Here is a 71,214-nt window from a genome sequence, read left to right on the forward strand (position 1 = left end):
TCCCAATCCATTGTTTTCGGATAATTCGTATTCGGCTCCATACGCAAGCAATTTTGCACCATCGATGCCGAATTATGATGAGGTTATGGGCGGTGGTGGAGTTTATGCTTATGATGGTGGTAATATTACCGGGTCCGAGGACTCCGGTAGGTTAGCAAATTAGCATTAGGGACTGAGCTTTCATTCATTCTTGGAATCAACAAGATTGCCACGTTCTTCTTCTGTAAGGCTAATCTTCTCAAGAGTTTATGCTTCATTTTCTCCTCCCTTTTGTTGGTCTCCTCCTTTCTGACTTTCTTGGCTCCTTTTCTCCTTGTGCCTTTTTATATGTCTATGCTTCTTATTATCAATTTGTCCATTTTTCCAGGCCTTCTCCTTTTCTTTCTTCTCCCATTGTTTCTCTTTCTTTTCTTCTTTCTTGGCCTTCTCTCTTTCTCTTTGGAGGTTCAACCGCCAGAATAAAGAGAAGACAAAAAAGGCAATCAGGAGGCAAGAGCAAAGGCACATATAAAGAGAAGACAACATGCAATTATGTAATTAATTATATGTTCTGTTTTTCTAAGATATGTGAGTCTTCAAGAGATGATTTCAGCCATGACAAACTTTATTCTAGAGTAGATCAAAATACTACTTTTTCTTGTTTCTTTCTCAAAATCACAAAAACATTTGTGATTCAAAACCAAAATAATACTTAATAAACATCCCAGCATGCGATAACATCACTGATAGTAAAATACAATTTCAATTCAAAGGACCAGTGGCGGAGCCACATACAAAGGTGGGGGGGGCCAAGGCCCCCCCAAAATTTAAAAAAATTATTTTATAGTATGTATGTTATTTACATTTTTAAAAATGTAGCATGTAAAAATTGAAGTTGGCCCCCTCAAATTTTGAGTTATTTCAATGGTGCTCTTAAAAGAAAAATGAATTGTATTAAAATCATATAATTTAAGAGGTTTAACAAATTAAACTATGTAGAAAATGATAAATTTTTCTACATGTCTAATAGAAGAAATACATGACTTTTATATACTCATTAAAATTTAGAAAATGATAAATTCTCTTAGTAAATTAATTTATATACATGTGTATGTAGAAGTTTGTCTTAACTAACATATTAGCATTACAACTTGGCCCCCCCAAACCAAAATTTCTGGCTCCGCCCCTGCAAAGGACCTTTCTTAATTAGTTTCGCAGTTAAGCAATATTTCCATTGATAATAATCAAACATGAGACTTTCATAAAGTTTGATAGTCCCAGCCTCCATGGCAATATATATACACATCCATATCCATAATCCAAAAAAAAAAAAAAAAAATTACAAGCACCACCTTTGATAAATAGTTATATGTACACAGGCAAGGCAACAAAGGAGGAGTTTAGTAGGGATGTTTATACAATCATTTTCAGTGTTTAAGCATCACAATACTTTTTTTTCACAATATTTTTAACTAATCCATATTTCTATAAATACTTAAACAATGATTTTAATCCCTAATCAAACGTCACATGACTACACACGCATCGGGGTTTTCATCGCTAAACGCCGTCGTGTACTTGACCTCCATAGAACTGGCACGTGCGAGAGAGGAAGACACTGGATCATCCAGCACGTTCCGCACGTACCCAGGTGGGGCCTTCCTATCATACGCGCCTGGCGCGTAGGGGTGAGGGACAACACCGTAAGGCACGTAGGGCCACAACTCAGCTGCCTTCTTCCCCGTCGTTCGATGTCTGACACGTTCCAACACCTTCTTGGGGTCTACGTACCCAATCACCGTTAGCTTGTTCATCTTCGGGTCCACTTTCAGCTGTGTCACTCCTTTCATGCCTTCCACCGATTTTTTCACCCTCCTTTCGCAACCTTCGCAGTCCATTTTCACCTTTATCTCCACCGTCTAATATCATCAACAAAAGGTTTTGCATCGCTATCATCACAATCATGTTATACAACAGATTTCACTTCACACTTGCTGAAATCTGCTGAAATTAATAGTCGACTGTGAGTGTTGAAGAAAAAATAGTAATTATAAGTTTATGATTGTATTAATATCATTACTATCATGCTAATAATATAATTTTTTCACAATAACTAGTGTTTGAGTTATATAAAAAATAAATGATAGGTTTATTAATGTCCACTGTTAATGGGGGATTACCTTAGCCACTGTGAAAGAAACTGTGTTAGTTACTTTGTGCTATCCTTAACACTCATACAGGTAGTTTTTTTTTTTACAGAATAAGATTAGTAATAATATCCAAATTAACAAGCTAAAAGTACTGAAAAACAAGAAATATATATATGGTGAAGATGAAGCAAATATTGGAATGGTGTTTAGAGTTGTATGTATATACCTGAAGTTGCCTGCGTTTTTTGAGCTTATTGCGACTGTGACCGTGCCAGTCACAGTCACAGAGTTCGGAGACCATATCCAGAATACCCATCACTGAGACAGCTTAAAACGCCAAAAGGGTTCAAAGTGATTCAAAGATGATTCCAACAGAGAGGACGTTAGATGAGTTTTTAGGAAACTGAGTGAGGTTTGTACATTCTATAAATAAGCCACATGAGACAGCGCGGTAATTCTATTTGTGTGTATAAATCTTTATGGACATACACGTGTGTTTATCATTCGTGCACGTGGGCGACTCTGGAACTCACACGTCATCATCTCCCCGGAAGTTTTGGTTTTATTATCACTCTTGCTTTCTCCCATTAAAAAAAAAAAACTTCATTTTATTATCAGCTGGAATTTTCTAGTGGCAGGTGCCAGGAGCCGTAACAGATTGTTACCACGTGTTTTGAATCCTTTCAAGTGAAAGGATTCAAAACACGTGGTAAAAAAAAAAAAAAAACTTCATTTTATTATCAGCTGGAATTTTCTAGTGGCAGGTGCCAGGAGCCATAACGGATTGTTACCACGTGTTATGAATCCTTTCAAGTGAAAGATTTTCCACTATACAGTGAAGCATGTATTTAGGGAGGCAAATAGAAGTGCTAATGTACTTGCTAGAATGAGCTATAATTTGCAAGATGATTTTGTATTTTTTGATTATCCCCGTTTGATGTAATTGCTGCCTTAGTGAGTACAGACAAAAACGGAGGAACATTTTGTAGGTATGTCGCCGACTTAGCCATTTTGGCTGTTTAGTTTTTTGTATATATTTCCTTTTAGCACAAAAAAAAAAAAAAAAAAAAAAAATCTTTTCATTAGATAATGATTATAATTGCGTGGTCAGGATTACCATAGAAAACAACGAGAAAGTTCGCATGCACGTTCTCTGATTTTGACGACCATTTCAGATTAGCCATTTCTAGTACTTGCAATTAATAACAAACAGGGTTGGCTTTTGTTGATCTTTAAGCCAACAAGTTTGTGCTTTGCATAGAATCGGCAAAGAAAATTTCCAAGTTTAATTCCATGAAACCTTCCTAGCTCAAAAATTCATCACCATAAATGTTTTGTGTTTCAATTGCAATTAATAAACGAACAGGATATATAAAAAAAGAAAAGAAAAAGAAGAAGAAAAGAAATAGGTCTGAATTGCAAGCTGAGCAATGACTATATATAAAAAGAAGAAGAATAAAGTAATGGTGAAGAGTTGCGGCGCAAAAGAGAAGTGAAATTTATAATTTTTCATAATCTTTTTTTCCTTCTTTTTTTATTTTTTATTTATTTATAAGAAACATTCAAGGTCGGATGATCACAGCAATCTAATGGGATTTATTAGTGTTAAATTGCTGATGAAAGGGATTTTGTACCGATATAATATTTATTTTTTATACAAGAAACAAGACAATTAATACAACTGCATTTGTTTTATTAAAACAATAACATTTTCTAGAAAATTAATAAAACTATTGTTGAGGTACAAATTTTCGGGTCTTAATTTTATTAGCTCACTCACAAAAATACCCACATAAACCCACACATTATTTTAAACCCACATAAATATTCCCCATATATATTACCCAAATATTCTCCATGTTATTGGGCTTTCACAAATATTCCATACACAAGCTCATAAATTGCCTTGGGCCCTCTCACAAATATTACCCATTATATCCCACATATTATCCAACTTGGATTTTCACACAAAATACTCACCATACCATTGCCATATTGGGCCACAAAATTATGCCACCTCTATAAAAAGCCCAACATCATTTAGCTTGTGGGCAAAACCCAAAGAAAGCCCAAACTCTCCAAAGCCCACTACGACTTCAAAGCCCACTACGACGTGGCAAATTCAAAACCCACTACGATGTGGCAACTTCAAAGCCCACTACAACGTGGCAAATTCAAAATCCACTACGATGCGGCACCTTACAAAGCCCGCTACGATGCGACACTTTACTAAGCCAGCTACGATGCGGCATCTCTAAGCCTGCTACGATGTAGCACTCTTACTAAACCCGTTACGATGCGGCACCTTACTAAGCCCGCTACGATACGGCATCTCTAAGCCCGCTACAATGTGGCACTCTTACTAAGCCCGCTACAATGTGGCAAATTCAAAGCCCACTATGACATGGCAAATTCAAAGCCCACTACGACGTGGCAACTTCAAAGCCCACTACGACGTGGCAAATTCAAAGCCCACTATGATGTGGCACCCTACAAAGCCCGCTATGATGCGGCACTTTATTAAGCACGCTATGATGCGGCACTTTACTAAGCCTGCTACGATGCGGCGCCTTACTAAGCCGTTACGATGCGGCATCTCTAAGCCCGCTATGATGCGGTACTCTTACTAAGCCTGCTACGATGTGGCACCTTTACTAAACCCGTTACGATACCGCACTTCTACTAAGTTCATTGCTATATGGCGATATTTTTTACAAAGTCTCAAAATCATTTTATAAAACCCAAATACTAATTTGGCACCTATTTTTACAAAGCTCAAATGTTATTTTGGCAACTATTTCACAAAACCCAAATGCTATTTTAGCACGTATTTAGAAAATCAAATATTATTTCGACACCTATTTTACATATACTAAAGTCCCTCACTCATGGGAAATGTAATTACTCATCTCTTTAAAATATTTCTTTTACAAAATTCATGGGAACTATGCTTATTTTCCCATAATCAACTAACTACAAAAGCCCATGTATGTTACCCATGGAAAAACCATTCATTTTTGTAGGAATGACCAAGCTCAAAGGAGCTCAACTACAAAGCCCAACTGGGTCAGGACAGCTCACACACAAATTCTAGCAACTGAAGCTCACATGAGTTGACCAGCCAAATTTCAGCACAACTTAAACAGCTGGAGCCCATTCCCATCAAGTCCCAACTTGTCCAATTAGATCAGAAGAGGACACGTGTCCATCAGGAGTTAAACCCTTCCTCCACAAGCTGAAATCTCATCATCTCTTATGTGACATAAAGCTGAAACTGATGTAACATAAAGCTGGGAAGTTTCAACCAGCTGTCCTTTCTCTCTTCTCCAGCCCATCCAGTCAAGAGCAGCCATGACAAAGCCCTTAAAGCTCCTGAAGCAACATGAAATTAGTTCATTTTCATACTAAAAATGTGTATTCTCTGGTTCATGGACCAAGCACATGAACCCCAAATGGAGAAACTTAGGAAAATGTGGTTTGGAGGGCACCAAGGGGATCCCAGTAGAGTTCCCAACAAGGGCTCCAAGGTTGACACTTAGCTTGGAGTGGTCCAATCTGCCCTAGGGAACTCTGATTCTAGCAATAGCATAACCAATATCATTAGCCTAAAAGTATGCTCTAATTCCATCAGCCAAGGCTAATCAGCATTCAATGCTAAGCCAGAATCCCAGCTGTTATTGCCCAAAACAACAAGAACCTTCTGAAAGTTGAGCTTGCTACTCTTAGCTAAAATCCTAAGAACGATTCTCTAAGGATTTTCTGAAAATTGAGAAAGATTTAGCAAAGATTATTCGCTAATCACCCCTTTGATATAAATTGAACTCTCCATTAATGCTTTAACAACACACTAAGGACTCTAGATACACTAAGACATACACCAGAAAAGAGTTCTTCCTTAACCTCTCTGTTTAAGCTTTCTCCAACCTCTGAAAAAGACTGAGTTCTTAGTTTTCAAGTTGAGAAACTAAGCTTCCCAGCTCCTAGCTCACAACTACCTTTCATAACTCTACTCATAAACACTTATTTACTTCCAGTAGAAAGTTCCAGCTGTTTTACCATACACTCTCACTCATTACTCATACTACTATACACTCTCACTCATTACGCATACTACTCACAAATGACTCTCTCTACTCATTACATATACTATATTCATGAGCATGCTTTGGCACCATAATGATCTTACTGCGCTAGCTGGGATCTCTCTCTCTCCTTCATCTTACACTAAGTTTTCTTTATTATTTGTTTATTATGGAACCTATGACATTTACTTATTCATTTACTATTGATGGTTATGATATAACTGTTACTATAGATTTTTTTTCCTCATATTATTGTACTAGAAGACTCTTCTCTAGAGTTAACGGATGATGAGTTGGAAAATGTAGATATTTCCCTTAATCTGTGAAATAGCTAATAGCTGGAGGTTTATTCTATTTTATCTTACTTTACCACTGGGACATTTTACTATTGGGCTATCTTCTGTAGAAACACTTTACCGCTGAGCTATTTTTTGTAGAAATATTTTACTGCTGGGTTGTTTCTTACAGTATGCTTTTTAATCATGCTGATGTGTCTGCTATAGGAATTGTTTATGGGCTACTCTTTTCAGTTCCAATCTAGGCCCAAGGCATAAAATATAGTGGATTCCTTGGATCTTCACCGATAGCCTTTGGGCCGTGCATCAACCCATCGTCGAGTTTCGGTTTAGACTCCCCAACCCAATATAAATCTTATTTGTTGGAAGGAAAACTTTTTCACCCCCGACAACTGTTTGTTTCAGCAATAAAGTTTTCTAGAAAATTAGTCATTAATTTTTTTTTTTCTATAAAACGATCTCATTTTCCTATATTTGATAGCAACTTTAAATGAGTTAAAAAAAATCTCTTAATTTCCCTTATTTAGCTTGCTGTGAGATAAAATTATTTTTCAAAAAAAAAAAAATTAGTGGAAAACAATATCTAAAAATAAGCCATACTTTTTCTATTGACCAAAGATAATTTTCTTTTAACTCATTTTTTCTGATATTACCAAACACCAGAAAACATGAAAAACTATTTTTATGCAAAGTTTTTTATCAAAACAAACAGAATGTAAATAGATTTTCAAAAGAAAGAAAGAAACTAAACAAATCATGGGAAAGGAAAAGAAAATCACCTAAACCAAAGAGCTCCACATCAATTACACATACGATCTAAATAGTATGGACACGACAAAAAGGCCTATGGGTCCTCAACATCATTGCATGACAATACAATTTTGTTTATTTAAGAGAACTCATGACAACCTCTGACTTTAAAATCAAGGGAAATAATTGTAATATCTAGTATGGAGTAAATCTCAGGTGCTTTTCGGAGTTTAAAAATAAGCCGATTGGGTTACATCTTAATAGATAATTAAGTTATAGACTTATAGCTAGTGTATTAAAAATTACTTTTCCTATTCTATTTGTTTTTTGTTAAGACAAAATAGATGCTAAATAAAAACTTTTGAGGTTCATGGTTTAATTTAAAACAACACTAAACTATAGGGTTTAAAATATGTTTGTTCTAATTTTTTTTTTTTAAAATGTTTAACTGTTAATTTCAACAAATACAAATGAATCTTAAAAGAGACTAGATAATATAATTAAGTTACAAAACTCGTATTACATATTATCATATTATATATATATATATATATATTAAAAATGGGTTGAATTCAAGTTATACTTAGTAATGTTACACCACTTAATAACTTGTTATAAAATTCATATGTTGAGAATCTCACAGTTGAATTGCGTGTTTTATATGTTTTTAATATGCATATCAATTTTCATGCCAATCGGATGTAATTTACCATTTGATCCATAACCTCATTTTTTATGCATTATTTTAAATTACAAAAACTCAAATTTAAATAATTGATTGATGATATTGCCATTGATTTTTGATCATCTTTAAATTTTACAAGTATAGAGAATATACAAAAATAATGTAATTTAACAGTAAATTTATCAAAATTTATATCCAATTAAAAAATATTAAGTGATATAACATTAGTTCAAATTACACCACTTTAATCAAACCCATTAAAAATGATTATATGCATACATATGTATAGACGAGTATTTTTTAATTCTTGGCATTGACGAATTGAAATGCTTACGGCAATACGGCGTGAGCGAGATGAGGAATAATCCACAACGTTTAAGTTCAGTGAGCTCAAGAAAGTATCCATTTCAAGGAAACAGAGTATTGTTCTAAAAACCAATAGACTATCGCCACGTCTTCAATCTCTAATAGCTAAGCCTAGACCCAGACTTAGCAGTCAACGGCGCGAGTCGGTTATAACTTATAACTTACTAAACGGTCAAATCCGTGTCTCTCTCTCTCCATTAAAAAAAAAAAAAAAAAACACACACACACAATTCCGTGTCTCTCTCTCTCTCTCTCTCTCTTCTCTTCCCCTGAAGCTTCAACCTCACTCTCTATTAATCAAATTTCAGAGACTCAAAAACTTTCAAACTTTCAAATCCCTCTCCTTTTTTTTTTTTTTTTTTCTCTCCAATATTACCAAAAACGCAAAAACTCATTGTACTTGCGAAATTCATATACTTTTTATTTGATTTCAATTGATTAGAATTTCAAAGATGCAACAGAGCGATATCAACGCTTCAAATTACCAATATTATCAACCTCCTCACTCCCATTTCCAAAACCCTAACCCTAACCCTAGCTTTGATCACGATCTCAATCCAATGCCTAATACGTATGCCTCTGCTCCTCCGATTCCATATTCCGATGCCGATTTTTCCTCTGCATACCCTCCATATCCCCTGAATCCACAAAGCTATGATCCTTCGAGCTATATCCACAATTTTGATCCCAATCCATCGTTTTCGGATAATTCGTATTCGTCTCCATACGCAAGCAATTTTGCACCATCGACGCCGAATTATGATGAGGTTTTGGGTGGTGGTGGAGTTTATGCTTATGATGGTGGTAATATTGCCGGGTCCGAGGACTCCGGTAGGTTAGCTTTCGACGATTATGGAAGGCCGATAAATATGTCGGGTCCGGAAGACCGGGTTGGTCAGGGACATTCGGGTAAGGTTATCAAAGCAATCCCAAAGACGGAGATGGAGGAGGAGGAGGAGGATGTGAAGAGCGGTGTTCGGAAGTTTCGCGTGCAGGTGTTGGCTGAAAATGGTGGGCAGAGCGATATGGATGTGCTTTGCCAGGTTTGTGACGATCAAAATGGAATTCCAGCTTTATTTGAATTTAATTTTAATCTCTCTAAGTGTTTGTTTATAAGCTGTGTGGAAAATTTGAGTTATGCATTTATATGTGGAAAACGTTTGAGCAAAAAGTTTATGACTTGAGAAATTTATCGAATTGATTAATTGTAGTGTTGGATTTTGGAATTTGATTGGTATGTGTTGGTATTTATCAAGTCATATGCCCTTTTTAACTATTTACATTGCGCCACCCTTAGCACGATGATCACTTCATAAGTATAAGTATAAGTACTTGTAGAGTTTTGGGGTAATGACTGAGATTCAAGTTTTTAGGAGGGAGATTCACACACGTATATACAGTTAGATTAGTAGAATTTTCTATATTGTGTATAAAAAAAAAAAAAAATTGGATTATCTCGTTACACTTCTGAATTGTTGATGACTCCATTATAGATTGGATTGGATGGAATCCGAATGATTGATCCTGCCACCAGTCGGACATTGAGAATATACCCACTTGAGACAGTGACGACATGGGAAGTAAGTTGGTTTCTTTAGAGATTTTTGTGCGAATGGGCATTAACTAACTTCAAAATATTTTCTTGAAGAATTTCTTTGGGACTTAATTGCATTCTCATATAGGTTCTTGATGCATCAGTCTTTGCATTTTGGGCCAAAAGTTCTATTGACATGGAACCAAGATGTATTAGGCTGTATTCAAACAGCTACACTACAAATGCCATTCTGGACATGGTGACGGCAGCAGTGGCTCAGGTTAGGGGATCTGACAGTATTTTTTTTTTACCATTTAACATTGTGTTTGACATGGGCATAAATACAAGGTGATTGTTTGTATACGACCAAAGAAAGAGAGAGAGATGCAATGATTTACTCATGTAAGCTTAAATTCACTCTCTTTACTGTAAAGCAGCTCAATGAGATGGGTGGAAACAATAAACCTTCAGACTCTTTTAAGGCGTCTGACCACTTGTTGGAGAAGAAGAAAGGCTTTGGTGATTGGATGAACTTAGTAAAACCAGGGAATGAGGAGAAAGATCATTGGGTAAAAATTTACTCCTGCTTTCAACATTTTATGAATTTGCTCAGGATACGCATGGTCTTACAACCTGCTTGCATGTTAAGGCCAGCCTATTACATTCTCATACCAATATTATTTGCATATTTGTTTAGAATCTTTCGCATGCTTTAAGTTATTTATACATTTAAGCTCCATTTTTTATTTATTACAAAATAAATCTATCTTATCAATCAACATGCATTTACAGGAAGTGGCTTGAGTATGATGTATTATTCTTTTGTTTGTTAGCATTGGCAAAATCTTGTTGTGTTTTGTTGTTGTTAAGCCTGTATGTTATTTTTTTTCCCTATTACACGTAAATTTGAGGACATTTTATCCTGTTAACTAGGGTTGTACCCATTTTTGTGCTTTTTAATGAATTTCTTTACATATGATTTTTTTTTTTCTATTAATGTGCATGTCTGAATATAGTTTTTTTTTTTTTTTTTTGCATTAATAATCAACCTCTGTTGATATTTTAATTCATTATCTCTGTTTTTCCTTCTTTTCTCAACAGGTTCCGGATGATGCAGTCAACAAGTGCTCAGCATGCAGCTTAAGTTTTGGAGCTTTTGTGCGAAAGGTTTTAGTCATTACCAATTTTGTTTACTGCCAGTGGCAGGATTTGCTTGGATTAATACTCATGCTTTTTATACACGATACTTATAGAACCTTTTCCCATCTTTAGCATCACTGCAGGAATTGTGGGGATATTTTTTGTGATACGTGTACCCAAGGTAGAATTGCTCTCACTGCAGATGACCAAGCTCCACCTGTTCGAGTGTGTGACCAATGCATGGTATGAATTTGTGATATTATTGGTTCTCCCTTTCATAGTGTTTTATCTAATTTTCCTAATCATTTTATTGAGAAACAGTTGGTTTAATAAATCAAATGATGTTTAAAAAAAAAATTCTAAGAATTTGCTGATAGTATATTATGTTATGCTCTATATATTATTTATATATGGCAGTATTAAAAAATTATAAACATAGCTCAAGATGCAAATGAAATGTTTTAGAAATTAATGGATGTATAACAACAACTGTGTATCAAAACTTTATAAATATGTAGTAAGATTAAAAAATATATGTTAATCTTGTTTGACCCTTTTGTTCTATTTTCTGCCCTTCAAATCTCACAGATTTTTGGGTTAGGTTATGATTTTCTGAACTTGTGTATATTATTGCTGCAATTGTGAACCTAACACCCTTGTAAAACCATTTTAAGTTATATCATGCCATAGTGGTGCAACCATTGCTGTTTGCTTCTCATGGACTAAACCCCATCCTGAATCTAGTCAGCTTCATCACAAATGCACCCTTCATGCTGCAATTCATTTCATGAATTCCATCTCAATTGGCATGTTCAACTCATTTCAAATTATTGTATTTTTTGGTGTTCTTTTACAGGCTGAAGTTACTCAAAGGCTGAGTTATGGGAGGGAAACATCTGAAGGAAATGCTAAAATGCATAGTCACGAAGATCTTGCAAAGAAGCTTCAGGTGATATGAGATTGCATTATTGCTGCTATATCTTTGCTTCCTTTTTTATTTTGCATTTTTTTAACGTTAACATGAAGCCTAGGAGCAGTTGGGTTTTCTTCTTATTTTAAGGTTCTTTATAAGTTGCCTTGTGCAACCCTCTACAGATGTTTTTCTTACAACTGCATGGTTGATTTCCGAAGTTTCCTCTAGAGCAAGGTAGAGGTGACTTTTGGGTTTCAAAGCAATGGTTGCTTTTAAGAAAGAAATAATAATTGTGTAGTAGTCATGTCTTACAGTTGGGTTATAAGTTCTTGCTGGTAGGAACTATACTTTTGTCTTCTTGCCATAAATGTAGTAGTGTTTTATAATTAAATTGGCTGTTTCTGTTTATAATCCTTAAATTATGAGGATGATAGGAAGTGCATCAGTATAATAGATCACTAAGCAATGCCAGCTAAATCAGTGGGAAATTTCAGTTTATGAGGTTGATGTAATATGATACAGATATTATCAAGGAGTAAAGCTTTCATGAAACCATGATTTGGGCTGAATAGATACTTGATGTACCTTTGTCTTCACAGTAGCGCCTCTTGTATTCAACTGACATCAATTGTGCTTTAAAAATATGGAATCAACTTTGATAACTCATATTTGTTATGTAGCATAGAGAAAGTGATGTCAGCAAAGAAGTGACATTACCAAATTTTGAATGTGTGAGACGTTACTTTTAAAATATTCATGTTTACTAATGCGTACTTGTTTTTCATGTGGTTTGTGATCTGTAACAGGAGGAGATGGGAAGAAATCGCAAGACATCAGGTAGTCATCATTGTTGAAAATTTTGTCATAAGAAGTAGCAATGTGGATAGCAATCTTCTCTTTGTTCTACTTAAATGAAAACGGGGGTTTGCGGGGGTGGGGGGTGGGGGGGAATGAAGGTCAAGAGGATGGAAAATGGGAGTTTTCCCTTGTTTGGTGTGGTGGAAATGAGGGAGGACGGAAAAGGGGGTGGATGGAGTTTTCCACCTGGGCCCACCAAGAAACCTTCCTCCTAGATTGGGAGGAAAAATGGGGGAGAAAATGTTTATTACATGGACTTTTATTTATTCAAATATTATTTTCTATCCTTTCACTTTCTGATCCTCTCTACATGAGGAAATATCTGAAACATTTTCTATCCTTACACTTTCTATCATTCCTACATTTTTTATCCGCTCACTTTTCCATTCTCCCAACCACACAAGGGAAAACTGAAACAGTTTATATCCTTTCACTCTTTTATTATTCCTACATTTTCTATTTTCTCACTTTCAATCCTCCCAACCAAACAGACCCATAAGAAAATGCACCTCCACTCCTCTGTTTGTGGCACCAGGCAGGGTTCATGGTCCAAGGCCTATGAGATATATTGATAGTTTTCTAGATTTCTCTACTATCTGATCTATACAAATTTGGCCTAAGATCTACTTGGTGAAATATTGTTATTCCAGATGGTTGTGTGAAGCATAATTTGTTGTGGTCATCAGGCTTAATGCAATCATTAGTTCTGTGTCTTTCAAAGTATCTTTCATCTGCCCACTAAAGTATATGAACTTTTACAGGTTTGGAGTCTGATGGACCTGGTATGCAGATGAGCGAGGTTGCCTGTCCAATTTGCACTGTCCATTTGAAGGTTCGCTATCCTTGCCACTTTCTTATTGCTGATTATTATCATGTGTACCTTTGCCCTTTCTTAGTTTTTGTTTTGTTTTCTTTATCCCCCGTTTTTCCACGATGAAAATCAAACCGCTTTCATCAAATGGTTGTTTGAACTTCTAAAGCTTTTAATAGTTTGTGTGGCAAAGTTTTCACCTCTATTTTGACAATAATCTTGAAGTGGTTCCATTATGTGGATTCTTTCTTCAGGTTCAGGTTCCGAGCACTGGTTCTGAGACTATAGAGTGCAGTGTTTGCCAGCATCCGTTCCTTGTGAGTGCTCATTAGCCTGCCATGCCTCTTTAATTCTTGACATCAATACCAAGACTGATATACCATAAGAGTTCATACTCCATACTTCCCTTGTATGTAGTTGATTGTTTCAGCCTTGTAATATGTATATTTTGTTCGATGAAAGTTATCAATTTCGCCCCATAGCTATTTCTGATGGTGTCCCTGTATTCATTTTGAGATCTTTGTTCTTTACCCATTCATGGGTTGTATGAACGATAACGTATATTGTTAAATTATTTTTAATTTTTGGTGTTCAATGTTGGAGTCTTTTGTGTGTGGATACATGTCTGCCGTTGGATGAATGAATTTGGTAGCTCCAGCTTTTTTTCGAGAGTTAAACTCACAACTCGACACTGGGCCAAAAGTAACTCTCACAATCGACACTGGGCCAAAGAAGAGCAATGGGTATTGGTGCACTTTTAGGCCTACAAAAGAAACCAATCCAAAAATGAAAACAAAATGATATGTTTTCTAGCGGTAAAAACAACCAGTATAGTTCCTTCTAAGAGAAGAGATGAATGAGTGAGACAACTTACTAATAACAAAAAAAATGAATCAAGTGATAGTAAAGTTGTAAACCAAAATGAGTTCTTCCAAGATGATTTCTGATCAAAGGGAACTTTATAAGTGTGATTGGAGGGGGAGAATGTGACCAATCGTACACAAAGGAGGGTAGAGCGAATCCTCTTTGTATATTACTTTTTATTATTGCTTTATAGATTTGGTGACTTATTGATTTTGTGGTGTGAACCTTCCAAATTGTGATCGCATAAGTTGGTTAACTGATAACTGTTAGAGATATATTCGCCCATTAGCATAAACCCAAGCCTAGTTCTACTTTGTGTGCAAGCCAAGCCTCCCACTTGTATTACAAGTTTATTAGTCTAAGGTTTAATCTACTATATATACACATGTTATGGTTCATTGTAACACATGTTTTGTATTACACTTTTATATAATAAAGATGTAGCCCTTAAGGGTTTCTTCCGTTGACACAGGCCGTAAGGCTGAACCATGTAAGCCTTGTGTTCATGTGTTCCTATTTTATGCTTCTCTCTTTTGCATATATTCAAGCATATTCAACATGGAATATATCATATCTAATATTTTACATGGTATTAGAGCCACCCTGTGGCCATGGTTTTTTTGTCCTTACGGTATGTTTGAAAGCAATCTTTGTCTTCCTCTGTGTTTCTTCGCTGTGTTCATCTTCTTTAGCTTCTCACTGTTGCCGTCAAATCTCTCTGATATAGTCATGCCGCTGTTAAAAGTCGCATCAACATTGCAAGACCATTGCCTTCCTCAAACTACCGTCACAGAGCCAAACTTCATTCAAGTGATCTTCTCAACCTTATCAAATCTCAAGGTTTCATCAATCTTCCATCTTAAGCTTGAGAGGGGGTGTTAGAGATGTATTAGCCTATTAACATAAACCCAAGCCTAATTTTACTTTGTGTGCAAGCCAAGTCTATCACTTGTGCTACAAGTCTATTAGTCTAGGGTTTAGTTTACTATATATATATATACATGTTATGGTTCATTGTAATACATGATTTATACTACTCTAATATATTATTGATGTAGCCCTTTAGGGTTTTCTCCTTGGCTGTAGGCCATTAGATTGAATCACGTAACCCTCGTGTATTATTATGTTCTATACTTTATGTTTCCGCTTCCGCATCTATACTATCATATTCAACATGGTGTATTAATGCCAATATTTTATAGTAACAAATTGATAAATTCGCGACATACTAATTTTTGGGGTCTAATAAGATTTTTCAAGTTTCACTGTGATGTTTTCCAACCTATGAAAGCCGGAATTATTGCCCTAAGAAGTTGAATACAAATCTAGTGGGTAAGAGACTGGAGGGGTGAGGTTCGTACGGATCAATCGAAATTGTTTTGATGAAAAAACCATTTGAAAAAAATGAGGGAGGTAACACTTCGTAACAAACATACTTGCCCAATAGACCCATCACTTCCTTTTTTTTTTTTTTACCACTCACTCACAATTAGCCACATTGTATAATTGTGAAAACAGATGTAAAAGTAGCTGCGACAATAGAATTTTGGGTGGAGATTTGTAGCAAGTTGTAATTTGCATGGTTCTTAAATAAATGGTGCCATCTCCAGTAGTTAAAGGAGTGTCATGGTCAGGGACAAAGCCAAGACTTGGAATTAGGGAGGGCAGTTTTATTGTTAGCTATATGCAGTAGCTTCGACTTTTGGCTCTATTGCTTAGCCGACAAATGTTTTCTTTCATTTTTATTTTTTTTTATGTGTGTGTAGAGTGTGTCTTTTATTGGTAAGGACAAAATTATTTGGTTTAAAGTTGGCTAAGTTGTTTGTTTTTGGTAAAATTGGTTGATTAGTCTCATTTTTTTTTTTTAGCTTTGCTACTGCCTATTGGTAATTTTTGTTGTTGGGCTAATATTTTGGGCTTGTATATTTTTTTCTTTTAGATTTTAGATCTATAATTTTTTTTTTTATGGACTTTAAAAGAAGGAAAATAATAGATCTACAAATTTTTGTTGTGATTAGTGGTTATTAGTAAGTAAAAAAATGATGTAAGTGGTGGACCTAGATGAAAACTAGTAAGAATTTGCTACCTCAATAGCTGTAGCATTTCTCTTATAATGATCAATAAGGTGGACAAAATGTAATTTTATTGAATGAAGTTACTAAAATTAGTACCTAAATATATAGTTATATATTTATATTATTTAAAAAAAAATAGGGGGGCCATTGCACCCCCTAGTCCATGAATGGCTCCGTCCATGGTAGTGGCAGAGTTAGGATTTGACTCCAAGGGGGGTAAAATTTATATACACTATGCATGTATATTGAAACACACATATTACATATATGTTGGGTAGTTGTAAAGGATTTTTTTTTTCTTTTTTGCATAAATTAGCCATCTTCTGTGTGTTTTATTTATTTATTTATTTATATAGTAAAAATTCCATTTATAAATGAAAATATTTTTAGTAATTAAGTATAAACACCAAATACAACTAACATTATTTTGTGTTATTATATAATTATCTCAAAATTTTGGTTTATTATACAAAATTTTATGAAGTAGGATAATTATTATATAAAGAATTTTTTTTAGTAAGGATCCACATGGTGAAGTGGATAATTGACACTAAGTCCCAGCCAAAGCTAGTTGGCTATTATATGCATGCCAGGCTAGCCCCAAGCCAAAGCTACGTGGCAATTGTTTGCTCTCTAAGGCTTAAGAGATGCACCTTTTTCTACCAAAAAAAAGAAAAGAAAGAGATGCAACTTTGAGATGAATATATTGTTAAACCAAATACAAACCTTCTTCTTACTAAAATTTAAAAGCCACCTTACTATTTTTTTTTGCCGAGTCGGGGATGGGGCAACTGCCCCCCTCGACCCCCCTAGCTCCGCCCCTGCCCCTATGGCCCTATCCCATCAAGAAAAAAAAATGCATTTGTCAGTCAACATATGACTTAAAGGTACTAATTTATCACATATATTTTTAAAAATTTTATAAAAAAAGATAAAATAAATAATTGATTTTAGAATATATATATATTTTTTTATTTTTCATAAAAGTGATATTATATTATAACTTTTCTAAAATTGTCAATTAAATACCCTAAGGACACCCGTTAACCACTAGACAATTAACTTATATTAATTTCTTAATTTTTTTATAATTTTTTTTCTTCTATGTAGAAATTTCACATATTTATGTATGGCATATATATTAACAAAATTCATCTACTAACTCAACCGTAAGCAAAAGATCATCGACCATGTGACTTACTATCTTTTCTCTCTCTCTCACACACACACACACACGCATATAGTTCTTACTATAAAGTCTTGTATCTTTGATGTCAAAACGGTGCATGTTACTACTAATTTTTTATGAGTCCGGTAAACAATTGTCTTTAGGGTATTTGTTAATGAACTATTTTAGGAAAAATTTGATACCAATTTCATGTAAAATATAAAAAGGTGTTAAAAAGATTAATTGCTCTTTTTTTTTTTTCATGTAAATTTTTTTTTTAAATATTTCATAAATCAATACCTTTAAAGAATCTTTTTTTTCCCCATCTTTTATATATGATCTGAGCATAATAAATAATGATTGAAATAATCTTTTGTTTTGCTACTAACCAAAATTTAAAGAAATCTCCAACTCCCACCTAGTTTTGTTCCATTAAAATCAGGGCCATCTTCACTACTAAATTAAAGGATTTGAGGTTTGAAAAACAGCTACTATTCACATTGCCCATTGAGCCTCCAATTGATCTAAAAATGTTAAGGTGATCAATTACCTGTCCAACCCCTATCATAAAATTTAAATAATTAACTGAAGGTGTCCTTAGAACATTTGTTAATGAACTATTTTGAAAAAAAATTTATGTTCTTATATATGCTATTTTTATGAAGTTTTTGCTATTTTTAAGAGAGAAAATACTAATGGATGTTCTTAGGATAATGGTTAACAATCCATTTAAAGAGAATTTTTATGGAAAAGGAAGAAAGAGTAATTAATGTTTTGACAAGCTTTTTCTATTTCCCATAAAAATGATGTCAAAATTTTCCTAAAATGAATTGTTAACTATTGCCCTAAGGACACCCATTAATATGATCATTTTTAAAAAAATGCCATAGTTACCTATCCTCTTTGAGCACGATTTCTTAGGAATGGGGATGGCCTGGATTTAAGTCCAATATCTGTATGGGTCAGCCAGTTACGGTTAAAGAGTGACTGGTCTCACAAAGTTAATGAAAGCAACATAAATACTAACTTCCTTAGTGTCTCTAACTATACAAACTCAAATGTAAGGTGATTCGAAGGATCGTAGCTTGATGTAACACATTTAATTAAAGTAGTAGCACGAATGCTGTCCAACCGTATTGTTAAAGCTGCCAACTTATTTGATAATGAAAGCAACATAAATATTGACATGCAGTCATTAAACTTTCTTTTAGTTAAGATTTTTTCATTAAATATTGTCCGTCTCTATATAGATTAGATAATGCTTTCGTGAAGGTTCAGGAGAGTTGAAACATAAAATTTCAAGATGTGTGGAAACTGGAAAGGGAATCTGTATGCTTTACAGACAGCCCTGCATTTGGCTACTCTGACCTCTGTTGGCAAGGACATTTAGGATTATAGTTACTGCTGAGCATCCCAACCATATTGATTTTCACTTTTGTTCTAGCCATTTAAACGAAATTTGAAATAGCTTTATTAACTGACATCCCTTCAATGCAGGCTTTTATCACTAATCATGAAAGAGCATTGGAGGAACTTTTTGGTGATGTTGAGAACCATCACAAGTTTGATGCTTGTTTAATGTGATGGCAACTCAAATTTCTACAGTATTGCTTCATTGAAGGTTTGAATCTCATACTAAAAAAATTTCTTCCTGTGATTATTTATATTCAATATAAATTTATGTTTACATGTGGCCTCCATTTATTATATCACCAATAATGGTAAATCAGAAACACGCTTAATTTTTCTGATTGCCTTTTTTAATTTATGATCTAGTTTTTATGTTTTTTTATAGTTTGGGTAAAAAATCTGGGAGTGGGAACAACTTTCTACTCCAGTTTCACGTTTTTAGTTACCATAAATGCACAGATATTGCATGTGACAAATCTTGTGTACCATCCTGTAGCACTAGACTAGTCTTATGTATCCCTTACATAGTTTCACTCAACCATATGTGTTAACGCTTTATTTTTATTATCCTAGATTTGCTCATGCAAACTGAATTATTAATAAAACTCTGCTCCATTTCTCATTATTCAACTTTTTTCTTCTGATTCAATCATGCTCAATGTGGAATTTGTCACTTCTATGCATATTGTTTAACTAATTAGCTCTTAATAAATAATGATAACAGTGAGCTCAGTGTTTTATTGGAATTTACTGCATATGTTTCAAGTCTTCTCTATTTGGTTGAGTTTGCCAGATGAGGACAACTAGAATGACCATGTTTATCTTTTTGGCCATGTGTAAAGTCTTCCATCGTTGTTATACAATTCAATTTGGTTTAACTAGGATTTATAGAACAAAATAAAGCCTTAGCACGACCATTTTTGGGTGGTTGGAGTCATTTACCTCTGGTATTCATGTTAAGGAATTGAGCAATGGCTTGGGTCTGGCTGCATTAGACCATTAAGTTAAAGATACATGGTTTATGCATAGCTTTAGCAATGAGTTTAGGCACTGAAGCTTTTATTTTTATTTTTATTTGGCACTATATGTGGAAGAATTGACTCCTTGATAATCAAATCAGTACTCTCCATTATTTTCTATGGAAATTTCTACATATCTTTGCATTTTCTCAGGGGCTGCCATTTCTGCAATATCATGCTGCCAAGGCACTTGATGACTCTACAAAAGCGACATTAGCCTACTACAAAGCTTGCAGCTGCAATTTGGAACTGTATTTCTAAATACAAATCTACCACTCCCAACTTTCCATAATAGATCAGTTGATCAGGTTAAATGAATATTGAGTGTGTTGAACTTGCATGTATAGATTGCTCCTGTCATACACGAATGGACTTATGATGCAATGCGTCATGTTGGATATGGATGATAATAAATATTTGTATAAGGTAAATCTTCATGTTGTTTTTGTGTTTTCCCCCTCTATGTTTGCTTTTTCATTTTTTTTTCCTCCCTTTTTGTCTTGTGTTTTTATATTAATGGATGGCATATATTTCATATCAAGTTCCCAGCAAAACAGGTGGTCAAACTGAAAGAAAAGAGGTCCTTCTGGAGGACCATGATCCAATCTGGCTTATAGCAGATGTATGTCTAATACATATACAGTTGACCCCCTTATAATCAATATTTAATTTTTTTAAAATTATTATAATAAATATAGGGGAGGAGATTTCATACCACTTATAATTAATAATTCTCATATTTTATAACTAATAGTTTTTCAACTTACCTGAACTCAGCAAGTCCTTCACTGAAGATTTACGCAACGAAGAAGAATTGGTTTTGGACTCTCTGCCTCCCGAAATTCTACCCGAAATTCTCATTCGACTGCCTACAAAAGCCATCATCAAGTGCACCTCCGTCTACAAGACATGGAAATCACTCATCCAAAGCCCCACCTTCATTTCCGACTATCTCCGCCACCAAAAATGACCACCCCCTCCTCCACTTAAGGCTCTGCTCCGAGAACCTCACGAAAGCGGTGGAGAGCCTGAGACGGGACGAAGTCGAAAAAGAAGTGTACGCTCTGCATTGGGATGACAACAAAGATTTCAGTGAACACGCCAGGTTCGACTTCCCCTTCCATGGCCAAAGCATTAATGGAGTGTTCCACGTCGTGGGCACTTGTAATGGCCTGGTCTGCCTCGCCAATGATTTGTTCAGGTAAATGGCTTGCATGCCCATGTCAAGAAGATGCATGATATTCAAGAACTTTTAAGCGTGAAGAAATGCAAGAGCTTGCGTTAAATGTTCTTAATGAATTGTCAAAGAAGATGGCGAGGAACAACACCTGACATGCAAACCAAATTCATGCTTCTTTTCTTTTGGCCGAAATGGATGACACTTTGGTCATAAATGCTTGCCATTTTCTTTGACTTGACAAGTTTCATGAAAGTGCTGAATCTTTGGAGAAATAAGCAACCTTAGCCAACAAACCATTAAATGGCTTCCATTCCCATGTCAGGAAGACGCATGATATTCAAGAACTTTTATGTGTGAAGAAATGCAAGAGCTTGCATTAAATGTTTTTCATGAATTGTCAAAAAAAATGGCCAGGAACAACACTTGACATGCAAACCAAATTCTTGCTTCTTTTCTTTTGGCCAAAATGGATGACTCTTTGGCCATAAATGCTTGCCATTTTCTTTAACTTGACAAGTTTCATGAATGTGCTGAAGTTTTGGAGAAATAGGCAACCTTAGCCAACAAACCATTAAATGGCTTGCATGCCCATGTCAGGAAGATGCATGATATTCAAGAACTTTCATGTGTGAAGAAATGCAAGAGTTTGTATTAAATGTTCTTCATGAATTGTCAAAGAAGATGGCCAGGAACAACACCTGACATGCAAACCAAATTCATGCTTCTTTTCTTTTGGCCGAAATGGATGACACTTTGGCCATAAATGCTTGCCATTGTCTTTGACTTGACAATTTTCATGAAAGTGTTGAAACTTTGGAGAAATAGGCAACCTTAGTTTGGTGGACACAACGATCACAAGAGGAAGAAGCAAACAAAGAAAGCCATTGAGTTAGATATGTGTCAAGGATGAGAATGGCATATAACATATATAGTTGTATATATAGATAGAGTCAACATAGTAGTTGTGCGGAAAACAAGTCAGCATTTCCTAAGTAAAAAGTTTTGTACGAAACAAAAAGTAGAAAAAGGAAAAAGAAAAGAAAAAGAAAAACAAGGTACTCGACTATATGAAGCTCGAGTATTATAAAGAAACTCAATTTCAGTAATATCGAGTACCACATTATTTTTTTTAATTACACAAATTCTAGGTCAGCAGTGTCACATTGACGACTTATTAGGAACTCAAGTTCACTGAACTCGAGTACTATTTAGAACTCGATTTTGTGAAACATGAGTACTAAAAAAGTGGTAGATTACTATATATTTCCGAAACAGTGCTAGTTTGTCACAAATTTTACCAAAACATGGTATTTGTTTATTTTCACCCCTATATCTGTATAGGTCAGCTAGTTACTATTAAAGAGTGATTGGTCTCCCAAAGTTAATAAAAGCAACATAAATACTAACCACCTCAATGTCTCTAACTATACAAACTCAAATGTAAGGTGATTGGAAGGATCGTCACTTGATGTAACACATTTAATTATAGTAGTAGTTCGAATGCTGTCCAACCATATTATTAAAGCTACCAACTTATCCGATAATGAAAGCAACATAAATATTGACAAACATTTCTCGAACGGTACGCCTCAAGAAGGGTGGCTTGGTGGTTGGGATCCGTGAATCAGATTTGTGATCCCTAGTTCGATACCGGGCAAGTACCTAAGGAGGAATTTGGGTATCCCTACTGAGGAGCCCTTGATTACCAGCTCTCTCAAGGTACTAGGGTAAGGTTTGTGGTCACCCTAGACCACAGTAACTATGATTCAATCCAATATTCCCTAGCGGGGGTGCCCCTATGGTCACGCCCAAAGGGGTGAGTTACAATGGTCGCCCCCACCCCCCCCCTCCCCCCTCCTTTTTCTCATCAAAAAAAAAAATCTCAAACGGTACAACCTTATGAGTGCCATTAATGAATGTATATGTAAATATAGATTGTCAAGTGTAGTACGATTCAATAGCAAAATCTAGCATAAAAAATTAGGGATCGAACTCTGGTTCTCCTACTTTGATACGATGTTAAATTAACAATTTTTTCAAAATTATAAGCTATTAAAAAATGATGAATTTAATTGTTTAATCATAGTTATAACGATTCATCCATCAAAGTTATGATGTCACGAGATAATCTAACTGAGGTCTCAAATCCTTTATAATATATTAGGAATTAGACACTATTTAACTTAAAAACTTAAATCTATGGGTTTGGATTCAATTATATTTAGTTTCTAAAAACAAAAATTCAATCATATTTATATTAATTTCTCAATTTAACAAAAAAAAATTCTGCCGTGTAGAAATTTCACTTATTTGTGTATGCCAACAAAATTCATCCACTAACTCCACCATAAGCAAAAGATCAAGGACCATATGACTCAGTATCTATTTACAGTTGTGCATAGTTCTTACCAAGGGCTTGTTTATGTGATGTCAAAATGGTGCATATTACTACTAATTTTCTATATATGATCTAAACATAATAAATAACGATTGACATCTTTAGTTTTGCTATTAACCAAAATTTAAAAGAAATCTTCACATCACACCTACATTGTGTTTGACTTGATATAAAATGTTTTACGAGTATAAAATGTTTTCGAGTGTTTAGTTGCGTTTTATAAAATACATTGGAAAATGATTGCTAGTGTTTGACTTGCACGTAAAATTGTTGTCGAAAAATATTTAGATAATCCAACAACCACTCCATAAAACCCAAAACCTTATGCTAACAACCTATCCATGCTGATCTAAACCCAACCAACCACCTAGCCTAAACCCAGCCATTGTCAACCCCAACTAAAACTTAGCCAAAACCCAAATCGAACCCAACCACCATCAAGCAACCACTAATTGGTGTTGATCAGTTCATGAGAGAGAGAAAGAGAGGTTGCATCGACTAGAAGAGAGGGTGTGGCAGATTTTCACAGAGAGAGAGAGAGAGAGAGAGAGAGAGAGAGAGAGAGAGAGAGGGGGGGCATATTGGTTCGAGGAAAAGAGACAGGGCCGGCCCAAGATTGTTTGAGGCCTAAGGCGAGAATTTTACAGGGGCCTTTTTACATCTAAATATCACTTAAATAATATTTATTTATTTTTATTTAATTTCAAATCTATTATTAATTCTCACTTATTAATATGACTAATTCACCCAAAGTGAGCTAATGATAATTACTATATAGGTTTTGCAAACTGGCATATCATCACCAATAAAAAAAGTTATTCAAACATTCATTTTATTATATTATTTAAGTAACACCGATCACATTCTTGTCACATCAGTTTGTTTATTTTTTTCCTAAAATTTGTAATAGCTTTAGCATCTTTAATACACTTAATGGTGACTATGTTGTATTTCTATTAATTCTTTTTTCTTTTTTTTTTTCTTTTTTTGTGGAGAAAATGCTAAACTTATTACAAATTTTACTACAAAAAGCTTATAAATTGATGTGGCAATGAAGTGGCACTTCAACAAAAGAATAAATGAGTATTGAATTACTTCATTAGTGACATATCAATTTGTAGGACTTATGTAATAAAACTTGTAATATACTAGCATAACTCTAACATTTTAGGTCTTCTTAAGATTGGGAAAAAAATATACACCTAACTCACACTTTTTCTTTAATTAATAATAATAATAAAAAAACCTTACCGTCCCATATTTGGGGGCCTTAAGCCATGGCCTAAATGGCCTAGGCTTAAGGCCGGCCCTGCAAAGAGAAAGAAAGAGGGGGGAATAGGGAGAAAGAGAGAGAAAGGGACCTTACCGGCAGTGAGATGGGCGGCTGGAGTTGTACAGTTTGCTCTCTCCCTCTCTCTATTCGGGTAGTTGAAGGGTGTAAAATGAATATAGGGAAAATATAAATGTAAAATATTTTATGGTCCATCAGACCCTATTTTACGGTCAGCTGAAAATTGATTTCAATTTAACCGAATTTTTCTATCTTGTATAAAAATAAAAATAAAAATTAACTAGGTTTTCCTATCCACCCAAACACGTGTAATTTTCTGATAAAAAAAAATGTAAAATATTTTACATAAAGGTTTTTCACCAGAAACAAACTTACTCCTAGCTTTGTTCCACTTAAATCAAGGTCATCTTTATTATTAAAAGAAGGATTTGTGGTTTGAAAGAGAGCTACTTTTCGCATGGTCTATTCTGCCAACTTATCTGATAATGAAAGTAGATAAATACTGACCTTTCCCTAATTGTACATGTACAACCTAATGTAACCAAGGGGGTTGGCTGAGTTGGTTGGACACTCGGTCTCAAGGTGCTTGTACCGGGTTCGACTGGAGGTGCTCCCTAGTTCGAGTCCGGCTACCTACACTTTGAAAAAAATTCTTTGGGCCAGCGATTTACCTCACTATGGACCCACCCGTTGCGAACAGAGATTAGTCTCTGGTTGAAAACTTTGATGATACACGGTGCGAAAGCAACAAAAAAAAAACATGTACAACCTAATGTGAGCTATGAGTCCAATAAATAGGTTGCACAATGTTGGGAAAAATTCTATATAACTATGAATAAATTTTACAAGTATAGCGGAAGCACAACCACACAAGAACATAAAGATTTACGTGGAAACCCTTTCTCTTTGAAGGAAAAAACCACGGAACAAATTCTGAATAATTTCACTATATCAAATAGAGATTACAACACATAGAGATACAACTTGAGTAAAGAAAAACTCTATTATTCTTTTCACTCACTTCTCTCTTTCTCACTATGTATTTTCTCTATACCTCTCTATTTTTCTCTTCTCTTTTGCTTGCTCTCACTCACGCAGTCCTTCAAGACTGCACCAGTCCTCAGTCTCACTTGCTGGGACTTCTCTTTTCTCGGGGGCTTCACATCTTCACCCCCTCCTTCAAATGGCCGAATGCCTCACCTTTTATTTCATCATCTTTTCCTTCTTTTCTCCCTTTCACACTCTTCATATCAAGTCACAATAAATGCAAACCAACTTATCTTGACTTTGCTTCAACCAATTTCTTTTCTTCAACTCTCCCTTAGCCGAATGACCCTTGCCTTTTGCTTCTTTCTTTTCTTCCTTCCTTCCAACGTGTCACACAAGTTTAACATCACATAATCATTTATGTGGCTTGACTTTTGTACATACCTTCATAAATGTAAATGTTGCTGGACTTTTGTACATAATTATAGAGAAAAATATGAAGCCAATTTCTTCTCTTTCGGACAAGCTACTCCAGCAAACCCATTTCACTTTGCTGACTTCTCAGCACTTGTCCAACAAGCTCATTTAATGAGTTAAAACAAAGTGTGGGCTGGAACATGGTGCAACGCACCCAACACACGAGAGATAGTCATGTAAATGCAAATTATAAGTTCTACACTGTCAAACAAGATTTAGTACTTCTTTTTTTCTTTTCCCCATAAAACTCTTAACCATAACACAATGAAGTTTCCCTCATCAAAACCTCTTTCTTGTTCCTATATAATTATTTTCTCAATCCTCCTCGTGTTCAACATTTTCCATAACACTACTGGCATCACTACAAGGCTGCCTAACAATGAAACAGTTCCTGCAGTTATAATCTTTGGAGATTCAATTGTGGATACGGGCAACAACAACTACATTGAAACTGTGGTTAAGTGTGATTTCCCACCATATGGGAGAGATTTCAATGGTGGAAAACCAACTGGAAGGTTTAGCAATGGAAAGGTCCCAGCAGACTTTTTAGGTAGTGTCTAGCATTTACTTTTCGTTTTACTGCTGTTTCCCACCATATATAGTACTCTTTGGACTAATTGTAGAGTCCTTAGAGCAAGTCATGAATTGGAACAGTCCAGAAATCATTGTAATTTATGACCAACATCCAAATTTTACAGTTTAAATTAACCTCCCCCCTCCACCCCACAAAAAAAAAACCTTTTTGAGGATCCAATACATAGTACAATTACATCATTCACCATTTCACATACAATGATTGAATGCTCTTTAATGTATTTTACTGAAAATTTCTTGACACAAACTTTCAGCTGAAATATTTGGTGTTAAGAAGATTCTACCGGCTTATCTTGATCCAAATCTTCAGCTTCAAGACCTCCTTACTGGTGTAAGTTTTGCCTCTGGCGGTGCAGGATATGATCCTCTCACTGCTAAAATTGTGGTAACCTTCTCTCTCACTCCACCTCTTTTTTTTCTTTTTTTTTAGTCCTATATATTGTAGCAATTACTTATTGTGATTTTGTTAATTTTCCATCATCAGTCTGTCTTATCGTTATCAGATCAATTAGACTTGTTCAGAAATTACATAAAGAAGATAAAGGAAGCAGTAGGAGAAAGCAGAACAGCTACTATACTGTCAAAAAGTATATTCATAGTGTGCACAGGGAGCGATGACATTGCAAATACTTATTTTTCTACACCGTTTAGGAGAGCCCATTATGATATTCCCGGATATACTGATCTAATGGTTAGATCAGCTACAAGTTTCTTGCAGGTATGTTTATAAAGACACAATGCCATTGCAATTTGCAAACATGTACATTAATTCGGTCATGCATGGCCGTACTTGGATCTTGGACAAACATGTCCAGTAAATTTAAGTGTGCATTAGCTAACATTGTCAAGCTTTAATTTGTGCCAAAAAAAAATATAATGGGCAGGAACTTTATGGACTAGGAGCCAGAAGGATTGGAGTAGTAAGCTTACCATCAATAGGGTGCGTGCCATCACAGCGAACAGTGGCTGGAGGCATACTGAGAGGGTGTTCTGAGTCTGCAAACCAAGCAGCAATTCTCTTCAATTCAAAGCTCTCGTCCCAAATGGATTCCATCAATAAAAGACTTCCAGACGCTAGGCTTGTTTATTTAGATCTCTATAACCCGTTGCTTGCCATTATCCAAAACCCATCTCAATATGGTAATCACCACCTATCATTTTTTAATAGTTTTGATTCACTTGGATATTGAGTAACCTTAACTAATTTGTTGAAAATCTATAGCTGGGAAAATATACCCTACATCAGGTATATATTTTCTCTCTCTCACACCAGCTGCAAGAGAGGGAAAACATATACCCGATGTAAGGTATACTCCTATAGCTGACCCCAGAACTTCAGGACTAAAGCTCTGTTATTGTTGTTGTTGTTTCTTACTACATGATTTTGGTTTCTCAAAAGTTGGTATGCCAAACTGTACTAACAGGAAGTGATAATTTGCTAGGTGCACTGTAAACTTAATCCAGTGACTCTAGATATAGGGGGGTTATGTAATGCTTTTTTTCTTTTTCTTTTTTCTTTTTTTAAATCCTTTGCTTATGGATTAGGATTTCAAGAGGCAAACAAAGGATGCTGTGGCACAGGGAAAATAGAGGTCAGCATTTTATGTACCAGTTTTTCACCAGAGACATGTACCAACGCCTCTGAATATGTATTCTGGGACAGTTATCATCCCTCAGAGCTGGCCTCTAAAATCCTTACCCCATTAGTCGTGGATGACTATATCTACAAATTCTTCAGAGGGTAATCTCTCGTCTCTCTTTCTTGGCCAGTCATTATAGGAAGTGTTTGTGCTATTAATTAGCATTTGAAGCGAGTCCAATCTATGTTATTACTATGCTTAAATTGGGACTATGTATCAGTATTTCTGCAATGTTCCAATCTACTAGATTTTTCTTTATTCATGATTATGAAAATGTTCTGTAAACTGAGACTATGTGTCAGCAATTCTGCAATTAATGTTCCAGTATGTCGACGGATTAATCTATACATGAAGTTCTCTCATCTTCAGGAGGAAAGTGGTTTTTAAGCATGTGAATAAGTATTGAAATTATCTACTAGATTTTTCCTAATTCATGCTTATGCCATGCCCCGTCATGTGCTTTGTGTGTAGGTGGTAGTAGTAGCATTTCTCACGCCAGTGTTTGAGTGGGTGACATGATTATGCAAGAAGATTAGTACAATCACATTTAGAGCCAAGAGATTATCTTGCAAAAAGGAATTTACGCAAGATTTTTTTTTTTTTTTGAGGGAAAATTTTACGCAAGAGTTGAAATTTAATAAGTAGCACTTAGAAAAGGTTTTTAAAGTTTTAAATAAGAGGTATAATTAAACCTTTTATTCTACGATACTTTACTAGTTAAGCCAACAGAAAACACCAAGAGACCATTAATTTGTCTAATATTATACCAAATCAAATTTATCCAAAAAGCTTACTAAATTGAAAGGGCTTTAATTGACTCACTCTTTTTGTATACTATTTTTAGATATTATGTACCATCATGTACATACCTTTGGATTGGGGGGGGCCTTGGCCCCTAGCCCCAATTGAGTTTAAATCCTATTAAATTTAAAAATTTTAAGAGTTTGACCTTAAAAAAAATAAAAATAAAAATAAAAGAATTGACACGCTAAAAAAAAGTCTTTTAAGGTTTTTTTTTTTTTTAATTTAAAAAATGTAATGTCTTCTAAAAAAAAAGTAAGATTATATGAATTTTATAAAAGTCCCACTCAAATTCATTATGTTTATGAAAATACTACCTGACAAATTTTTAGTGGTTTTAATATAATTCTATTTAAGGCATGTGGCTAAAGAAAATACCAAAATAAATTACATATTTAGCATGAATAATAAAATAATAGTTAAGGTTTTTTAGGTTTTATCAACCCATTTTTAACAATGTACTCTCAGATCATGTGTTTCATATCCTTAGTTTTCATTATTTTATTGAGTACTCAATTATTTTCATATATTTATTGCTTGTTTTTTTTTTTTTTTTTTTTTTTTAACTTTCTAGAATTTATTTTATTGATCTTTGACTTAGGAAAGAATGCAAAGTCACGTAAGATGTCAATAGAAAAGAGATTCGAGTTTTTTTTTTTTTTTGGTGAAATTGTGTATATTGTATGTATGGAAGTGTGAAACAATAATTTCTCAATTGAAAATATGAAGTATCATTATGTCACTTTCTACGGTAAAAATAAACTAACAATTAAAGTGACAATGCAACTAAGAGAGATGAGAGCACGAAAGTGGATTGGGAAGTGCACTATGTACCTACCTATATCTCCTAATCATCATAAAGAATCAAAGATGGCTGTAAATTGGACATAACAAAAAGGAAAATTATTGTTTCACATTTCTTGATATAGTCTTTATATCCAATATCTACACTTCTATACTAAATGGCACAATTAACACACATGGTATTTAGATATAATATATAAGGAGTGTGACACAATCAAAGCCTAACAAATATCTTCCCTCTCTTCATGAAAGTGAAATCAACGATTGATACAGAATAAATAAGTAATTCTAGTGTCATATAAAATAGTATAATTTGTATTATAATTCGTCCATATAATGAGTTGTAAAAAATAAAAATGTGTCTTTATATGAACCTATTATCACACCTTTGTTACACACAACTCTTCGTGTAAATGACTTTTAATACGAATTATATCATGTGGCACCTTGAAATAAATACCATGAATGTCAGCAGCCTATTGTCTTTCGCTCATTAAATTCACCATATGCGTAGTTAATTTGGGTTAGGTGCACTAGTACTGCATTGTGGGTCAAGCCCACTTCTTTGTCAAAGCTCATTAAATGAGATTGTCTTTTAGTTTTAGGCTTGTGTCGGTGCCTGTTAACGACTTTTTGCACTATTCTTTCTATTTTTTTGCAATTTTTTGTTTTTTAATTTTTTAACCATTTTTTGACAATCCTTTTAATAATTTTGTCCCTTTTATTAAGTTAAAATAGTTGGCTAAGAGAAAAGGAAAGTCGGCCATATTTATAAAGATGTAAGTAACCAGTAATGTCTTCTTCTTTTTTTGATAGGATCCAGTAATGTCTTGTGTGTGCGTGTCTAGTACGCTGGAGAAGAAAGAAAAGACCGAAGAAATAAAAGAAAAGTCATTAATGAACATTTATTACACGCTAACCTTGTTTTGTATTAATTAACATGACACTTACTCTGGAGCCTTATAAAATGGAAAGTTATCACTCCATTTAATTCATGAGGCGATACTAAAGATTAAGGGTTATCTTAATGCATATTTTTAAGGTTTGCTTAGTTAGGGGAGTGGAAAGATGAGATGATAAAAAATGGTTAGAAAATAGAAAAGTGGGAAGATAGAAACAATTTTAATTTCCTTCTTTTTTGTTTGGTTGAGAGTGAAAAGATGAAGGGATGGAAAAAATGAGTTTGTATAAATTTACTCATATATCTTTATTAAAAAATAATACACAATTAAAATAAAAAGTGACAAGCAACCAAAAAAAAGCAATTAACTAAATTTATTAAAAATTAAAAATCATGTCTAGTTAAGCAAAAGAAAAAACAAAAAACAAAAACAAAAACAAAACAAAGCTCCATGCCACCACTCCAGAAAATCAAAAAAAGAAAAAGAAAAAAAGAAAAAAAGAAAAAAAAAAGATGAAGAAGGGCAAACGCCAAATAAAGCAAAAAGCTGTTTTTTAAACAATAGAAACAGTAAGCAGCCAAAGGCTATTTTAAAAATAAAAAAATAAAATAAAAAACCAGCAACGTTAAGCCCATGTGCAACCTACATATGGACATTTTTGTCATTCAGCCATCATATTTTTCCCACTAAGTTTTTTCTCCATTTTGAGGAGAAAACTTTTTGGTAAGCTCAAGGAAAAAATACTTGGACCCCACCATTTATTTTTCTCCCCCTCCACCCAACCAAACACACTATAAAAAATTTTTTCTTCCTATTTTCTCTCCAAAGTTTTTCATTCATCCTATTTCTCCTTCAAACAAACACACCATTAGGGTAATTGTTAATAAATCATAATAGAAAAGTTTTGATATCACTTTCATAGGAAATATAAAAAACTGTCAATAACATTTATTATTTTATCATTCTCTCAATAAAATGTTTCTAAAAATAGTTCATAAACCAATACCCTTAACATTTTCTAAAGATGAATTAACGGGACTGTTAGCTAGTGCCTTAAAACAATTGTTAATAAACCATTTTATAAAAGTTTTAACATCACTATTATGAAAAATCTAAAAAAATTATCAAAATAAATTAATAATTTTTTTTCTCATAAAAAATTTCTAAAAACATTTCCTAAACTAATACCCTTATAATATTCAATTTTTTTACCTTTATACTTTAATCCTTATGACTTTCAAAAATTTTACCACCACAAAGTGATAATTTACCTGGCTCCTTATAGTAGAGGATTCCAATTCCTAAGGTCTGTTTGGATAGAACTTATTTTGCTGAAACTGAAAACACTGTAGCAAAATAATTTTTAAATGTGTGAATAGTGCTGTGGGACCCATTTTTAATGAAAAAGTTGATAAAAAATGAAATTTGTAGATCCGTGAACAGTGCACGGATGCATTGTTCATGGAAGACTGGTCAAAAGTTGCGGCTACTGTTCATGTATAGTACATAAACAGTAGCTGCTTGTCGGGGGAAAACGCGTGCTAAAAAAAAAAAAAAAAAAAAGGGAAAACGCAGAAACTAAATGCAGCAAAACGCAATGCATATCCAATCATTACCCTAGTGCTCCACAATCCACACACCGGGAATATGTATATAAATTGCCAAAATGGATTGATCTTTTAATTTTTCATGTCCACACTCCACACCCTCCTCGTTCAACTGTAATAGGCGCCGCTTAACGAATTTGACAACTTCTTCTACCTTACCAAAATAACAAGAGCACGTACGAACTCTCTCCCTCGTAGGAGTCTCCTTTTCTCTCTGTCAGTAAGAGCCTTTTTCCTCTCTCCTAGGTAAGAGCCTTTCCTCCTCAATAAACTCTGATTTCTGAGGGTTCTCTCTTGGTCTATTATTCTTCTTCTTTTGGTTGTTGTTCTATGGATCAAGAAGTTGTCAATAGCCTAGGAAACTTGAAACTCACTAGAGAAGAAGAGGAAGATATTGTTGTTGCAAATAGTAGTAGTTCTGGAAATTTAGAAGAATGCTCTTTAAGTCTGTTTGGTCGTTTACTGTCAGATCGTCATCAAAATCTTAGAGCTTTAAAGAATACCCTTAGGGCAGCATGGAAGATGGGTTCTGACTTAAGAATTGTGGAAGTTGGGAATAGCATTTTGCAATTTAAGTTTGGGTCTAAATGTCAGTTGGAGTGGGTTGAAAAGAGTGGTCCTTGGAACTTTGAAAATAACCTTCTCCTTCTATGCCGATGGAGGAAGGGGCTGACTTCAAAGAATATTTGTTTTTCCCACTCTCCTTTTTGGGTTCAGATTTGGGGTTTGCCTTTTGAGAACATGGTTGAAGACTTTGGAAGAGAGATTGGCAGCAAAATCGGAAAGGTATTGGAGGTCGACAAAAGAGCTTTACAAGCTGATCAAGCTAAGTTCCTTAGAGTAAGAGTTGAAGTGCAGCTGGATAAACCTCTCCGGAGGGGTGGGTTTGTTAAAAACGATGAAAATGATAGGATTTGGGTTGATTTTAGATATGAAAGATTACCCATTTTCTGCTACAAATGTGGAATCCTTGGGCATGATGATAAACATTGCCTAGTTAATCCCATGGAGAATCCAGCAGGAAACCAGTATGGTGAGTGGCTGAAAGCGGGTGGAGCATTAAAGGATGGAGGTGGAAATTTTAAACTGAAGCAGCAGGCCAACGCAGAGATGAGGGGCGCTGACTCTATGGGACTGAATAGCAATATCAAAGAAAGAAATGGAGGTAGCGGTCATAGCTGTCCAGCTCTGGCAGTGGGCGGAGGTAGCGGTCATAGCTGTCCAGCTCTGGCAGTGGGCGGAGGAACTGAAGGGAGGAAGGGGACGGTGAGCTTGATGGATACTGACCGGATGGAGTGTGTGAAGTCAAATCCCAGGGAACACGGAGAGAAGGTCAGAACAGAGGATGATGTTGCTGATGCCTTGAGAAGTGGAGAAGTGCAGAAGTCACGTGAAGTGCCCAGCGCAAATCCAACTTGCTTGGTAAGTCAGCAGATGGTTGATGTTTGGGCTGGCCCGGATATTAGTGTGGATGTTCATTTAAGCCCACAAAGAATAAAAGGGGCAGATAGCTTTAATGGGGAGAAGGATTGTGGGCCGGTTATGGAAGCTCTTAATGCTACTCATAAGATAAGGCCTGTTTTAAAAGAAAAAATTATAAGCTTGGGTGGGGAAAAGAACTTTGGGCCGGACCTGAAAGTTAATGATGCAGCTCAAGATATGAGGCCTGGAGGAAATGGAGAACTTAATTGTCACGGGGAAGAGGCTGTTCCTCTTTGTCAGGAACGTGGGCTAGCTCAAACAATTAGAAGGAAGTTCAAGAGAATGGCAAGGGATAAAGGAAAAGCCCAAGAGTCTGTGAATGCTGAAAAAGCCCAAGAGGTGAGTAATAAAAGAAAAGCCTTAACTGATGTTTTATTTGCTTCTGAGGAAACTGCACAGAAGCGTTTATGCTTCGGTGAGAAGGGGGGGAATGTTTATGAAAATTTTGAAACGGCGGTGACTGCTGAGCAGCACCGCCTAGATAAATGATTGCTTTAGGGTGGAACTGCCGGGGGCTTGGGAACCCCCGGTCAGTTCGAGTGTTGCGCGAGCTTGTGCAACGTTGGAAGCCCGGTATTGTTTTCCTGTCGGAAACAAAGATGAAAAATTACCAAATGAATAAAGTAAAATTCAAAATTGGTTTGCTGAATGGATTGATTGTTCCTAGTACGGGTAGGAGTGGGGGTTTAGCTATGCTTTGGAATAGAGATATACATTTAGAAGTCCAAAGTTACTCCAGATATTTTATTGATGCTGTGGTGACTGAAGTTGAGTCGGGTTTTAAATGGCGTATTACCGGTTTTTACGGTAACCCTGAAACTTGGCGTAGAAAGGAATCCTGGGATTTTTTGAGAAGCCTTAACCGAATGTACCATTTGCCCTGGCTGTGTTTTGGTGATTTTAATGAAGTAGTTTCAGTGGAAGAAAAGTTGGGAGGAGCTCCAAGATCGCAGAAACAAATGGATGATTTTAGAGAAGTTATTCATCAATGCGGATTCAAGGATCTTGGTTTTGAGGGTCCCGAGTTCACTTGGTGTAATATGCAAGAGGGTGATAGCAGGGTATTATTAAGATTAGATCGAGCATTAGCTACCCCCGAGTGGATTGATCACTATAAGAATGTTAAAGTGCACCATTTGGTGGAATCCACTTCGGACCACTGTGCTCTTCTTTTAACTGATACTGCTGTTACTCAGGAGTTATCCTCTAAGCGTAGATTCCATTTTGAAGCTATGTGGACTAAAAGGGCGGAATGCAAAGATATCATACAGGGAGCTTGGGTTGACAGCCAGGACTTACATTCCCCCTCTGGAATAGCTGCTAGACTAAGGAATTGTGCAAAAAATCTTTCCAAATGGAACAAAACGGTGTTTGGGCAAATCCCAAAGAAAATCAAGGAGAAGAGGGAAACTCTTAATTATCTGGTCAGCAGAGACAAAGATGGCAGCCTGGGGGGTGACATTAATAAATTACGAAAAGAAATTAATGAGCTACTAGATAGTGAAGAAATTAAATGGCAGCAGAGATCTAAGGTTCAATGGTTAGGACTTGGGGATAGGAATACTAAATATTTCCACTCTAAGGCCTCAGATAGGAGAAGGAAAAATACCATCAACTGTATTATGGATGATGGAGGGGTTTGGCATGATTCTCCTGACAGCATTGCGGAGGTGGCTGTTTCCTATTTCAAAAATTTATACTCCACCGCCTACCCGACTCGCATACCGGAAGTTCTTGATTCTATTCCAACAAAAGTCAGCGAGGAAATGAATCAAGCACTCATTAAAGAATTTACTAGAGAGGAGATTGAGGTGGCCCTTAATCAAATGCACCCAACAAAAGCTCCGGGACCGGACGGTATGTCTGCTATCTTTTTTCAAAATTACTGGAGTATTGTTGGCAATGATGTCATAAGCATGATTTTAAATGTTCTGAACTTGAATATGCCTATGACTGAAATTAATAGAACTAACATCACTTTAGTGCCTAAAGTTAAAAACCCCACAAAAATGATGGACTTTAGACCTATCAGTCTTTGCAATGTTATATATAAACTCATATCAAAAGTATTAGCAAACCGTCTTAAAGTGATTCTTCCTTCTATTATATCTGAAAACCAGAGTGCATTTCTTTCTGGGAGACTTATCACTGATAATGTTCTTGTTGCTTTTGAACTTATGCATTATCTTGAACATAAAAAAGAAGGTAAAGATGGTTTTGCTGCTATAAAATTGGATATGAGTAAAGCTTATGATAGGTTGGAGTGGGATTTCATTAAATCTGTGATGATTAAAATGGGTTTTCACGTGAAGTGGGTAGAGTTGATCATGCATTGTATTACTTCTGTTTCTTACTCTATCCTTGTGAATGGGGCTGCCTATGGTGATATTATTCCTACAAGGGGTCTCCGGCAAGGAGACCCTATTTCGCCTTATATTTTTCTTTTATGTGCAGATGGCTTTTCCTCTCTTATCCATGATGCTGCCAGGAATTATAAGATTAGTGGAATATCCATTTGCAAAGGCTGCCCCAAGATCACCCATTTGTTTTTTGCGGACGACAGCCTCCTATTTTGCAAAGCAAATAGTCAAGAATGTCAGAGCCTTGTTAATATTCTCCAACTGTACGAAGATGCTTCTGGCCAAAAGATTAATGCAGACAAATCATCCATATTTTTCAGCAGCAATACCTCTGATGAAAGAAGAAGGGAAGTGCTGAATTTATTGGGGCCGATGCAAGATACCCACCATAAGAAATATCTGGGATTACCCTCTATTATTGGGAAGTCTAAAGTGGAAATTTTTGCTGAAATTAAGGAGAGGGTGGAGAAGAAATTGTCGGGGTGGAAAGAGAAAATGTTATCTATAGGTGGCCGGGAGATTCTTATTAAAGCTGTTGCCCAAGCTATTCCGACATATGCGATGAGCTGCTTCCAAATTCCGAAGAGTCTTTGTGTTGAAATGGAAGCAATGATGAGAAAGTTTTGGTGGGGCCAAAGGGGTCAAGAATCTAGAATAGCTTGGGTTAGTTGGAGGAGAATGTGCAAGTCTAAATTGGTTGGAGGAATGGGGTTCAGGAATCTTCAAGCTTTTAACCTTGCTATGCTTGCAAAGCAAGGTTGGAGGCTAATCTCAAATCCAAACTCTCTGGTAGCAAAAATCTATAGAGCAAGATACTATCCACACGGGGATGTTTTCCACTCCAAGCTTGGTTCCAGCCCTTCCTTCACATGGAGGAGCATTTATAATGGGTTGGAAGTTGTCAAAAGAGGCACCCGTTGGCACGTAGGTAATGGTGAAAGGATTCTTATATGGGAGGACAAATGGCTTCCGACTCCTACCACATTCAAAGTGGTCTCACCCCCGAAGTCTTTTGATGATTATCCCAGAGTCTCGGCACTTATTGACAAAGAAACTAAAAGGTGGAAAGGTGAGATAGTAAGATCTCTATTCCTACCTTTTGAAGCTAGAACTATACTAAACATTCCCCTTTGCCACAGCCTTCCGGATGATCAAATTATTTGGGTGGGTAATAAAATAGGGGAATTTAGTGTCAAAAGTGCCTATTACATTGCTTGTGATGTATTGAATTCCTCAGATGAAGGGGAATGCTCTAATGGCGACTCTAGGACGGCTCTTTGGAGAAAACTTTGGCATTTAAGCATTCCTCCTAAGGTGCGTATTTTTGCTTGGAGATTATGTTTGAATGCTCTTCCTACTCTTGTGAATTTGCAAAGTAAAGGGGTGGTAAAGTGTGATATTTGTCCAACTTGTGGGAAGGAGCCTGAAACTATCTCTCATGTTTTTGTCAAATGTGAAATGGCTAAGAGAGTTTGGAGATGTTGGCTGGATTGCCCTCTTGTGGTGTTGAATGGCAACATGGATATTGTAGATATTGCCTTGGAGATCTTGGGGAGTGGTTCGTCCAACGAATTGGAGTTCTTTTTTGGGGCTGCTTGGGCTATTTGGTCCAATAGGAATAGAATTCTGTATGAGTCCTCAAGCCAAATTCCGGATTACATTTGGAGTTTTGCAAAGAAATTTATTTTGGAGTCGAGGAGTGCTTTGTCAGCTAGCCCTCAGGATCTGTCTCGGCAAGTTGACATAGGACATGCAGCCCCTCTTGGTTTTTTCAAGATCAAAGTTGATGGTGCTACTTCGGAAAGTGGAAAGAACTCTAGTGTGGGTGTTGTGATTATTGATGCAGCCGGTGATTTTGTAGCTGCCTGCTGTAAATATTTTCAAGGCAGATATTCGGTGGAGGAAGTTGAAGGCCTAGCAATGGAATGTGGCCTCCTTCTTGCCAAAGAGCTTATGCTTACCCAAATTATATTGGAGTCTGATTCTATGGCAGCTGTTTCGGGTGTTCTAGATGGCAATTTTGGTGGCTGTGTTGGTCATATTTATCAAGGAATTTGTACTGTCCTTGCTTCATTCAGCAGCTGGAAAGTGAATCATGTGAGACGTGACTACAACAAGGCAGCGCACTCCCTTGCTCAATTTGCAAGGCTGCAGGAAACTTCTCAGGTTTGGTTAGGTGTTTGTCCTCCTATGTTAGCTGGATTGTTCTACTCTCACTGTATGTACTAAGTTTCCTTGAGTGTATTCTTTATCTCCTTGTTGTACTCCTTTCTCATTATGGAATGAAATTCAGTTTAAATTTCAAAAAAAAAAAAAAAAAATAACAAGAGCACGTAACCATGCGTGCACTCTACCTTTAAATTCTAACAACTACAACATATTTGCGTCCAGTAAGATGCTGGCACCAAACTCAAGTTTATGGTGAAAGTTCCTGGATTTACAATTCTATCACTGATTTTTTAAAAAGAAATTGGGTCTTTCAGAATTTTCTCTTCTCGTTTTTCCTTGTAAACTTGAAGAAGAAAGTAGATTTTCATATATTAGAATGAACTTCCACCCTGGAAATTCTGTTTTTTCTACTTCATTCATTATTTTCTTTGTCATTATATTTTTCCTTAATGATGGATGTGCCATGATACTGCCTAAAAATGAAACAGGTCAAGTTCCAGCAGTTTTTGTATTTGGAGATTCAGGGTGAGTTTGGTTCAGCTTTTTGAAAAAGTGCATAATGAAAAAGTGGAGTTTTGTAAAAGTGCATAATGAAAAAGTGGAGTTTCAAAAAGCTGAGTGTTTGGTAAAAGCTGTTAAAAAGTGCATAATGAAAAAGCTGAGTGTTTGGTAAAACCTGTTAAAAGTGGCTTTTTGAGGGATAAATGACCAAAAAGGACAATGTATATATAAGGGATATTTCAAACTTTTGTTTTTTTTTTTTTTTTTGTGGATGTGAGTTTATTTCATACTTATTATAAATCATCTATTTCATATACTTACTAAACAATAATAATAATAATAATATTAATTAAGACACTTTCTCTTATGATACATGATTGCTTGACGTTAGACATGAAAAAATGTTAGATCACAGTACCTGGGAACTATGTTCCTAACCTACTGTCACTATTCCTTAAGGGAATGACCTCCTTGTGTATTATTTGGTGTTTGTGAATTGGGGTGATAGTTTTGTATTGTTACTATAAAAATGTGTTCTAATGCCGTGAAATTCTATTATGGTTCTTTTCATTTCATGACACCTAGTACAAGAAATCTACTATAAATATAAAAGAAATTAAATAATTGGCAAAAGATACAAAAAGACTTAATTGGCTTTTTTTTTGAGAACTAAATACATTGTTCAAGCAGCCAATTTGACGTGCTCTAACATGAAAATACACTCATCATAAAACACTTGGTCAATAAATTTCAGCTCCAAAGGGGTTTCCTTCATTTCTTTTGAATTGAGAGCATAAACTGAATTCTATTTTATTTTATAACAAATTGAAAAATATAGGAAAAATTAGCTGCAAATAAACTTCATAGTTTCACAAATTACATTCTACTCTTTAAATTTTAACATTCTTGTCTTACATTCTACTCTTTAAATTTTAACATTCTTGTCTGAAGAAAAACTAAGCATAGCTTGAGCTTGCAAGTGAATCAAGTGAATCAGATTTACAGAGATCAACAAGAAAAGAAGAACTGAGAGTGAAAGAAAGAAAGAGAATTCTAGAAGAAATGCTTGCTTAATCAATACAAAGTACAAATGGTTCAATATATACAACTGATTGAACCAATCTCAATTAATCAATCACCAAAGAGAAGAGCAAATCATCAAACACCAGGCTAAATCTTAAATTTTAGCATTAAAAGTAATATGATTTGTTACAAAAGCAATTCATATACGGACTCGGGAAAGCAGGGGGTAGGTAGGTATTCATGGGATTAATAGGTTCACTGATGGTTTCATGTGTCTGAGGCAGACAAGGTTGCTGCTACTACGGGGACTGCAGGCTAATAACACATAGAATAATGCAAATGGAGAACACGCATATGACGTTTATAAAGAGATAAACAGACAAGTAAATAAATGTGAATCACAGAAAGTCACACATCCAGGTTATTACATTTAAAAAAAAAAAAAAAAAAAGGTTCTTTGAGCTATAGGTTAATCCCAGATTACTTTGAGAATATAGGAAGAACATGTATATTATCTAGTAGTATTATCGAGGTTGAATGTCTAAATTCATCAATCTAAGATTATTTTAGACGAAGACTGATTAACCCCAAAGTATATTCTAGCCAATCATTAACGGAATGCATTCCCAAAAAAAATAAAAATAAAAATAAAGAATCAGAAAAACATCACATCTACTCAATGGTTAAGATCATCCCATTAGAAAAACTACAACTATGCAACTTCCATTGAGAGTTATCATCAAAAGTTTCTTGGTGGAGTTGGAGGATGACCAGAAGATGCAGCAAAGCTACCTTTGAACCCAACAGGGAAAAAGAGCTCTAAACATTTTTAACTAGGGCAAAAAAAAAAAAAAAAACTATCCTACTGAAAATGCCTTTCCATCTCAATGTCACTCCAACTTCAGAGTCCAAAGGTTAAACTATCTGATTAAATCACTTTCAGTTCTTTGATGCTAGCACTGACCATACAAAAACACTTCATGAGAACATGTATATATTCCAATCAGCAAGATCCGACCACAATACCCATTATATATTCATCAAACTAACACTTCATTATATATTCCAATCAGCAAAAACAAATAACAAAACAAAACCCACACACTCGGTAAAAAAAAAAAAAATTCAGATCAGTGTTGGTACCTGTTTTTGGTAGCAGATCAGTGTTTTTGGTACCTGAGAAATCAAAACCCACACACCAAAAGTGAGAAATCAACCAAAGAACAGAGAAATCAAACCCAGATCCGATTGAAATCAACCAAAGAACAGAGAAATCAAAACCAAAAAAACCCAAATCAGACCCATGAGAATCAACCCCGGTTCGGTCCAAATCAAAACAACCCATACCCATGACAAATCAATCAAAACCCACACACAGAAAAAGCATTACCCATAAAAAAAACCACAATCCAAAACTACAGAAAGACTTACGGAGAGGAAGAACCAGAAAGAAAGAAAGAAAGAAGAAGAAGAGGAAGACGAAGCGGAAGAAGAAAAGGAAAAGAAAAAAGACAGAGATGAGACTTACGAAGGCAGAGCACGGCAGAGAGAACAGATGGAGGCGTCAAATGCGAAGGGAGAGCAGAGATGAGAGATGAGGGGCACAGCGCGCACAGAGATGAGAGATGTGTGGGTATTTCGGTCTTTCCCTGTTTGTAACGGTAATATAACAAAACGCGCTGTGCGCGTTTTGATTTATGGACTGGTCAGGCTCCATTTCCGTTGCGCGTTTTCCCTTCAGCTTTTCTAAAAGTTCAAAACGCAACTTTTTTATAAAAGTTGCGTTTTGAAGTTACCAAACGCACATTTGGGCCCAGCTTTTTTGAAAACGCCCGTTTTGGGCTGAAAAAGTGGAACCAAACGGGCTCTCAATCGTGGATACAGGAAACAACAACCATATCAATACTTTAATAAAGTGCAATTTCCCTCCATATGGGAAAGATTTCAAAGGAGCAAAACCTACTGGAAGGTTTAGCAATGGAAGGGTCCCCTCAGACTTCATAGGTAGTCCCAAAACTGCTCTAGCTATTAGATTCTGCTAAATGGACTAGCCTTTAGTACACACTATTAATTATTGTTGCACATAATTAACTAGATAGTTAAATACAACTATGCACATTTTGTGAAAACACGATTTCAGTACACACTATATGTGATAATCATTACTCTTACACACAAAAATGTAGATTTTAAGATATTTTGAAACAATCTTCAGCTGAAGAATTAGGTCTCAAGGAGCTCTTGCCAGCTTATTTGGACTCAAACTTGAAACTTCAAGACCTTCTTAGTGGCGTAAGTTTTGCCTCTGGTGGTGCAGGATATGATCCTCTCACATCCATGATAATAGTAATTCCTCTGATCTTCCCTTTGTTTTTCTTATAATTTTAATTCTAAATTCCATGACTAGCTTATTTCTTCCATATTAGTCTGCCTTATCATTGCCAGATCAATTAGAGCTGTTCAAGAATTACATAAAGAAAATAAAGGCAGCAGCGGGTGAAGATAGAATGGCCTCTATACTATCAAAAGGAATATACATGTTGAGCATAGGGACTGATGACATTGCAAATACTTATTTTCTCAGGATGTTTCAGTATGATATCAATTCTTATACGGATCTAATGATCAATTCATCTTTAAGTTTCTTGGAAGTAAGTTTCTGAAAACATGAGGACAATGTGATCTAGATACACTTTATAAGAAAAATTGACTAACAACTCATGGCCACTATTGAATGTTAGCTTTGATATATCATGTTGATCATATGTTAAAATAGATACAGAAGTGAAAGTATAAAATAGAGAATACGAGAGTTACGTGGTTCAAATACCCTATGTTCACGGAGGAAACCCTTAATTAAGGATTACATTTTAATAATATGAGAGTGTAAAACAAATTTTGTGTTACAATAAACCTATCATAAGAATGTATAGTAGGCTAAATCCTAAACTAACCATATATACATTAATTATGGTTAATAGACTTCTAGTACAACTAGAGGCTTGGCTTGTACACAAAATAGGATTGAGCTTGGGCCTATATTATTGAGCTAATATATCTTTAAAAACCTCCTTGTAAGTGCTCCAATGTAAAGAACTAAAGAGCCGGATTCGGCTTACATACCTCTGATGCTCAAGTGCATTGGTTTTTCCAATTCAAAATTGCAACTCATAATCTGTATTCAAAATTACAACTCTAATTTGTAGCAAAATAGTGAAGACTAGAAGATGCGTACCCAAAAAAATAAGAACAAAGTAGCCAAATTAATAAGAATTTACAAAAGAACTATCATCTATATATTAACAATTTTTTTTGCGTTGTTGGTAATTGTAAGTCTATCCATAGAAAACAGACCATTTCTTACCTGAAATTATAAGTAGAAAAACTTACTCTAAAAATCTAAGGGGAGGAAAAAGAAAAGAAAAAAAAATTATGCTATTTAATGATGTTTGACGGGTTAAAGCAAATAATTGGCAGGAACTCTATGCATTGGGTGCGAGAAGGATTGGAGTGTTAAGTATACCAGCAATAGGGTGTTTGCCGATGCAAAGAACACTGAGAGGAGGCTTACAAAGAAGTTGTTCAGTGTCTTTAAACCAAGCAGCGATTCTCTTCAACTCCAAGCTCTCGGCTCAATTGGTTAATCTCAACAAAAAGCTTCCAGCAGCTAAACTCGTCTACATGGATGTATACTATCGATTACTTCACCTTATCCAACACCCTACAGAACATGGTAATCGTCATCATCATTATCTCCTCTAAAAGTTCTTTTTCTACATCTCCAAGTTACTTCTTCTACCTTTGTCCAAAACGATCTGCTCATTCATTGGCCATTTCTCCATGCACCATCTTTTCACAGCATTACTGCTTAGGTCGTTCATGTGTTTTGCTAGTGACAGTAGTCATGGTCGCTGGATAAGCTTCTAGCATCATGGTCTATGTCTGCGAACCATTTATCTTTTGCTTTGGCTTCATCAATCTGAAATAGCGCATCAGTCTCCATCACGATGGGTCACCACAATACAGTTTTACCATAGTCTCCCAACCACCACATCAACACGCTTTCTCCTTGCACCATTCATGGAAACCACCAGCGTCGGCCTTGGTTCGAATCAGTGCAACCAAAAATACACCATGCATGATCAGGCTGTCGAATCCATGGCTTCGAGGATGAAGATCAGGCTGTCAAATCCATGGCTTCGAGGATGAAGACCATTACCTTTGAGAGAAACCATTGGAAGTGATCTTTGCCATATAAAGTTTCCTTTTCTCACGTATACACTGCAAACTGGTTAGTCTAGCCGCATATTCCCCAAAATAGTGTCAGGGAACAAAATAGGGAAACCCTAAAAACAGCATACATAGCTTATCTCTTATCTTTTGTAGGGTCTTGTTACAATTGCTCCCAATCTTTAGGAAGCATTTTTCATTTGTTTATTGTTTTCTATGTCCTTGTAATGGTAATAAATAAAAGTGAGAGTTTTGAAAAGTGAAATAAATAATAAAAAATGAATGAAGAAATTATATATAAATGAAATATGGTTTAAAATAAGGAATCTGATTTAGGTGAAAAAGAAAATATGATTATCTAAAATAGGAAAAATAGGTTTTTTTTTCCTAAATTAGAAAGAATTTTTTTGGTAAACTAATGTCAATGCTCTTTGTTGCCTCCAATCACTACATCCAATTAAGGTGTCAACACACCCACATGGTCATAGATGCTCACATCAACTGGTTGAAGCCGTGGTTCACACAGTTTCTATGGAAGAAATTGTGTGAGAAACCTTACTTTGATACCAATTTGGTCCCAAAGAAATACAAGTCTCATGAGGTCGGAAATCATATGCAAAGAGTTTGTTTAGAAATGAAAGGAGCTAGACATCCTCTATTTATAAACATTCAAGCACACTTTCATCAAGAGTTATATGTTGAGTTAGCGGAAGCTTTGACACTAGATTGTTAAACAAAAGACTGAACAAAGAGTTTTTATTTAAAACTTGACTCTTTAAATTACAACACTTTACAAGCACTAATGCTTGACTCTCATACACTAATACTAGTGCACTGCAAACACGGCACTTACTCACCAAATACACTTGCACACACCTCACTTCTAGACACCTACACACACTAGCTCTTGACTCTATTTCACTCTACACACTTGCTACCTATGGCACACACTTCACCTTCTCAAACAACTTCACACATCTCTCACTTGGTGCTTTATGACACTCACTCACTTCACTTCACAAGTCTCTCTCTCACCTCATTACATCTATTTATACTAGATGTATGTTGGTTAGGAAACCAACTTGAAGCTTCTAGCTTCTTCCTTTTTATTGGCATTAAATTAATGCCTTTCTCCAACCTTCTAGACACCTTATAAATTTGTGGCTGAAATTCACTAGAGTAGGGAAGCTTCTAGAGAAAATATGAAAACTATCTTGGAGATAATTCCGGAAAGAGAGCAAGAGAGAAATGTCCGAAATTAGAGAGAAATTTCTAGAAAGAGAGAGAGTTTGTGTGAGAAGTTTCTAGAGAGAGGCAGTATTGATTTTTAACATTGTAACCCATTTGGAAGATTTCAAATCTATAAACAAACACAACCCTCTATAAAGTTATACTTATATATAACTAGGAGACGAACTAAAAAAACTAGTTTGATGATGCCTTACAATACTAACAAAAACATATGCTGATGTAGATATCATATGCTAAGAATAATTTGCATTTTTTTTTTTTTTTTTTGTTGATCATTACTTATGAATTCAGGATTTGAAGTAGTGGATAATGGATGTTGCGGCACGGGAGATTTTGAGGCTGGCATCTTATTTTGTGCTTACAATCCAAATACATGCAAGGATGACACTAAATACATCTTCTGGGACAGTTATCACCCCACTGAACGAGCTTATGCCTTGCTAACCTCTCAGATGATTAAGGACACCATTCATAAATTTTTCTAAGAGACGTTCTCTTTACTTCATCCTATTCTAATTAAACTACTTATAATAAAAGTTTTATTTATTTATTATTACCTAGCTATGTCACTGTAATAAAAGAGATTTTTTTTTTCTTTCTATTCTACTTGTGATGTAACATGCCCTTGAATGTACTCATTTGGATCTTTCTGTTAATGAACTTCAAATGGAAATATTTATGATCAATATAGTGCAACTAAATATACTCTTTCGTTTATTATAAAATGAAAATATAGATGTTAATATACCAATTCTAATTAAACTGCTTATATACAAGTTTTTATTAATATTATTATTATTACCTATATCACTTTAATAAAAGCGATTTTTTTTTCCTATTTTGCTTGTGATGTAACATGCCCTTGAATGTACTCATTTGGATCTTTCTGTTGATGAACTTCAAATGGAAATATTTATCAATAAGTGTAACTAAATATACTCTTTTGTTTATTATAAAATGAAAATATAGATGGTAATATACCAATGCTTAAAGACAATATTTCACTTTTTAGTATGTAACCTTTTAAACAAGGGTAAAACCTAGTTACAGTTATTTAGGTGTTGTATTATCTTAGATCACTTAGTTAAATTAAACTATATGACAATTGATGATGCCGAAAAATCACCAGTAAGTCACAAGGTCCTCACGTGCTCGAAACAATACCTACACAATACAAAAGAGAAGACCTAACAGAGAGCACCGGTGTGGTGCTAGCCAAAAACCCTCTGAAGGTCAAGTTAGAACTTCTCACAACTCTAGAGTGCCAGAGCTGGGCTAAATTATGCGTACCTTGTTTTCTGAGGGTCTTTAAGTTTTTATAGTAGTGTAGAACCAATTCCGTTTCCTGCGTAGGAAGGCATTTCCTTATAGAGAAGATCATCATTATTGAGCGTATATTACGAAATCCTCCTCATATTAGAATTCCATCCATATTAAGACTCTATGAGCTAGGGTTAACCGTGAGACACAAGTTGTTTCCATTTAGGATTCCTTGGAGACTGCTGAAACCAGGTGGATGCCACGTGGCCCTCTAGACCTGTCCACCTTGTGTCCGTACACTCTGGATTCGTCTACCATCAACCCACTGTTCCAGATCCGTCATGCTTATTAAAATGGATCCGTCATCCATATTTTTACCCTCTTCAATTGCCCCATCACTCCATGGATCCGTCACTCTCATGGACGGATCCGTGGAATGACGATACTAGATTCATTTTTCGGGAAGCGTGCATAGATTGACAGTCTGGCCTAGGGTCATTTAATGCTTGCAAGGACACGTGGCACTTTTTTAGTGGCTGACCTCGCGAAACGAAGCGTCCCTTCATCTTCTGTGTCGTTCTCTCTATATAAACCAGCTTCCTTCCTTTTCATTCTTTACTTTCTTCAGCGAATTTGTGATCAAAGCGCACCCGTCTACCTTGGCAAACTAGCACACCGTCCTCCTAGCACGCCCGTCATCTACACCTTATTTTTGCTCGTCTTCAATTGGTAAGTACTTCTTTCCTTACTGTTTGAATTTCCTTGCTACTTTTGAAAGACATTTGCATACCCGTCATCTTTATAGATCCATCTGTGTCTTAGGTTTTGCCTATCACATTGTAGGTAAAAGATGTCTAGTGCGTCAAGTAATTAATCGTGTGTCCGCGAAGGGGCAAACTGTGATGAAGTGTACCCGTTAGGGCAAAACGACCCTAGCACTTCAAGTTAAGATAGGGACTCATCGGCCACCTCTCCTTCAAGGGATGAGGAGATAGATAGGTTAGAGGATGATCATAGCAATGGCCTAGTTGATGCTAAACCCCCAATCCAATCTGTCATAAGTCCTGATGGACTTAGGGAATTTATAATGTTTCCCATTTGGACGGTCAATGATTTCACTTCCACAATCAAAGAAACACACTTCAAAACACTTAGGGAGAAATTCTAGATACCCATCAACATACACCTCCGTCTACCTTACAAGTCGGAGAAATGTTATTATGAGGGTGTTGAAGGTGTTGGGGTATATGAGCAAATGCTGAAGGCTGGGCTCAGATTCCCCCTTAGTGCACTCCACCGTCACCTTCTTCAATATCTAGGTTTTTCCGTCACCCAGATCTCTCCCAACGCTTCGAGGGTCTTCCTTGGTATTGAGGTTTTGTATGGGGCCATATCAGACAGAGCAAGGAGGTTAACGGTAGAAGAATTCTTTCACTATTACCGTCCAGCTGAGATTGCCCAGTCACAGTTTGATGCTAAACACCCAGTCCGATCTGTCATAGGTACTATAAAGTTAAACATCCAATTGCTAATTTAGGATCTATACATATCAAACTAAAACCAGCTCCTTCCAAACTCGACTAAGGCTCCCTTTGCTCCAAAATAAAACCTGCTAACTGAAAAAGTGGAAGGGGTGAGCTACACAGCTCAGTAAAGGTAAGATATATGAGAATTTAATAAGGATGCATGTAAATCAGATAATTTCATTCTATGAAAATTCGAATAGGAGAACAATTTTTCATGCATAGTATTTTATACTATTCATAATAATAACTTATACACTCTTCATAAGAAAATAATTGTTTTCCTTTTTCTTATCAGGTTAATATTACCAAAACCTTTCTTCCTAAACTTCTTTTATTTCCTACAAAGTCGTCATATATATATTCTCATTACAAAATAATTATTTTAACTTATCAGATAATCGGCAACTTTGTATTAAACTAGAAACATCTTGACTAATAAGAAAACTTTTATTTATAAATTTCTTCTCATAAAATATTATATCTTTCATGGTCATAAAACTTAACGTTTCATAAAAACAGATATCTGATAACTTTTAAACATAAACTTGTACTTTCATCAGAAGCTTTATCTTTATAGCACAACAGAACTTCAGAAACCTTTATCTTTAATGAACAACTTTTCTTTTCATCAGAAACTTCTTCTTGCCATGAGAGCTTTTACTTTTCACAATGCACTTTAAACAAAATAATTCTCTCATGATTAATAACATCATAGTTGTTCATAACATATTGGTTAGTCCATATCTGATAAGTCTATACAGAGAATGTCTCATCACATTTGGGTTACCTCGTGTGCATGATATTGTCCTCTTTGAGAGGCCTAATGGCACATCTCCCCAAGGTTTTATTCCTCCCTGCCGTCCGTACACATTAGGGAGAAGGCCTTGTTCAGATTAAAGTTACGGGCAACCCCATCTCCTCTACTTTAAATGGCCTAGAGTTACGGGCAGCCCCATTTCCTCTACTTTAAATGGCCAAACAATAACATTTTCCATGAAAAGCCAATGATTAACCCCTACTGTTTGAGTTCAGATTACCAAAGGATATAACTCGAAAACATTTCATACTTTACATCATACTGAAATTTCTTATTTTGCATAACATTTCATAATAATAACATTTCCATTCTTTTCTTTAGACATCATGTTCGTGGAATCAGTAATAGCATCAATATGCTTAAATCCTATACATAAGTTTTTGAAAGCTCACGAACATATCTTTGTCAGAATAATGATTATATGTCATATCTCTAATCAAAAACATTTTAATGCATAATATACTTTAAGATAACCTCATGACTTACCAAATGCCCATATAACTTATCCCTTACCTGAAAGTAGAGGAACCGAGAGCCTAAAGTCGAAGGAGCTTAGACTTGGATATTGGTAACACCTAAACCAAATATCAAAGCTTATTACCATCCATTATTCTTTAACATAAACTTACACATTCATCTCAATGTCTATCTCTTAGAATCAAGGAAATCCTAATCCCACCTCAACGAAGTTCCCCAAACACAAAATACATTCATCAGACACCATAATGTACTATATCATAGAGAAATCAACATTCTCACACAAATCTCATATCTTTAGAAGAGCCAAATTTATTTCAGAATGTGCTTTGAGGTTAGGACAATAATGCAAGCATAAATATAATATCCTTTAAGCATGGTCATGTAATTATATACATTCATATGGTAACATACAACATGTCGGACAAAACAGCTTCATAAATACAACCGTCGCATGGTTTAGAACCCCTCCTTTGAGTACTAAACCTCAAACCAAGTTATACAAAATTAATCTATGGTCAAGACATACCAAAAGATAAGCATATTAAATTATAGCTCAAAACATTCACCCTAACTTTATAATTAAATCCTCAAAGTCAGGTCTAGCATATGTTGTTCACTGCTCATTTCAGCAACATATGCTCCATTTGTAAAATACAAACGGGCTATCTACACACATCCAATTGTCATGAAATTTTACATAATTACTCCCCTGTATGTCTAGTATAAACCATAAAAATTTCGGAGTCAAAGAATAAACCCATGATTTACTAAAAATCACACAAGACAGCATACTCAAATCTGTCCTGACAGAATTTCTTGGAACTTAAAAATTAAACCATTATTTTCATGTTCATCCAAATTCTGTGAGACCACTTTCATAACAACCATGTGTATCTTAGAATTCATAAAAACTACTCCTAGCATCCTAATTCACAGAATATGATTTAATACATATTTTTCTTACTGCAAACATAGCATCTATCACAAAGACAACTTCAGTACATATTCTTACAAAATCATCAACAAATAGCAATAGGCTTTAATTTCATTTGGATATTTTTATACCTATAATAAACATACTAAAATATGTTATTAAACATTCAATAAACCATAATATCATCAAACCTTCAAATCACTAAAACAGAATCATAATTCAGCCTATAAAATCAGGATAGAGGTTAAAGAAGTAGAAATAAACAAATGAAGTTTTGATTACTTACCCCCAACAATTTGAAGCTGAAATTTTAGTGTTAACCCTTTAATTTCTTCTTTAGAGAGGGATATTTTGTTTTGGTGAGAGAGGGAGGGCTGTCATGTAAGAAGGGGAGAAGAAAGAAACAAAGAACAAGGAAAAGAGTAGGGAAAAAGGGCTGGACTTTTTGTCTGGTGCAGTCAAGAAAATGAGATAAGGGGAAGACTTTTGGGGCAGTAAAAAGGGGATAAAAGATGGGGACTTTGGGTGGAATACGTGTGGAGCTTAGGAAAAATCTCGCCACCCACTTTTCCAATTTTCTTGCATTCACACTCACATCTTTCTACAACAATAATTTCTTGCATTCACACTCACACTTTTCTACAAAAATAATATCACTTTGCATATATATATATATATATATACATACATCACATTAAAAGAGCATATATGTTCTAATTGCTTTGAGAGAGTATGAAGAAGAAATAGGATGGAGTCTTGTCTTTCTTTCAAAGTGTGGACCCATGGGTTTGACAAAAAGAGACTTAAGAGAGCTTCCTAGCTCTTTCCTTAAGAGAAAAGAGAGTAAAGTTAGAGGTGAGAATTCTGATTTTGCATGGACTGGTGGAAATGGAGAGGCTTCTTGGATGTTTGTCTTGACAAAAGTCAAGGAAGAAGTGAGGTGAAGCTTGGTGATTGCATGGCCAACCAAGTCTTGGTTTTTGGGTTGTCAACATGCATGAAACTTTGGCATTATGTGTTGAATTTCAATTAGTTGCATGTGGGTGGAATTTCCACTACAAAAACTCATGCATCATATGCCTAATTAAAATACAACTATGTATCTAATAACTTAAACCACTTAATATAGTTTTGTACATGCTAAGTATATATTTATAATACAAATAATCATTTCAATTACTTATAATCTTTAAAATTCTTATTCAATGGCATTATAAAATAATATGTTTATTAAATACTCTTATATTAATTTTAGTCAGTAAGTGGCTTAAAATATTAGTAATACTTAACCACTTAAACACATAGTTTAATTATAAAATTGGGTCAGGGTGTTATACCCTCGACTCCAACAGGAACTGGAAGAGAATGTATTTTTTTATAGAGGGTGACGAGTAGATGTGTCGTCCTAGTGATAATGAGTATATGCCCGTTGACACAACATGGGGCATAATGCCCCTGTTTGGTATTTATCCGTCCATATTTAGGTTTTGTAATTTTTTTTTTTTTTGACCATGTAACTTTAACCGTCCTCTTTTGCAGTCCAAGAGCAATCACAAGTCTCATTAGAGCAATGGAGTTTTTCAGAGAGGATTTTCAGTAAAACCAAGCTAAAAGAGAGAACGTGGGCTAAATTGGTCACCCTTGACACCCTTTTTTGGTACTGTGACGGACTAGAGCCCACAACAGCCGCCCGTCTCTACGACCTTCAAATCCACCAACGTAAGTTCGTCACCCAATATATGTATATCTACATTTTTAATCAAACCTCTGATATCCATCCACTTTTGAACAGAGATGGACGCTGCCAGGAGAAGGGATTACATTAAGCAGCAAGCTGCTTTGAAAAAACAAGTGGAAGGTACCTCCAAGGGGACGGGTTCACCCAAACCGTCCACTAAGAAAAAGCAGGAGGAGAAGACCAACCGTCTTCCTAAGAAGCCCAAGACTACCCTTGAGCCTGTCGTGGGTTTGAAAGTTGAAGTAAAGAAGACGGTTACCCCCATCGAGCAAGGACAGGGGATGGGTCTCATGAAGGGTCCAAACATCGTCATTGAGAAGCCACCCGTCCTCCTTCGTGAGGATTCTAAGTATGCATTGGAAAAGCTCACGTCCATAATTACATCTGACAACTATGAGGACCTAAGCAACCATGCTACTGAAGCAATAGGGTAGACAGGGCTTTTCAACATTGCTCAAGTAACCGCATCCGTCCACTTTCTATATATGTTTTTTATCTTGCCATGTTTCTAACTCTGCTTCGCTTTTAGGCAATGTTGATGATGAAGGGGCTGATGGGTAACTCGACGGAGGACAAGCTAAACATGCTGAAGGCCTAGAGGACGGGTATGGAGAAGAAATTTGCCTACTCAGAGCAAGGCAGGGGGGAGCTTGAAAAGCAAACGGAGTTATTGAGGCAGGTTTTGGAAGACAAGGAAAAAGAGATTACGGACACCAAGAACCAGCTCCGTTAGGCGAAGGAGGAAGCGGTACGCGAGTATCATGACTCCGACGCCCTCCTCAAAGAACTTGGAGGCTCGTTTGCTGAAGGTTTTGACGATGCCCTCCATCAAGTTAAGAATTCTCATCCCGACCTGGATGTGTCCCACATCACCATAAGACCTAGGATCAATCAACAGCTTAGCCCGTCCTTTCGGAAAGTACAGAAGACCGATTCGCTGATGATGCTATTGTGGATGATGCCACCATCGACCTTCAGGGTGACGGGGGTGTTGCTCTTAGAGGTCAAGAGAAAACCGCTAAGGAAGGTACCCGTCACCTTAAAGATGTACAGGTTGTGGAGAAGGATGATGCCTCGACCGTTCAGCAGTAGACTTTTTTATTTTTATTTTATTTTATGTAAAGATTTTGGAGAATAGTTAAATTCTAATTTTAACTGTTGCCCTTTGTATCTAAACTTTTCTCCCATTATGGGTTTCAACAATATTTACCTAGTTTGTATTATCCGTCTATTTTTGTTTAATGAATATGTAGCTGGTGGTTGTGAATGTAATCAATTTTTGGATGCACCCGTCCTCTTCTGGACACGTAATGTTAACTCAATGTGATGTTGACCCCATCCACTATATGGACCTCATTGTTATCATTTACTAGGATGGACCCGTCCACTTAGGGACGTAATGTAAATTCATCGTTATGCTGAACCTATCCATTATCTTTCAATTATCATCCTTAGGATGAGCCTGTCCATTTATGGACTTGAAATGTTAATTCAACGTTATGTTAAACTCATCCATTGTATGGACCTTATAATTATCATCCTTTAGGATGAGCCCCGTCCACTTACGAACTTGTAATGTTAATTCAACTTATTGTTGAACTTGTCCACTATATGGACCTTATAAATATCATCCTTTAGGATGAGCCCCGTCCACTTACGGACTTGTAATGTTAATTCAACTTATTGTTGAACCCGTCCTCTTTGTGGACTGGAATTTTTAGTTGGAATCTGTCCATTTCGTGGACTTTATAGTTTGAGTCCGTCCATTTTATCTGTAGGAATATAACATGTGGTGATTCTGAATAACTCCTCTTATTATAATGGTAATTCATGCGTAGAAATTGTTCTTCGAAAAATAAAAAACTTGCCCTTGGGCATAAAAGGAACTATAGATAATAAAAACTTAAACTAGAAAGAAATAAACTAGAAATAAGGAGTGTCATTGCTCGTCTAATGCTAGTGGCCTACTGATAGTACTTCTTTAGGTGCTTTGTATTCCACAGGTGATGCAACTTCTATCCGTCCAGCGTTTCCAGGTGGTAGGTTCCCTTCCTATGCCATGATGCAACTCTGTATGGTCCTTCCCAGTTAAGTCCTAACTTTCCCTGGGATGTGTCTCTTGTTGCGCCCATTGCCTTTCTTAGGACAAGGTCTCCTACTTGGAAGTCCCTGTGTCTAACCTTGGAATTATAGTGTTTGGCCATAAGATTCTGGTACCGTGCCAATCTTTGCTCAATTGTTGCTCTTACTTCGTCCACCAGGTCGAGCTGCAGGTGTATAGCTTCATCGTGCTTGCTTTCATCGTGGTCCCCAACTTTGTAGCTTGTAAGTCCTACTTCCACTGAAACGACTGCCTTGCTTCCGTATGCTAATCGAAATGGGGTTTCTCTTGTAGGCGTCCTTGCCGTTGTCCTGTTTGCCCACAAAACACTTGGCAACTCCTCCGGCCATATACCTTTTGCCCCCTGGAGCCGAGTCTTGATGATTTTGAGCAAGGATCGATTCGTGACCTCAACTTGTCCATTGGCCTGTGGGTGGGCGGGTGATGAGTAATGGTTCTTGATCCCTAGTTGTGAGCAGAAGTCTCGGAATGCGTCGTTGTCGAACTGCTTCCCATTGTCAGAAACCAACACCCTAGGTATGCTACCTGCAGACGATGTTTTTCCACACAAAGTTTCATACATTCTTTTCAGTGATAGTGGCCAGGGCTTTTGCTTCTACCCACTTTGTGAAGTAGTCTATACCGACTATTAGGAACTTCAATTGTCTAGCTACTGTTGGGAATGGACCCATTATATCCAATCCCCATTGTGCGAATGGCCATGGGGCCATCGTTGGGGTAAGCTCCTCTGTTGGTTGCTTGATGAGGTTGCCAAATCTTTGACACTTGTCACAAGCTTTGATATATGCGTGGGCATCCTTCTGCATGGTCGGTCAGTAAAATCCTGCTTAGATTAATTTATGTACTAACAATCGTGACCCAAAGTGGTTTCTGCAGACTCCCTTGTGAACTTCTCTCATGACATAGTCTGCCTCCTCGGAGATGAAACATTTCAGGTACGGTCGAGAGAAGCCTCTTTTGTAAAGGAAGTCTTTAATCAAGACGAAGCAGGCAGCTTGAACCTTCAATTTTCTGGCAACGCACCATTCTTCAAGTATGAGGTTATTGGTGTTGTCCAATAGTTTTTAGATCCTACCTCCTACACATTAATGTTTTCTATTAGTGGTGAAATTTGAATGAAGGATAGTACCTAATTGGGGATGACCATGTGCTCTGCTGACGCAACCTTAGCGAGTCGGTCGGCATGTTCGTTCTGTTCCCTTAGGATTTGAACGAACTTCGCTCGGAGATTGTTAACTCGATCCTTCACCTGTTCTAGGTACTTCTTCATTCGTTCATTCTTGCAGTCGTATTTCCCATTAACCTGACTTGTTACTACTTAGGAATCGCAGTAGGCGACCAAATTTTCAACTCCTGTGACCTTAGCGAGGTCTAGTCCTGCTATTAGGGTTTCGTATTCCGCTTCATTATTGGTCGTAGGGAAATCCAGACGAACCATGCATTCGATCTTATCTCCTTTCGGGCTATGGAGTATCACACCAGCTTCGCCTGCTTACTTATTGGAGGATCCGTCTGTGTGGATGCTCCATTATGGGACTTCTTCTGCCCCCTGGCCTTCTACGTTAGTGAACTCTGCAGTGAAGTCGGTGATCACCTGTCCTTTAATGGCAATGTGGGAGCGATATTGTATGTCAAACTCACTCAATTCTATTACCCATAATGCCACTTGTCCGACAGTTTCAGGGTTACTCATTGCTTGCCATAGGGGTTTGCCTGTCAGGACGATTACTGTGTAAGCTTGGAAGTAGGGCTTAAGCTTACGGGCCGTAGTTACTAAAGCGAAGGCTAGCTTCTCCATTGGTGGGTATCGTTCCTCTACGCCTCGGAGTGCTCGACTCGTGTAGTACACGAGCTTCTTTACCCTGTCTTTTTCCCTAACTAATGCTGCGCTAACGGCCGCCGAGGACACTGCTAAGTAGAGGAATAGTTCTTCCCCCGGCTGGGAAGGATTCAGGAACGAAAAGGACGAAAGGTAGGTTTTCAGGTCCTCGAATGCTTGCTGACACTCAATTATCCACTCAAAAGACTTCTTTAGCATGTGGAAGAATGGTAGACACTTATCTGTCGCTCTTGATATGAACCTGTTTAGCACTGCTATCTTACCATTGAGGCTTTGTACTTCTTTCACATTCCTTAGAGGTGCCATCTCTATTATGGCCCGAATCTTGTCTGGGTTGGCCTCGATACACCTCTAAGACACTATGAAGCCTAGGAACTTTCCTGCCGTCACTCCGAAGGCACACTTGCCTGGGTTAAGTTTCATGTTGTAGAAGCGGAGGGTATCAAATGTTTCCCTAAGGTCCTCCAAGTGATCTTGCTCCCTTCGGCTTTTCACCAGCATGTCATCAACGTAGACTTGGACATTCCTCCCAATCTGTTATGCAAACATCTTGTTCATGAGTCTCTAATACTTCACGCCCGCATTTGTTAGGCCAAATGGCATTACTTTATAACATAAAAGGCCCTGACTAGTAACGAACGAAGTCTTTTCCTAATCTACTTCATCCATCGTGATCTGGTTGTAGCATGAAAAAACGTCCATTCAACTTAATAACTAGTGTTGAGCCGTAGAGTCAACCAGGACGTCAACCAGTGGGAAGGGGTAACTATCTTTAGGGCATGCCTTATTCAGGTCGGTGAAGTCTACACACATCCTCTATTTGCTGCTGACTTTCTTGACCATCACCACGTTTGCCAGCCAGTCGAGGTAGTAAACCTCCCTAATGAAATTCGTCTCTTGTAGCTTGTGGACTTCTTCTGTTATAGCTTGATCTCATTCTGGGGCGAATACTCATTTCTTCTGACGAATGGGTGTAAAGAAGGGTGACACATTCAGTCTGTGTACCATGACTAAAGGGTTTATTCTTGGCATATCTTCATGGCTCCAAGCAAATATATCGCGATTGTTTTTTAGAAAAGTTACAAGTGTTTGGCGGACTGTCGGGTTGGCGAGGGTACCAATCCTTGTCGTTTGATTAGGCTTGGAGTCGTCGAGAAGTACGTCTTCAAGCCTTTCAACAGGCTCTGTCACCATTCGATGTTATTCTATATTCATGGCCTGGAGGTGGTGATCCATCTCCATTATGGCTATGTAGCATTTGCGCGCAGCTCCCCTACTTGGTAATCTATAGGGAACTTGATCATTAAGTGGTAGGTTGAGGTTACAGCCTTCCATGCATTCAGGGTGGGTCGTCCTACAATGGCATTGTAAGCGGACGAGTAGTCGACTACAAGGAATGTTACGTCCTTAGTGATCTGTTAGGGGTAGTTACCCACTGTCATGGATAATGTGACCGCACCAAGATGGAATACCTGTGTTCCTCCGAATCCAATGAGTGGAGTGGTCGTCGGAATCAATCGCTCTTTATCAATCCTCATATGTTGGAATGTTCGGTAGGAAAGGATGTCAGCCAAGCTGCCATTGTCAACTAAAACTCGGTGTATATTGTAATCTCCTACTCGTATGCTGGCAACGAGTGCATCGTCATGAGGGTGGTGAAGATGTCGGGCATCTTCCTCTGAGAATCTGATGACAAGGTTGTCCATTCGCTCCATTTTTGGTATGGAACTTGTCAGCTGGACATTCTGAACCATCTTGGGATAAGTTTTCCTAGCCTTTTTGGACGACCCAATAGTCGTCGTGCCCTCTACAATCATTCTTATATCCCCTATAGGTGGCCTAGGATGCGCATTCTCCCGTCGAGGAGCCTGCTCTTGAGGTGAGTTCGTCCTCTCCTTACTGACGAACCTCTGTAGCTTTCCTTGTCGAATAAGGGCTTCAATTTGTTGCTTCAGGTCATAACAGTCAGTTGTGTCATGGCTGTGATCACAGTGGAATCGGCAATACTTGTCTCTAGACCTCTTATTAGGGTCTCCCTTCAGCTTACCGGGAAAGGTCAGGGCTCCTTCGTCCTTAATTTGCATCAAGACTTGGTTAATCGGGGCAATTAGCAGGGTAAAACTCGTGAATTTCCCCGTGGGGGGTTTAGAGTACCTATCCTCCTGCCGTTCTCCGATTCTAGCTATCTTTCGCCCCCTATCTAGCCGTATGTCTTCCTGTCTTTCCCTTTTCTTGGGCTTCTCTTCTCAGGCCAGTAATGCGTCTTCCGGGTTAATGTACTTGGTTGCCCGTAAAACACATCCGACATAGTCTTTAAGTCGTTCTTATAAAGAGAAAATAGGAACATACCCTTCTATAGCCTATTGGTGAATGCTGCCACGAGTATCTTGTCGCCTGCTTCATCAATCGAAAGAGCCTCCTTGTTAAAGCGGGTTATGTAAGATCTTAACGTCTTGTCCTCTCGCTGCTTAACGTTCATCAGGCATGCAGTGGACTTCTTATACCTGTGTCCTCCGATGAAGTGTGAGGCGAACTGGGCGCTTAACTCCTTGAATGTACTGATGGAGATGGGCATCAGCTTACTGAACCAGATTCTTGCGGATCCTTTAAGTGTAGTGGGGAAGGTTCTGCACACGATCTCATCTGGTATCCCTTGTAGGTGCATCAGGGTCTTGAAAAACTCCAGGTGATCTAAGGGGTCCTTGGATCCGTCATAATTTTCCACCTACAGCATACGAAACTTCGGTGGAAAGGGGAATGAAGTGACGGAGGCTGTAAATGGCAAGTCAGTTTAATGGACCCAGTCATCAAGGTCGCTAGACACCCGTCCTCTAAGGGAGTTCATCATAAAATCCATCATTTCCTTCATCATCTGCATCTCGGTGACTATGTGAGGTGGAACCATATCAGTGACGGACGATCGGCTCGTGTCCTGTCATTTTAGCCTACTTGGGGCATTGCTTCCTTCCGGAGCTTCTTGGTTCCTTCTTTTAGCGCTGGTGCCTTCTTGGTCCTCCTCTTAGGTATCCATCGCTACATTTTTCTGGCACAACTGTTCCTCTAGGTCATGATTCCGTTTGGTGAGACGTTCCATTGCTACAGTGAGGGTATGGACTTGCCTCTCCAGGGCAGTGGGTTGCGATTTGTCTCCCTGATTGTCAGTGGTGGTTGCCATCGAATGAGTAAGTACCATGCAACTTTTGTCTGGGAGGCAATAATATGGCTCACAAATCAAAGGTCCCCACAAACGGCGCCAACTAATGATGCCGAAAAATCACCAGCAAGTCACACAATCCTCACGTGCTCGAAACAATACCTACACAACACAAAAGAGAAGACCTAACAGAGAGCACCGATGTGGTGCCAGCCAAAAACCCTCCGAAAGTCAAGTTAGAACTTCTCACAACTCGAGAGTGCCAGAGCTGGGCTGAATTATGCATACCTTGTTTTCTGAGGGTCTCTGGGTTTTTATAGTAGTGTAGAACCGACTCCATTTCTTGCGTAGGAAGGTGTTTCCTTATAGAGAAGATCATCATTAATGAGCATATATTACGAAATCCTCCTCATATTAGAATTCCACCCATATTGAGACTCTATGAGCTAGGGTTAACAGTGAGACGCAAGTTGTTTCCATTTAGGATTCCTTGGAGACTATTGAAACTAGGTGGATGCCACGTGGCCCTCTAGACCCATCCACCTTGTGTCCGTACACTCTGGATCCGTCTACCATCAACCCATTGTTCTAGATCCGTCATGCTTATTAAAATGGATCCATCATCCATACTTTTACCCTCTTCAACAATATTGGCCAATGTGGTGCAAGCAATGTTATCTTCCTCCAAAGACAATTAAATCTATATATGTGACTTATTGACTAATTTAATTAAATAATTGATATTAATTGAGAAACCTAATCTACAGCACCTACAAATTAAACCATACCTAAGTTTTGTCCTTGAAGGAAGCTATAGTATCTTTTCCTTGAAAACCATAAAAGTTACAAAAAGCACCTCAAAGCAAACATAAGATTATAACTAAGCTTCAATTGGACAACTAATCATGCCCCGAGTAACTATTTGGTATATCTACTATACGGCTGTTAACTAAAATATCTATGGTTAACTAATTGGCTACTGGGGAATAGTCGAGGCCATACTCAATCGAAAAAGAATATTATCCAAAAAATATTTCAAGTAATGATAGCAATTATGGAGTTTTCTAATTGGATTGCATTGCTCATTGGATAATTCATACATTCTATCAAAATGGATTAACTCATGATACAATCTTTGGGTATAACATTAGTGTTAATTTAAAGATGTGAGTGCTTTCCAAGCAATTTTTAATTTTAAACTATCCTTCCTTTTTAACAAGAGGCAAAATAAAAAATAAAAAATAAAAATTATCTTGTAGGGTTTATCTAATATTGTTTATTACATCCTTGTCTTAAAATTAAACCGATGAGATTTTGACATCTACATAATTTAAATTAATTTTTAAGAACCATCCAAAATAAATTAACCGTAATCACATAGATTTAACCCTAATTTACAAAAATGCATCTTAGCCACATAAACTTGATGTGGCTCAATATCTTTTGATTTAGTGATCCAATTTGATCATTGTAAACTTTGATGTTAATTGAACGGTCATATTGATAGTCTTACTCTTGAAGTATTAATGATGATCATTTCTAATTAGGGTATGTAACAGATTAAGGGGGACCTTTTTGATAATGCTTGTTGTCAATAACAACCACTCAGTAAGTAATTACTCAACATTCCAAAGACGTACTAACTTAGGATAAATGCCCTGCTTCAACCAATTAGATAATGAGTACATGCATGTTAAAAACATAATTTTTTTTTTTTTTGCAAGCCTAGCAACATAACGCACAAACTTGAGTTTTGATACAGTATCATACAACCAACCTAGTGATAAGATTTGTTCAAAATGTTACTTAGTTGATCATAAGAAAGAATGGATCGTTGTTATGAGGTACTCTAAAAAAAGATGGTGACAAATAAAGTAACAATTGATCTCAATGTATTTGGTTTGTTCATGAAAGATTTTACTATTTGCAACTATATTGTACTCTGATTATTGTAGCAGATAAGGGTGATAGATGACTAGTTTGAAAAAGCCAATGCAACTATAAAAGCTTAGAGGTAGAATCGACAGGGTTGCTATTGCATACTCTGGGAGTATGCTCCCTCTCTCTCGCAGAGGGGTGGGCCCTTGGACCCCATGGTGGGTGAGACCCACCCATCTATAAAAGGGAGGGAGTATACTCTCGGAGTATACAATAATTTTCCAAATTGACTAATGTCTTGTATCTCATGACAAATGACAACTATATATATATATATATATATATTCATGCCTCTTGAAATGTTCATGCTAGCCACATTATCAACCAATGGTTTCTTTTACTTTCCCCTCATTTTAAATTAGTTCCATATAAGATTTGAACATGATATGTATTTTTCATTGATCCCGTTCATTTCAACCAATATAGGTGTGTCTCATACCTACTCTTGCAGCTGAACTTCTATTTCATCCCGTGAAAACTGTTAATCTTGTATTCAAAGGTTGATTTAGGAATTAGGATAATTCTTTCGTCCATATGAATGTCAAAGAGTAACAAAGAAAAACCAAAAATAGAAGTCTATATGGATATATATCAATCAAAGTTATCACAATCAAAACGTGAAACCTTCTCAATAAAATTAGTAAGTCCAAATTCAATCCAATCACAAGTCAACAAAGTCATAGATAATCTCAATGGCTCCCCCCAAAAAAAAAAAAAAAATCATTCAAGTTTGGACCTCTCGGAAGACAAACCCTTATTATAGTTTAATTAATTCAAATTAACTTTTCTAAAAGTACAAAACTACAAATTGAGGCCAAAAAAAAAAATTTATAATCATAAATAATTAAAAGATAAATTAGAATAAAATAAAAAGATAAATCAGAAACTAGTAAAGTTGAAAATATCTAAATATATCTAACTACGGGTCTGTTTGGATACTGCTTATTGCTGAAAACTGAAAACAAAATTTCACAAAATTTTTTTATAAATTTTTTTCTTCTATGTAGAAATTTCACATATTTATGTATGGCATGTATATTAACAAAATTCATCTACTAACTCAGCCATAAGCAAAAGATCATCGACCATGTGACTTACTGTCTTTTCTCACACACACACATATATATAGTTCTTACTAAAGAATCTGTTTTTTTTCCCCCATCTTTTATATATGATTTGAGCATAATAAATAATGATTGAAATAATCTTTTGTTTTGCTACTAACCAAAATTTAAAGAAATCTCCACCTCCCACCTAGTTTTGTTCCATTAAAATCAGGGAAGGATTTGAGGTTTGAAAAACAGCTACTATTCACATTGCCCATTGAGGGTGGAAATAGTCAAATACCACGTTTTGGCAAAATTTGTGGCAAACTAGCACTGTTTTGGAAATATTTAGTAATCTACCACTTTTTTAAGAATCTGAATAGTGTAATTGGCAAATGGTTTAATAGCCACTATTTATTTCTTACACTAAAATAGATTAGCATTGCCCATTCCGAAAATGGTTTCTAGGCATGGAATAAAGGCTCCTTAGGAAACGGTATCTAGTTTGATTTCAATGTACACCTTTGGTTTTCTTCTCTAAGGATTTTTCCTACAAATTACTGTTTACTAATTGAGTGAGTCTATATGGTAGCTGTAGGTGATAATATTTGTCCTTGCATTCCCATGAGTATTTCAAACTTGCTAGGAAACACACACACGAAAGAGGGGGCTGGGGAAGACTTAACTCAACATCGTGAGGCACGGGTCTTCGTAGTCCAATCAATTTTCCCTGCTAAAGCACTAAACCAAAATTTTTGAATCATAACAACCAAGACTATCTTCCTCTCAAGAAAATGAGTATCAAAGACTAGAAATAACTTGATTCAATGCCAGGCTGACTAGGAAATCCTGATTGGTTTTGCTTGCAATCGTGAATCACAAGGACCGAAACTTAAGCATTGATTAAGTTACACTATTGTATTCTCTTACATAGTGATTACTGACCTTACCGTAACTGTACATGTACAACCTATTGTGAGTTATAAGTCCAATAAATAGGCTGCACGAGATATAGTCATGTAAATGCAAATTATAAGTTCTACACTGTCAAACAAGATTTAATACTTCTTTTTTCTTTTCCCCATAAAACTCGTAACCATAGCACAATGAAGTTTCCCTCTTCAAAACCTCTTTCTTGTTCCTATATAATTATTTTCTCAATCCTCCTCGTGTTCAACATTTTCCATAACACTACTGGCAGCACTACAAGGCTGCCTAAGAATGAAACAGTTCCCGCAGTTATAATCTTTGGAGATTCAATAGTGGATACGGGCAACAACAACTACATTGAAACTGTGGCTAAGTGTGATTTCCCACCATATGGGAGAGATTTCATCGGTGGAAAACCAACTGGAAGGTTTAGCAATGGAAAGGTCCCAGCAGATTTTTTAGGTAGTGTCTAGCATTTACTTTTCGTTTTACTGCTGTTTCCCACCATATATAGTACTTTTTGGACTTATTGTAGAGTCCTTACAGCAAGTGAATTGGAACAGTCCAGGAATCATTCTAATTTATGACCAACATCCAAAATTTACTGTTTAAATTAACCTCCCTTCACCCTTGCGCATTCTTGATGCGATGGTCACTCTATAAGTATTAAATATTTGTGGGGTGTGATGTAGGGGGTAAAGGCCAAAATTCAAGTCTCCAAGAAAGAGTTTCACACACATATATACTTAAATTATTTTATAGTAGAATTTCTTGTAAAAAAAAAAAAAAGTCTCCAACACCCCCCCCCCCCCAAAAAAAAAAAAAAAAAAAAAGCCTTTTGAGGACCCAATACATAGTACAATTATATCATTGACCATTTCACATACAATGATTGAATGCTCTATAATATAATTTACTGAAAATTTCTTGACACAAACTTTCAGCTGAAATATTTGGTGTTAAGAAGATTCTACCGGCTTATCTTGATCCAAATCTTCAACTTCAAGACCTCCTTACTGGTGTAAGTTTTGCCTCTGGCGGTGCAGGATATGATCCTCTCACTGCTAAAATTGCGGTAACCTTCTCTCTCACTCCTCTTTTTTTTTTTTTTTTTAGTCCTATATATTGTAACAATTACTTATTGTGATTTTCTTAAATTTCCGTCATCAGTCTGTCTTATCGTTATCGGATCAATTAGACTTGTTCAAAAATTACATAAAGAAGATAAAGGAAGCAGTAGGAGAAAGCAGAACAGCTACTATACTGTCAAAAAGTATATTCATAGTGTGTGCAGGGAGCAATGACATTGCAAATACTTATTTTTCTACACCGTTTAGGATAGCCCATTATGATATTCCTGGATATACTGATCTAATGGTTAGATCAGCTACAAGTTTCTTGCAGGTATGTTTATAAAGACACAATGCCATTGCAATTTGCAAACATGTACATTAATTTGGTCATGCATGGCCGTACTTGGATCTTGGACCAACATGTCCAGTAAATTTCAGTGTGCATTAGCTAACATTGTCAAGCTTTGTGCCAAAAAAATATAATGGGTAGGAACTTCATGGACTAGGAGCAAGAAGGATTGGAGTATTAAGCTTACCATCAATAGGGTGCGTGCCATCACAGAGAACACTGGCTGGAGGCATACTGAGAGGGTGTTCTGAGTCTGCAAACCAAGCAGCAATTCTCTTCAATTCAAAGCTCTCCTCCCAAGTGGATTCCTTCAATAAAAGACTTCCAGAAGCTAGGCTTGTTTATTTAGATATCTATAACCCGCTGCTTGCCATCATCCAAAACCCATCTCAATATGGTAATCACCACCATCATGTTTTAATAGTTTTGATTTACTTGGATATTGGGTATTTTATCTACTGCTTCAGGTATACAATTGTAATACAAAAGGAGTGTCTAATTATCTTCCAATTCATGATGAGAAAACTCTCATTAAACACATCTTTTTTACATTTTTTTCTTTTATCGTACCACATAATATTATATATGTGGCTAACCCTAACTAATCTATTAAAAATCTATACAGCCGGAAAAAATATACCTTGCATCAGGTGTATGTTTCCCCACCAGCTGTGAGAGAGGGCAAACATACACCGGATGCAGGGTATACCTTCTCTTATAGCCAACCTCAAACTTTGAAACTAAGGTTTTGTTGCTATTATTGTATCGTACCACATGATTTTGGTTTCTCAAAAGTTGGTATGTCAAATTGTACTAACAGGAAATGATAATTTAGTAGGTGCACTGATAACTTAATCCAGTGACTATTGATATAGGGGGGTTTATGTAACGATTTTTTTTTTAATCCTTTGCTTATGGATTTAGGATTTCAAGAGGCAAACAAAGGGTGCTGTGGCACAGGGAAAATAGAGGTCAGCATTTTATGTACCAGTTTTTCACCAGAGACATGTACCAACGCCTCTGAATATGTATTCTGGGACAGTTATCATCCCTCAGAGCAGACCTCTAAAATCCTTACCCCAATAGTCTTGGATGACTATATCTACAAATTCTTCTGAGGGTAATCTCTCATCTCTCTTTCTTGGCCAGTTATTATTGGAAGTGTTTGTGCTATTAATTAGCATTTGAAGTGAGTCCAATCTATGTTATTACCATGCTTAAATTGGGACTATGTATCAGTATTTCTGCAATGTTCCAATCTACTAGATTTTTCTTTATTCATGATCATGAAAATGTTATGTGAACTGAGACTATCTGTCAGCAATTCTGCAATTAATGTTCCAGTATGTCGACGGATTAATCTATACATGAAGTTCTCTCATCTTCAGGAGGAAAGTGGTTTTTAAGCATGTGAATAAGTATTGAAATTATCTACTAGATTTTTCCTAATTCATGCTTATGCCATGCCCCGTCATGTGCTTTGTGTGTGGGTGGTAGTAGTAGCATTTCTCACGCTAGTGTTTGAGTGGGTGACATGAATATGCAAGAAGATTAGTACAATCACATTTAGAGCCAAGAGATTATCTTGCAAAAAGGAATTTACACTTGAGTTGAAATTTAATAAGTAGCACTTAGAAAAGGTTTTTAAATTTAAGAGGTATAATTAAACCTTCTATTCTACGATATTTTACTATTTAAGCCAACAGGAAACAAGACCATTAATTTGTCTAATATCATACTAAATCAAATTTATCCAAAAAACTTAGTAAATTGAAAGGGCTTTAATTGACTCACTCTTTTTGTATACTATTTTTAGACATTATGTACCATCACGTACATACCTTTGGACTAAGGGGGGCCATGGCCTCCCCTAACCCCAATAGAGTTTAAATCCTATGAAATTTAAAAATTTTAAGAGTTTGACCTTAAAAGAAAAAAGAAAAAATTGACACGCTAAAAAAACAGTCTTTTGAGAATTTTTTTTAATTTAAAAAATGTAATGTCTTCTAAAAAGAGTAAGATTATAAATAGATTGTATGAATTTTATAAAAGCCCCACTCAAATTCATTATTGGTTTTAATATAATTCTGTTAAAGGCATGTGGCAAAAGAAAATACAAAATACAGTACCTATTTAGCATGAATAATAAAATAATATTTAAGGTTTTTTAGGTTTTGTCAACCCATTTTCAACAATGCACTCTCAAATAATGTGTTTCTTCTTTTTTGGTAAATAAGAGAATGGCATTAAAGACTAACCAAGAAAACCAACTGTTTGAGGACGAATCCTCTCATAGTACATGCCAATTTGGTCATAATACAAAAGCATAGAAATGTCCACAGGTAGACTCTCATACACAACAAAATCTTGCTGAAGAACCGGACCTTTACACGCTAGTGCATCCGCACACTTATTAGCTTCACGGAAACAGTGCATCATCCTTACCAGAGGCGCTTGGTTGATAAGAGCCCTACAATCCATAATAAGAGGAGAGTGGTTTAGATTATTGCTATGCTCACTAGTCATCCATTCCAAAATAACCTTAGCATCTACTTCTATTTCTAAGGCCACAATATGTAGAGAAATGCATAAAGATAACCCATCCCTCAATGCCTAAAGCTCTGCTTCTACACTAGATGCGACACCAATGTTGCGCGTGAATCCCCAAATCCACCTTATTTTTCATAATTTTATTGAGTACTCAATTATTTTCATATATTTATTGCCTTTTTTTTTTTAACTTTCTAGAATTTAGTTTATTGATCTTTGACTCAAGAAAGAATGCAAAGTTACTTAAGATGTCAATAGAAAAGAGATTCGAGCTCTTTTTTTTTTTTTAGGTGAAATTGTGTATATATATATATATATATTTTTTGATGAACTGGTGAAATTGTATATATTATATGTATGGAAGTATAAAACAATAATTTTCTATTGAAAATATCATTATGTCGCTTTCTATAGTAAAAATGGACTCACAATTGAAGTCCACTATGCACCTATATCTCCTAATCATCGTAAACAATCAAAGATAACTGTAAACTGGACAAAAAAAAGGGGGAAAATTATTGTTTCACATTTCTTGATGCATAATTTTTACGCACAATATTTATACCTTCACATTAAAGGTTTATTTGAGATCTGATTATTTTGCTGAAATTGAAAATCTTTTACTAAAAGTACTATAAATAAAGGTAAAAATTAGCTGAAATAGTATAATGGGACCCATGGATAGTACCAAAAAGTGCAGTGATTCCCATGAATAGTAACAAAAATAAGCTGAATAGTAAAATTAATTGGTAAAATTAATCATGCCAAACATATACTAAATGACATATTTAACACATATATGATATTTACATATATTATGTAAGAAGTGTGAGACAATCCCCTCTGCCTGTATGTGTGTTAAAATACTTAGTATTCTAAAAAAAAGTGCAAGACAATCAAAGCCTAACAAATATGTTCATAAAAGTAATATCAACAATTGACACAAAAGAAATGGAAAAGAATAATACTAGAGATACAAACAATTTTACACAAAATTTTACAAAGTGTTTATGTGGTGAGTAATTATTAGTAAATGAAAATGTGATATTAATGGTAAGTCTAAATGAAAACCAATAAGAAGTTGGTCATATTAACACTTTGTAAAAATGTTATAAAATAGTTTATGACTATAACATAACTCAATAAAAAATGTTAGGGACATAGCCAATCCTACAAATTTTGCCACAACTTACCACTTTGTGAATAGTAGAGGTCAAATGGTAAGTAAATGCCTCTACCATTCACAACTCATCACATGTCGATTTATGACAAAAATTGTGAAACTTTTTACGTACCTACTACTCCTTACCCTATCAAAATAAATACAATGGATGTCAGCAGCCTCTTGTCTTCCGCTCATTAATTCACCATATTCGTAGGTAATTTGTGTTGGGTGCACCGCATCATGGGGTTCGGCCGACTTCTTTGTCAAAAAAGCACATTAAACGATCTTGTCTTTTAAGCCATAATGTTAATGTCAACATGCTTTTTTTGGCACTGGGAAGTGGTTTAGGCCATATTTATCCTATTTATGAAAGATGTGAGTAATGTCTTGTACGTGTCTAGTAAGCTGGAGAAGAAAGAAAAAAAAATGAAGAAATAAAAGAAGGGAAATGTTAACCAATAATTTTAGTGCATTGGTTTAGAAATTATTTTTAAAAATATTTTATTATAAGAGGAATAAAATAATAAATGTTGTTGATAATTTTTTATATTTCTTATAAAAATAGTGTCAAAATTTTTCTATTGTGATTTATTAATAATTACTTTAAAGGCATCCATTAATATAACCTATAAAAGAAAAGTCATAATTAAACATTTATTACACGCTAACCTTGTTTTTAGTGTAATTAACATGACTTTTGCCCCGGACCCTAATAAAATGAATAGAAATCATGTTAATCGGTGCTCTTAGAACAATTGTTAATAAATATTTTAGAAAAGCTTTGATTTTATTTTTATAAAAAATATATTAAAAAAGTTTAAAAAATTAATTATTTTTTTCCCTTTTTTTTTCTTAAAAAATTTCTAAATATATATTATAAATCAATGCCCTTAGAGCATCCATTAATTTTTATCTTCCATTTAATTCATCTTTAATATCGTCTCATGATTATTTTTAAAAAACCTTCTTATGATATTTAGGTTTTGGGTGCTTTTAAAAAATTGTTAGGACACGTTTGGTAGATTGTAATAGACACTGTAATATAATAGATATTCCTATGGCATAATTATTCAGTTGTTTGGTTATATTTTTATTACATTAATGAATAATTATTCTTTATGAATAATTATTCTTTAAAATGAGAAATAACTATTCATTATCAAAAGTACTGAATACCTATTCATTCACCTTATGTAATACTTCTTTCGTCCCAATTTGTTTGTCCTGTTTGAAAAGTCAAAACTTTTTAAGGGAACATCATTTATTGTCTTGTCTGTCTTATAAAAATGTATAAGTTTACAAAACTACCCTTAAATAAATTCATCAGCTTTTTAAAAAAGAGTTATTCTTAATGAGGCAACTAAAAAGGTGCCCCCGTTAAATTGATTTTTTAAAATATTAGTTAGTTTTTTTTCAAATAGTTTTGAAAATAAAGTAGGGGTATAATAGGAACATCAGTAAACTAATAATTTTTATTTTTAGAAACAAGACAATATTTTGAAACATCCCAAAATGGAATAGATGACAAACAAACTAAAATTGATGTAGTAACTTTTTAAAAAAAAAAAATTCCTAAAAAGCCATTAGTTGGCACACCTTCAAAAAGAAAGAAAATAAATTTTCTTTATTGTTAATTATTAGTTCTATTTTGAACACCCTAAAATAAGTGTATTTTAGAAAATTTGACTTAAAAATGATTTAATTACACATTCTTTTTATACTCTACTAAATTCTGGGTGCATATTTAGGATTCTATTCCTAAATTGTCACTAAACTAATAAATAGTAATACTTATTACATTCAAACTTAATGTATTCCTTGTAATACTTATTCATATTCTCGTGTAATAATCATTACAGTGAACCAAACGTACCCTTAATAAACTATTTTATAAAAATTTTAACATTATTTTTATGAAAAATATAAAAAAAAAACATTAAAAAATTTTAATTATTTTTTCTTTTCCCATAAAAAGTTCATATAGAAATATTTTCTAAATCAATACCCGGCATCCTTTAAACCGTTAACTTGTCCCTTTATATTTTAATCCTTATGATTTTTCAAAAAATTTACCTCCACAAAGTGACAGTTTACCTGGCTGCTTATAGTAGAGGATTCCAATTCTAGTGCACCTTAGTCCACTGGGAATATGTATATAAATTGCCAAAATGGATTGATCTTTTAATTTTTCATGTCCACACTCCACACCCCTCCTCGTTCAACTGAAATAGGCACTACTTAGAACGAATTTGACAACTTCTGCTACCTTACCAAAATAACAAGAGCACGTAAACCATGCACTTCACCTTTAAATTTTAACAACTACAACATATTTGCGTCCAGTAAGATGCTGGCACCAAACTCAAGTTTATTGTGAAAGTTCCTGCATTAACAATTCTATCACTGATTAAAAAAAATCAAATCTCTGATCAGAACTTTCTCTTCATTTTTCCCTTGTAAACTTGAAGAAGAAAGTAGATTTTCATATATTAGAA

The 71,214-nt window shown here is 35.8% G+C and overlaps 7 protein-coding genes across 10 annotated transcripts in view; 6 read left to right on the forward strand and 1 right to left on the reverse strand.

Moving 5' to 3' along the window:
* Positions 1 to 1,236: 1,236 nt before the first annotated feature.
* On the reverse strand, positions 1,237 to 2,531 carry LOC115995110 (heavy metal-associated isoprenylated plant protein 27-like). Of its 3 annotated transcripts, none has more exons than XM_031119546.1 (2): positions 2,356 to 2,531; positions 1,237 to 1,898 (listed from the first exon to the last, which is right to left on the reverse strand). In XM_031119546.1, exons 1-2 carry the CDS (start codon positions 2,443 to 2,445, stop codon positions 1,506 to 1,508), a joined length of 483 nt encoding a protein of 160 aa, XP_030975406.1. In that variant the 5' UTR covers positions 2,446 to 2,531; the 3' UTR covers positions 1,237 to 1,505. The 3 variants fall into 3 exon arrangements, with proteins under 3 accessions (XP_030975406.1, XP_030975407.1, XP_030975408.1); XM_031119547.1 differs by having other exon boundaries at positions 1,237 to 1,980; positions 2,356 to 2,448; XM_031119548.1 differs by having other exon boundaries at positions 1,237 to 1,983; positions 2,356 to 2,414.
* A 5,992-nt stretch (positions 2,532 to 8,523) lies between these two features.
* LOC115995109 (protein FREE1-like) lies at positions 8,524 to 14,152 on the forward strand. Of its 2 annotated transcripts, none has more exons than XM_031119544.1 (10): positions 8,524 to 9,351; positions 9,802 to 9,888; positions 9,991 to 10,122; positions 10,277 to 10,411; positions 10,944 to 11,009; positions 11,115 to 11,225; positions 11,839 to 11,931; positions 12,702 to 12,732; positions 13,515 to 13,585; positions 13,819 to 14,152. In XM_031119544.1, exons 1-10 carry the CDS (start codon positions 8,761 to 8,763, stop codon positions 13,894 to 13,896), a joined length of 1,395 nt encoding a protein of 464 aa, XP_030975404.1. In that variant the 5' UTR covers positions 8,524 to 8,760; the 3' UTR covers positions 13,897 to 14,152. The 2 variants fall into 2 exon arrangements, with proteins under 2 accessions (XP_030975404.1, XP_030975405.1); XM_031119545.1 differs by having other exon boundaries at positions 10,280 to 10,411.
* An 11,757-nt stretch (positions 14,153 to 25,909) lies between these two features.
* On the forward strand, positions 25,910 to 29,041 carry LOC115995026 (GDSL esterase/lipase EXL3-like). Its single transcript, XM_031119427.1, has 5 exons — positions 25,910 to 26,983; positions 27,282 to 27,412; positions 27,512 to 27,745; positions 27,912 to 28,167; positions 28,573 to 29,041. Exons 1-5 carry the CDS (start codon positions 26,698 to 26,700, stop codon positions 28,770 to 28,772), a joined length of 1,107 nt encoding a protein of 368 aa, XP_030975287.1. The 5' UTR covers positions 25,910 to 26,697; the 3' UTR covers positions 28,773 to 29,041.
* Positions 29,042 to 34,748: 5,707 nt separating this feature from the next.
* Positions 34,749 to 39,340, forward strand: LOC115950456. Its single transcript, XM_031067649.1, has 3 exons — positions 34,749 to 36,120; positions 36,718 to 38,789; positions 39,281 to 39,340. Exons 1-3 carry the CDS (start codon positions 34,749 to 34,751, stop codon positions 39,338 to 39,340), a joined length of 3,504 nt encoding a protein of 1,167 aa, XP_030923509.1.
* Positions 39,341 to 42,154: 2,814 nt separating this feature from the next.
* On the forward strand, positions 42,155 to 47,041 carry LOC115950457 (GDSL esterase/lipase At3g14820-like; the record flags this gene model as incomplete). Its single annotated transcript, XM_031067650.1, has 5 exons — positions 42,155 to 42,320; positions 42,532 to 42,662; positions 42,743 to 42,967; positions 43,794 to 44,049; positions 46,089 to 47,041. Coding segments are annotated over 5 exons (972 nt in total), but the record flags the coding sequence as incomplete, so codon positions are not given.
* Positions 47,042 to 63,627: 16,586 nt separating this feature from the next.
* On the forward strand, positions 63,628 to 66,350 carry LOC115995027 (GDSL esterase/lipase EXL3-like). Its single transcript, XM_031119428.1, has 5 exons — positions 63,628 to 64,044; positions 64,527 to 64,657; positions 64,753 to 64,986; positions 65,146 to 65,401; positions 65,929 to 66,350. The coding sequence occupies exons 1-5, from the start codon at positions 63,759 to 63,761 to the stop codon at positions 66,120 to 66,122; spliced, it is 1,101 nt and encodes a 366-aa protein (XP_030975288.1). The 5' UTR covers positions 63,628 to 63,758; the 3' UTR covers positions 66,123 to 66,350.
* Positions 66,351 to 71,067: 4,717 nt separating this feature from the next.
* LOC115995028 (GDSL esterase/lipase At3g14820-like) overlaps positions 71,068 to 71,214 on the forward strand; it is a 4,668-nt gene continuing 4,521 nt past the window's right edge. The window contains exon 1 of the mRNA XM_031119429.1: positions 71,068 to 71,214. This exon is cut by the window's right edge and continues 279 nt beyond it. Coding sequence (XP_030975289.1) covers position 71,214 — 1 coding nt within the window. The 5' untranslated portion in view covers positions 71,068 to 71,213.

The sequence above is a fragment of the Quercus lobata genome, chromosome 6, assembly GCF_001633185.2.
Source record: "Quercus lobata isolate SW786 chromosome 6, ValleyOak3.0 Primary Assembly, whole genome shotgun sequence".
Classification (NCBI taxonomy): Eukaryota; Viridiplantae; Streptophyta; class Magnoliopsida; order Fagales; family Fagaceae; genus Quercus; species Quercus lobata.

What these genes read in the sequence shown, in the direction of transcription:
- LOC115995110 (XM_031119546.1), bottom strand. Translation starts at nt 2,445, where the DNA reads ATGGGTATTCTGGATATGGTCTCCGAACTCTGTGACTGTGACTGGCAC. An exon ending in AAAAACGCAGGCAACTTCAG is followed by an intron (nt 1,899 to 2,355) that starts GTATATACATAC and finishes TGATGATATTAG; the next exon opens with ACGGTGGAGATAAAGGTGAA.
- LOC115995109 (XM_031119544.1), top strand. Translation starts at nt 8,761, where the DNA reads ATGCAACAGAGCGATATCAACGCTTCAAATTACCAATATTATCAACCT. An exon ending in ATCTTGCAAAGAAGCTTCAG is followed by an intron (nt 11,932 to 12,701) that starts GTGATATGAGAT and finishes GATCTGTAACAG; the next exon opens with GAGGAGATGGGAAGAAATCG. An exon ending in AAGAAATCGCAAGACATCAG is followed by an intron (nt 12,733 to 13,514) that starts GTAGTCATCATT and finishes GAACTTTTACAG; the next exon opens with GTTTGGAGTCTGATGGACCT.
- LOC115995026 (XM_031119427.1), top strand. Translation starts at nt 26,698, where the DNA reads ATGAAGTTTCCCTCATCAAAACCTCTTTCTTGTTCCTATATAATTATT. An exon ending in CTCTCACTGCTAAAATTGTG is followed by an intron (nt 27,413 to 27,511) that starts GTAACCTTCTCT and finishes TTCCATCATCAG; the next exon opens with TCTGTCTTATCGTTATCAGA. An exon ending in CAGCTACAAGTTTCTTGCAG is followed by an intron (nt 27,746 to 27,911) that starts GTATGTTTATAA and finishes TATAATGGGCAG; the next exon opens with GAACTTTATGGACTAGGAGC.
- LOC115950456 (XM_031067649.1), top strand. Translation starts at nt 34,749, where the DNA reads ATGATTGCTTTAGGGTGGAACTGCCGGGGGCTTGGGAACCCCCGGTCA. An exon ending in AAAAGCTCCGGGACCGGACG is followed by an intron (nt 36,121 to 36,717) that starts GTATGTCTGCTA and finishes TTTTATGTGCAG; the next exon opens with ATGGCTTTTCCTCTCTTATC. An exon ending in GGCTGCAGGAAACTTCTCAG is followed by an intron (nt 38,790 to 39,280) that starts GTTTGGTTAGGT and finishes AAAATGAAACAG; the next exon opens with GTCAAGTTCCAGCAGTTTTT.
- LOC115995027 (XM_031119428.1), top strand. Translation starts at nt 63,759, where the DNA reads ATGAAGTTTCCCTCTTCAAAACCTCTTTCTTGTTCCTATATAATTATT. An exon ending in CTCTCACTGCTAAAATTGCG is followed by an intron (nt 64,658 to 64,752) that starts GTAACCTTCTCT and finishes TTCCGTCATCAG; the next exon opens with TCTGTCTTATCGTTATCGGA. An exon ending in CCAAAACCCATCTCAATATG is followed by an intron (nt 65,402 to 65,928) that starts GTAATCACCACC and finishes TTATGGATTTAG; the next exon opens with GATTTCAAGAGGCAAACAAA.